The 72,089-nt window shown below is 44.2% G+C and overlaps 3 protein-coding genes, 2 long non-coding RNA genes and 4 pseudogenes across 5 annotated transcripts in view; 5 read left to right on the top strand and 4 right to left on the bottom strand.

The window, feature by feature from the left end:
- The first annotated feature begins 5,532 nt into the window (after positions 1-5,532).
- On the top strand, positions 5,533-7,491 carry LOC133892196 (uncharacterized; annotated as a pseudogene).
- A 14,456-nt stretch (positions 7,492-21,947) lies between these two features.
- LOC133892195 (uncharacterized) lies at positions 21,948-31,699 on the bottom strand (annotated as a pseudogene).
- Positions 31,700-32,483: 784 nt separating this feature from the next.
- Positions 32,484-33,015, bottom strand: LOC133892070 (uncharacterized). The gene is made up of 3 exons (XR_009904350.1): positions 32,880-33,015; positions 32,634-32,734; positions 32,484-32,563 (listed from the first exon to the last, which is right to left on the bottom strand). It is a non-coding gene; the product is annotated as an uncharacterized LOC133892070 (long non-coding RNA).
- Positions 33,016-33,421: 406 nt separating this feature from the next.
- LOC133892364 (uncharacterized) lies at positions 33,422-34,014 on the top strand. Its single transcript, XR_009904371.1, has 3 exons — positions 33,422-33,490; positions 33,593-33,659; positions 33,732-34,014. It is a non-coding gene; the product is annotated as an uncharacterized LOC133892364 (long non-coding RNA).
- Positions 34,015-43,536: 9,522 nt separating this feature from the next.
- LOC133892194 (uncharacterized) lies at positions 43,537-44,512 on the top strand. The gene is made up of 5 exons (XM_062332905.1): positions 43,537-43,669; positions 43,757-44,033; positions 44,117-44,216; positions 44,288-44,389; positions 44,506-44,512. The coding sequence occupies exons 1-5, from the start codon at positions 43,583-43,585 to the stop codon at positions 44,510-44,512; spliced, it is 573 nt and encodes a 190-aa protein (XP_062188889.1). The 5' UTR covers positions 43,537-43,582.
- Positions 44,513-46,354: 1,842 nt separating this feature from the next.
- LOC133892004 (uncharacterized) lies at positions 46,355-46,804 on the bottom strand (annotated as a pseudogene).
- Positions 46,805-50,110: 3,306 nt separating this feature from the next.
- LOC133892193 (uncharacterized) lies at positions 50,111-51,340 on the top strand. The gene is made up of 6 exons (XM_062332904.1): positions 50,111-50,187; positions 50,277-50,463; positions 50,534-50,650; positions 50,722-50,932; positions 51,053-51,129; positions 51,227-51,340. Exons 1-6 carry the CDS (start codon positions 50,111-50,113, stop codon positions 51,338-51,340), a joined length of 783 nt encoding a protein of 260 aa, XP_062188888.1.
- A 2,297-nt stretch (positions 51,341-53,637) lies between these two features.
- Positions 53,638-55,401, top strand: LOC133892192 (uncharacterized; annotated as a pseudogene).
- Positions 55,402-70,510: 15,109 nt separating this feature from the next.
- The window catches only part of LOC133893245 (metal transporter Nramp5-like), a 5,928-nt gene continuing 4,349 nt past the window's right edge, over positions 70,511-72,089 (bottom strand). The window contains exons 12-13 of the mRNA XM_062334224.1: positions 71,513-71,608; positions 70,511-71,076 (exon numbers count right to left, since the gene is read on the bottom strand). Coding sequence (XP_062190208.1) covers positions 70,759-71,076; positions 71,513-71,608 — 414 coding nt within the window. The 3' untranslated portion in view covers positions 70,511-70,758. The remainder of the gene's footprint in view (positions 71,077-71,512; positions 71,609-72,089) is intronic.

Below are 72,089 nucleotides of genomic sequence, written 5' to 3'. Positions count from 1 at the left end.
GTCCAGTGCTACATCGGATAATCCAGTGAGAACAATAAAAAACAATCTGGTGTTCACAGAAAGTTTGAAACGGAGTCTTTTGCCTCACCGAATGATCTGGTGTTCAAAAAATGAACACACCGGACTATTATTTCCACAGAGCACCAAAATGAACATATGCATATAGGATAATCTAGTGTATTTGACCGGTGTTCAGTGAGTTATCACAGGATAATCTGGTGTTTACAGATGAGTCTGAGTGGGTTCCAATGGCTAGTTTCTTCTGCTATACTCATCGGATGATCCAGTGTTTAAAAAAAGCACACTAGACTATTATTTCCAGATAGCTCCAAAATGAACATGTGCGCATAGGATAATCCAGTGCATTTGTCTGGTGTTCAGTGAGTTGTCACAGGATAATCCGATGTTCACAAAGGCTAGAGTGGGGGTTTCAACGGCTAGTTTGTGAGAGTGTACTCACCGGATGATCCGGTGTTAGTACTATTGTTCTCACCGGATCATCCGGTATTAAAAACTTTTCTGAGCCATTGCAATAATGGTTAGTACGCGGATTTGAGGCTATAAATACCCCTCCACTCAGTCATTTGAGGGTGCTGGAGTCCTGAAGTTCATGTACACCCGAGAAGACATCCAAGTCACCAAACTGCTTAAAGTGATCATCCAAGGTGATTAAGCACACTATTAGAGAGTGATTAGTGCTTAAGGCCTAGATATTGTGTTGCTATGTGATTGCTGCCTAGAGAGTGGATCAAGGAGTGATCCAACAGTATACCTCTTAGTACGCCGGTACCTTGGAGTCTTGGTGACTCGCCGATAAGCTTGTTGACCCTCCGACTTGGTGTGGAGCGGCGGTAAGGCGATTGTGCGGGGACACGGAGACCCTTGCCTTTGTTGCTTAAGCTCCAAAGTGATCACGGTGGCGAGGAACCGGAAGAGAGGCTAGTGGTGAGACATTACTTTGGTAGCTTGGTGGCTCATCCGGGTGGAGGCCTTATCTCTTTGTGACTTGGTGGCTCAAGAGCTGTGACTGGGTGCTGACTGAGAGCATATCCTTTGTGGAGCTCCAACATGGACTAGAGGTGGTATTCATGCCATCGATACCATGAGAAAAAAAATCCTTATGCTGAGTTTGGTCTCTCTACCTTATTTACGTTTCTGCATTACTTTCTTGCAATTTACCTTCTTAGATAGGTTGCAAGCGTTTTGATCGGTAGAGTAGACACACTAGATAAACCTAGAGCACATTTTGATAGAAATTGATATAGGTTTATCTTGTGTTATTTTTGGAGCCAAAATTATTCTAAGTGTCCTAATTCATCCCCCTCTTAAGACGTCACCGATCCCTACAACCTCAAGGTTTACATCAATCATTTATAGATAGAAAGCAAGTTAAATTTCAAATTCTCGACTAGAGCAACATCCTTTACCTGCACAGTACATTTTTCCACAATAGAAGTAAAAGAAGCATCTCCAAATATAACACTCTCAGCAGGAGATGCACGTACAAGGGAGGAGAACCAATTCTTATCACCAGACATATGGTGTGAGCATCCAGAATCGACTAACCATATGCTCTCCTTCCTTGCTAGAGAAACCTACAAAGTAACAAAAGATGTCGATGCTTCAGTACTAGAGTTAGTAATAAAATATTTAGTAATCTAGTACTGAGTCACCTAACTAGAACAGCGAGTAGGCAAAATATTAGTAACCTAAGTAGACTAACTCGAGAAGCTCGAGTAGGTTTAACTCAAGAAGTACTATCAACCCGAGTAGTTTCAACTCGAGAAGCCTGAGTAGGCTCATGTTGAGTTACACGAGTAGCAAAAGGTGATGACTGTTTCACCCGAGGTACAAAATGAGGTGCAACAACCTCACGAGGGATGGCACGTGCCTTTCAAAAATTAGACATAAGCTTAAACTTTTATTTCCTTTATTGTTTAGCTAGTCTAAAGTAAAACTCTACTAAATGTTTATCTTTACCACAATAAGTACAAGTGTACTTAACCTGATATGTGAATTTAGAAGAAGAAGCTATATTTGCAATCATTGTAGAAGATAAAAATTTGACTTGAAAATAAACTTCTTAGGTTCAGATTCAATAAGTGTTTTAAATTTACCACTACCAAGAGTCTGAATAATAGTGATTGTATTTGTCTCAGAATGAATATAGGGATCAAAATTTAAACATTGATTAATGTGAATGGGATAGCACGGCTGGAGCAGGTCGTGGCCTGAGAATAGGCAAGTTAGTTAGCTCTTTGCTTTGTATTAGGGATGGAAAATCCAAAAGGCGGCGGCGGTTGTGCAGCACAAACATATTTTGTGTTCTCATGTGAGTTTATCCAGTGAGCGTTCACGTGTATGCGTCTACGTGACAGTGTGCGTGATTACGAGCTCAGGGCTAATTTCGTGATCATTGGTCGGGACCAACAGTCTCTGGGTTGACGGTGGTCATACGTGTCGTCCTAGTTGGAGCCGTTGTTGATTGGTTCATTTTAGACTGCTTCCAATGCATTATATCATTCACAATGCAATGTATCAAATCTGTGACCCACCTAATAGATGTTTCCTTCTTCTATTCTCCATCTGCTGCCACGTTCTCTCCCCGTCCCTCCTCTCTTCCACCTTCTCTCTTTGTTCCCTAGTCCTCTTCCTTCTCTAATCCTTAATCTAATAAAGTCAGATGGAAACAGTAATTTGTGATAAGATCTACAGTACCTTAATGTTAGATAAAAATACTGTAAAATTAAATCTTATTTATCCATCTGAGATCAAATGGTTCACAAAGAATTGAAGTCACTATGACTTCCCTTGCTATGAAATTAGAGGATCGCAATTCCTAGCCCCCTCTCTCCCTGCGGCCACAGGATAGCAAGTCCGATGGGAGCGCACGGCCAGAGTCGGCAGCACGGCAGGCACGAGCGCGCGGCATGCGAGGCTGGCGAACCCGGCGCGAGCACGTGACCAACGTGGGCAGCGGGGTCGGTGAGAGTACGGGACCTGCGGGCGCGCGGCCTGCGAGGCCGGCGAGCCTGGCGCGAACGCGCGTCCTGCAGGGGTAACGAGCCGGTGCGAGGGAATGGCGCGTTCTCGCCACCTGGAAGCGCCCATGGAGCACAAGAACAGCAAGTGCAGCTCTGCAGCTAGCAAGTGCGTGGCCATTGGTGTGCAGCTGAACTGCTGAAGATATCCTCGCATTTTGTATATCTGGGGCATAGTGTGGAGAACAGGATTGGCCATTTGGGGCCAGATACTCGAAGGATATCTTCTAATGATTGCTGGGCGTTTCTTTCTCCCTCGCTTTCTTGCTCTGCTTTTCAAAGAAAAAAATCTGCAGATCTTCTGGTCTTGCGACAACTGAACCGAGCTAGCTAGCTGCCAATGCAGGGGGATCAACTGGGCAAGGCGCCTCTGAAATCGGAAGGCAGCTCGGCCACGGACGGGCGGCCGAGGCCGTAGCAGGCGGCACAGGCGCGCCTGCTTAGCATAGGGGCAACAAACGAGCAGTGCGAGCGCGGCGGCGAGCGCTGGGAATGGCGCTGGGTTCTCGAGCGCTGGAGTGGCACCGGCGCCCGCGAGTGCGCGGTCGTGGCGGGGCTGTGAGATCAGTATGTTCATATTAAATGAGCAGTATCATAATTCATACACATTAAATGAGTGTCACGTAGGATTTTTTTTTGCTGGCTTTGCGTGGAGTTAATGAGTAAACCTTCTCGTTATTTTTGGAAGTGTTGGAGAACAATTGAACAGTAGTAGAGAGACCACAGTAGAGAGTAGGAAATAGAATGAACATATCTTTCTTTCATTGCATTCATGTTAGATTTATACATTATGAAAGGACAAGTTCATATCAATTTGGGAAGACATCTCTCCTCAATAGGTGTTCCATTACGAGGCATCCCTCCCTAATGGGTGTTTAATTGATCATAAATATTTGTATCATAACATTCCATCTTAATCAATTTGATCATATGTATACAACGTAAAGAAATCTCCTCAAAAAATCATGTCGAAAAAATATGAAGAAAAATAATCTTAATACGCCACCAAAATTTTCTTAAAAATCCGTTGAAAAATTTAGGAAAAATGATTTGGTATATCTATTTGTATTAATATTGTCTCATTAAAAACCTTGTATGAGAAATTATATTAAAAAAACTCGTAAAGGAAAAGAATACAATATTTATGATCTAAGAATCATAATGGATTATGTATTAGGGATTTACTCCTCTTAAATTTTGCATATCTTAAAATCATCTGATACCAATTCTATGAATAGAATAAATATATTGGTAACGACTTTATGAATAAATCTGTAAGATTATCACACGATATTGTTTGCAAAATATTTAGCAATACAAGCAACATTATCTTTATAGATAATAGTAGATGATTCTGATAAACAAATAACACACGATTATTACGTTTGATTAATCATTTTGTGAAGTTATATACATTTATATGATGTTTCATATAATTATTTTAGAATAATTACATAAGCTAAGTATTCATCCTTATCTCTTCTAAAATTCTAACTCTAAGCTCTCAAATGAGTAGTACAAGAGGACTCAAGTGGCTGGTTCAAACTCTTTCATAGCCATGCCCCTCTATTTATAGGTCTAGAAAATTTGATCTCTAAGTTTTCTAACTTTTTCCCAAAATACCTCTCTTATAGTACACTCCTACCTACTACCGAAGGTATTTTGGTCCATTTTCTTCTCCATTCATCGGACGGATGTGGCGCCTTCACGACTTAGCTTCGGCTCGACGCAAGCTTCGCGATGGTGCTACGTACTCCTCCAATCCTCCTATGGTTTTGAAGCCAAACCGCGAAACCGTCTGCACGCTTCTCAAAGCGTGACTCACCGCCTTGCTTACACCTTAAGCAAGTGTTTTGATGTCGACGCGTGTACTCCGTCATGCGATTCTGACCGTTAGCAAGTCTCTCGCGCTCTCGATCCTTCGGGCCACCTTGTTACTTGCACCGGCATCCTTTTCGCTTGACTTTGTCAATACGTCATCTTCATCCGCTTTCCATGCTTTGCTTGATCTCCACGTGTTCAGCTAGAATCATCCTTGATCATCCGGCATCAAGCATTCCGCTGGGCCCCGATTATTCCGCCGTCAATCGCCAAGTTGTATCTATCATCTGCACATCATGAAACAAGTAAACACATATCTCCAATTCCATTTCAATTAGTTCATAATCAGTATGCTCAAATTAAATCCCAAATCAATTCAAATCACATCAAAGCTCATGCAAAACTGAAGATCATTCAACTATATAAATAACAATATCAATCACTCGTCACCAATAAATCAGAATGTATTTCAACTTGATTTCTCAAATAAGGATACCAATGACAGTAAATTTTGCTCACCCGGGAAGAAAATTCATATGTGTCTACCACCAAGAAAGAGGTTGTCCGATGACCTTCAGACCATGAGCACAGGAGTACTGAAGATACTAAAAACCTCCCCGCTAAGAAAGTACCTGAACAGACTGATAACAACACCCAAAGCACGACCTTTATGCCCACTAAAGTTAAGGTTGAGGAGGCAAACAGCAGTCCCTCAGGACAAGGGCTGTGTAAAGAGGCAAACAGCAAAGTGAAGGTCAATCCCTCAGGACAAGGGCTGTGTAAAGGGGCAAACAGCAATCCCTCAGGACAAGGGCTGTGTAAAGAGGCAAACAGCAACAACCTGAGCAGAACACTGTCAACCACAACTGGAGTGCAGGGTAAAGAGGAAAGCAGTTTCCATGTAAGTAAGGGGTCGCGTGAAGAGGGAAACAAAACCAACCTGAGCAAGGGGCTGCCTCCTGAGAACTGCAACAAAACACTAATGAAGGAATCATGCATAGCTACTGATAACATCCCAAGAAAGAACCTGGCAATCACCGGAATGCAGGGTGAAGTGGAAAAGAACAACTCCTGAATGAGGCCTTATGAAGATTCTAGCAATAATATACTGAGCAATACGCTGCATTATGAGACAAACAGCAACACCTCAAGTAAGGGTTTACCCGAAGAGGCTACGACCAACATTCAACAACCCAAGCAAGAACCTCACAACTTCTGCAGTGAAGTGTGAGGAGGCAAATGACAACTCCGTGGGGAATAGCCTTTTTGAAGAAGCTAGAAACAGCGCTGCCACTGAGAAGCTATCTGCTAAAGCTAGAAGCAATGCCTCAAGCAGAAGACCAGTTGTTCTGGCTAATGACATGAAATCTAGCAAAAAGCTGCGTACCTCTGCGGTACATGCTACTGACACCAGCCAGAACACTTGTGGAATGAAGCCTTTTACGTCTGTTGTCCAAGCTGTGGAACAAAGTACCAGCGCTGCAAACTTGGAGGCCATAAAAGTTGGAGGAGAAGGTCAGGAGAACTGTATACCTTTACAACTTGTCTCATTTAGCTACCGAAGCAGTCATCAAGATAACTTTGAATCAATTTGGGAGTGTCAGAAATGCCAATTTTTTGGTCAACCACACAGTTCCATACGACATTCCTCAATCTGTATTACTACCTTCGTTTTCTTTTAGATATTATTTTAGCTTTTGGCATACAGAACTAGGTTACAATAAATTCTTTCATAAATGATATATTTACCTCTCTTAATTTCTCCAATATTCAATCAATTACATATAAGTCATCAATCCACCACACTCATTAAATTAAAACTCCACTTTACGATAGCCTTTAATACGGGTACTCTAGTAAAACACCACCTTAAAAACCTAAAATGATATCTATTTAAAAATGGAGGTAGTAGTAGAGATGGAAAGTGAAAAGATGCTGAATCCGTGGTCAATATGCTGCATGAGTTCCCATTCATTATGTTTGGGATGCCAAGCCTTGTGAGGGGGAAGTGTGCCACAGCTGAAATGTTCAATGACCGTCCCAGGAGACCTGGTAGTAAGTTAGAATTCTGTTGGGTGGGCCCTACAGACCCTGACTATGAGAATGCCAGAAAGTTCAAGTTAATGTCCAAGAGACATGAGGTGGATAACTTAGCATTAATCAAGGTAAAATCTTGTTCTTGGTTTGCAGCTTTGCCTCTAGACCCTCAGTTCCTAAATTCTATGAACTTGAATAGCTATCATTCTTTCCCAAAGAAGTTTTCAGAATAGAATTATATGATACATATCACTAAAATTCATACTTCAGAAGTTTTTCTGCAGTAAAATAGTACGAGTCAATGTTATCTTAGTCATGTCACAGTTCTTGCATGTTATGTGTTTTCTTGTTCACTATTTGCATCACTGATGAATTAGTACTTCATGATTTCTTTTGGCATTGCGCCTATGCTTATTATTTTGTTGAATCCTAATAGCATCAACTGGAAGAGGAGGAATTACTCGCAAAGCAGCAGGAGGACAATCTGAGTTGAAAGTACAGGAAGCTTGAGGCTGTGGACACCGCCATACTGAATGGCTGGGTTAATCGGCTGTCCCGCATTTATAGCGTCAGTTTGGATGAAGTGTTTTGAAAGCAGCGGGTGTACATGATATTAAGATTTTGGGAATGTATCTTTTTGGGATGATCCTTGGTATATGATATTAGGATCTGGTTGAAGTGTGGCTGTTTTAATGTTTGTAGAGCTGATGGCATCGATGTTACATAATTCGCAACATATTTGCAGTTCGATATTCATGTAGGAGATCTAGCTGCCATGCTTTTCTCATATTCAGCATGAAACAATCAGCTGATGACAATATATTGATGGAATTCGACCTGATACATTATGTGCTTAGCATTGGTTATGGAGAACTTGGGTGTGTTAGCGTGACGTGTTCGCCGTGCTTGCGCTACAACAGCATGCGGCTGCATGCCTGACGTCCAGATAAACACAGGATCGGTGACCCCTGAAGATCGGCTCCTCTAGGCAACAAACCAGCTATATTTGGTTAGTTAATATCTTGTGTTTGTTGCTTACTTTTGAGGCTCTGTGTGTATATGTAACCAATGACCGATCAATGATTATTCATTGTGAGATCTTCCAAAACACTTCCACGTTTTCATGGTATCATGAGTGGCTCGCATCCTACGACCCTCACTTCCGCACCCTAGCCGCCGGCATCTCATCGCCGGTCACTACTCCTCCTCACGCCGCCGGCCGTCTCGCGCTGCAGTGCATTCGACCTTTTCCCCTCCTTCCCCGTCACCATGGCCGGCTCTCGCACCGACGAAGATCGTGAGCGGCTCGCTGATGAGGTGGAGCGATCGCAGAAGGCCACCGCAGACAAACGGGCACGCCTGGCGCCCGAGCGTGCATACCTTGAAGATGAACATGCACGCCTCGAAGCCGGGTTTCAGTGCCTTCATGACACTAAACGCGCTCACAACGCCCAGCAAGATGCACTGGAAGCTGCCACCATTGCAGCCCTACATGCACAAGCGGTGGCCATTGTAAACATCCGATCACTCATCCCCATCGTCCTCGATGGCGAGTCGCCAAACTACACCACGTGGCGCGGCCTCTTCCTCCTCGTTGTCGGCAAGTACGAGCTCTTCGATCATGTCCTCTCCGACATCGCCTACCCCAACGTTCCATCCTGGGTTCGTATGGAGTGCACCGTCCTCAGCTGGCTGTACGGCACCATCTCCAGCAAACTAGTCCAGGTCGTCATGATGCCCACGTCGTCCGCGCATCATGTTTGGCTCAGCCTCGAGGACCAGTTCATCAGCAACAAGGAGACACGGGGGTGTTGTATCTCAACGCGGAGTTCCACACATTCTACCAGGGTGATATCTCCATCTCCGACTACTGCAGCAAGATCAAGAGTATGGCTGACGCCCTCGGTGATCTGGGCGAGACCGTTCTCGACCGCACTCTCGTTATCACCGTTCTGCGCGGCCTAAACGAGCGGTTCTCCTACATGGCCACTCTATTCAAGCAGACCAAGCGATTCCCGTCCTTCGTTGAGGTTCGCGAGGACCTAATGCTTAAGGAGCTCACGGCGAAAAACAAACCCATTGAGTCCTCCTTTGCGTTCCTAGCTGCAGGCACCAGCAACGGCACCTATTCCGGCAGTGGCAACACCAACAGTAGCAGCGGCGTCAGAGGCAACACCGCCGCCGGTGGTGGTCGCAACAGAAACCACAATCGTCGTGGCGGGCACTCCAACGATGGGGACGGCGGCGCTCCTGCTCCTAATGGCAGCGGTGAGTCTTAAGATCCGATGGCTGCTTGTCAAAGGTGACCTCCAACTGGTAGTCAACCAAGTATCCAAAGAATACCAGTGCGTAGACCCGCAGAAGACAGTGTACGTGGCGGAAGTCAGGACGCTGGAGCGGCACTTCGACGGCCTGGAGCTACGGCATATACCTCGCTGCGACAACACTGTGGCTGATGACCTCTCCCGCCTGGCCTCTGTCCAGCCGCTCGTCCCGGCCAGAACCTTTGAAGAAATGGTACACGGCCATCTGTCCTGTCTGCCGACCAGGATGAAGGGGAACCCTCGAGCTCAGTCGGAGGGACCCAGGCCGCACCTTCAGTGGGAGGTCCCATCAAGGTGCCGCCGCCCGGCGAGCGCGTTGCGCTTGCTGGTAGTCCTCAAGAATCCTCGTGGATCGATGAGATCCGATGGTACTTGAAAGAAAACATCCTTCCCGAGGACGATACCTCTGCAGAGAGGATTGCACAGCAGTTCAAACGCTATGCCATTGTAGATGGGGATCTCTACCGGCGCGGCACGGACGGTGTCCTCCTCAAATGCATCACCCGAGAAGAAGCCAGTGAGCTCCTCATTGAGATTCATGAGGGCGAGTGCGGTGGCCATGCATCGTTCCGCACGCTGGTCGGGAAGGCCTTTCAGCAAGATTTCTACTGGCCAACAGTCCCTCCTGGATGCTTCCGAGCTGGTTCGGCGCTGCAAGACGTGCCAGTTCCATGTAAAGAAGATTCACCATCTAGCTCAGGCTCTTCATACCATCCCCCTGTCTTGGCCGTTCGCGGTCTGGGGGCTGGACATCTTGGGTCCATTCCCCCGAGCAGTCAGGGGCTATGAGTACCTGTACGTCACCATCGACAAGTTCACCAAGTGGCTGGAGGTGGTCCCAGTAATCAAGGTCACTAAGAACACGGTGGTCCAATTCATGCGCGGCATCACAAGTCGCTTCGGCATCCCGAACAGGATCATCACCGACAATGGCACCCAGTTCACAAGTGCCCTATTCGGGGAATACTACGAGGACCTCGGTATCAAGCTTTGCTTTGCCTCTGTTGCTCATCCTTGTAGCAAAGGGCAAGTCGAGCGTGCAAATGCCGAGATATTGAAGGGGCCCAAGATCCGGACCTACGACGTGCTCGCAAAGCATGGGAAAGGGTGGATCGATGAGCTACCCGCTGTGTTATGGGCCAACCGGGCCACGCCAAGCCGAGCCACTGGGGAGACGCCTTTCTTCCTCGTCTACGGCGCCGAGGCTGTCCTCCCCTTCGAGCTTACGCTCGGCTTGCCTCGGGTAAATGCATACTCAGAGGGTGAACAAGAACAGCGAAGACGCGATGACGTTGAGCACTTGGAGGAGCGTCAGCGACGAGCCACCGTCCGAGCCGCCAGATATCAGCAGGCGCTATCATCAGCGCCGTGTCCGGGCCCAGTCGCTCGAGGTTGGGGATTTGGTTCTCCGATGCGCTCAGACACGCGAAGGAAAGAACAAGCTCTCCCCCATGTGGAAAGGCCCCTTCATCGTGACCGGTACCCCACGGCAAGGCTCGTTTTGGCTGCCCATAGAGGACGGGCAGCCGCTCCCGAATGCGTGGAACATCGAGCATCTACACAAATTTTATCCATAGGTAAGCGTGTTTTTGCTCAGGCCAACCACGCCAGGGGCCTTTCCCCTGCCCAAATTGGCGGGGAGCTGATACCAACCACGTAAGTTAGCACTTGCTATTTATTTTTGTCACTTCTGTATGAATCATTAATATACGCCTATGTCGCTCTTATTCTGAGTTTTTTCTTTGGAATCCATATGTTAATCTGCTTGGTGAGATGCTCGACTCGTGTGCGAAAAATATACTCTCTCATTTTCCCGCTGACAAAACAGATGCCGGTCGGTATGCGGCACAAGCAGTGATCGCTGACCTAAGTCTGTTGTGGTAGGCTGTGGTGCCCGGCTGCTGTGGTAATACCTTGAGCACTACCGAGCCTCTGGGGTTCTCGGGTAATCCTACCGCTCGAACATGAGTGGTCGGGACTACCTAGTCCTCGGGGGCGGGCTGTCGGTGCTCGGCCTGGTTAGTCCCGGCCCAAACACCACCAAACCATGGGACCTCTTGGTCGTATCTCTGCCTGTACACTTCGCTGGTCCGAGCATTCAAGAGGTCGCATGTCAAAAACGAGAGCAAGCTATAATGAGTACCGCACTGACAGAGCGCACCAAGCAAAGAAACCTTGCTTATTTTAAGCTTACAGCTAAATGCTCGAGAACCAAGCAACCCGAGCACAAGAGCATCAGTGCCCAGGGCGCTGCCGAGCGTCTGGGGTCCTCGGGTAATCCTACTGCTTGGACATGAGTGCTCAGGTACTAAAAGGACGACCTGGGGGCTAAAGCGCTCTGCACAAGGGAATCCATGTTCCCGGGCATCCCGAGCACCGGGGCATCTACCCTTTCCTGGCCTTGGTCGGCCGGAAGGCTGACACCGACTCGGTGAGTCACTAAAGTCATGTGAATTTCCGTTCATACATATGTAATAAACAATTGTTCCCGAGTTATCCTCGGGACCCTCTTATGCTAATCTGCTCGGTGAAGCTATCTCCTCGCGCAAAACCCCGCTCTCGTATTCGCTTTTCCCGAATGACAAAAACAAACGGTAGTCGGTGTACCGCAGTGGCAGCGATCATTGACCTAAGTCCTTTATGGTGGGCTGTGGTGCCCGGCTGGCTTGGCAGTACCCCGAGCGCTACCGAGACTCTGGGGTTCTCGGGTAGTCCTACCACTCGAGCATGAGTGGTCGGGACCACCTAGCCCCCGGAGTCGGGTTGTCGGTGCTTAGTCTGGTCAGTCCTACCCCGAGCACCACCGAACCGTGGGGACTCTTGATTGCATTTCCGCCTGCGTTTGAGAGGTCATGAGACGAAAGGCGTTCATGAGTCACGGTGGGTACCGTGCTAGGTGGACTTACTTCCCGAGCAAAATAATTTTGTGTCTATCAGTGTCTATTTGACTCAGCAGCCATGTACTCGCAAGTGCCCGGGGGCTGCGCACCCCCAGCACAGGATCCTACACGTGGGCTCGGGGGCTAGATGCTCAGGTGGTCCTGCTGCTCGAGCGTGAGTGGCCGGGGCAGCCTTGTTCTCGAGGGTAAACTGCTGGTGCTCGGCCTGGTCAATGCCTCCCGGGATGTCAGTACAAACAAACTCAAGGAAGGAGTACAAAATGGAATTCCATTCCAGGGACGGCTTCTAATACACTGAAAGGAGCCAATCAGTAGGGAATCACTCCCATAATTACAACTTTCAAAAAAAAAAAGAAAACCCCTAACTTATTACAGGCTATGGAGGAGGTCACGCGTCGTCGCCGCTATCACTGTCCGGGCCCGGCTCCCGCACAAAAAACTCCACCGCTTCGGTGGTGACATCGCGGATGGCTGCCCGGGCAGCAGCTTCCTCCGCCTCAACCACGCCCTACTAGGCTGGCTCCAGCGGGAAGGCGGGGTCTCGGCTACGATAGCAAGCGAGAACATGCTCGGCCACACCCTGGGCCAGCGCACTCCCCTCCCAGGTCGCCAGCTCCTGGACAGCAGCAGGGAGAGCCTCGAGGCGTCGGGCTATCTCCGAGAACCCAGGGGCAAGATGGCCTAGCGTATCCAGCCCTTGGGAACCCACCGACATGGACCCGAGCCCAGCCACCTCCACGGAGGCCCGCGCCTGCCGAAGGACATCCTGCATCATCACCTTAACATTCATCCGCTCTTCGTGGATGGCATCAAGATCCTCCACGGCTTTCCTCAGCCGAGCTTCAAGACTTTTGCTGCTGGCGGTGCTAGCAGGGACTTCGTTCGCGGCATGTGCCTCCTGGAGTTGGGCAGCCACCTTGGTGCGGGCTTGCTCCAGTCGCTCGGCCCAGGCCTCGATGCCTCCTGGTTGGTGACGTTCTCCACCCGGGCGGCAAGCGCTGACGATGCCAGATCAGCATCCATCTCAAGCAGTGCAACCTGCTCCTCCTGACGGAGAACGTCGACGCGGCCGTGCTCAAGATCAACGGCTTGGCGACGGAGGTCCGCTTGGGCAGACCGCAACGTTTCCTCCCCGTTGTCGACCGCCTCCTCCCATGAGGCAACCTCCTGCTCACGCAGGGCAAGCCGCTCCTCGCGAGCAGCCAGCTCACTGGCGCGCTTCCTCGACGCTTGGTCGCGCTCCGCCGCGAGCTACCCCAGGCGGTCAGCCTCCTCGCGGACCTCCTCCAAGGCCTCCCGTTCCATGGCCAGCTCCTGCATGGACCTTTCGTAGGTCGTGCGGGTCGTGGCCACGAGGGTCTCCAGTAGTTTGCGGGCCTCCTCCAGCCGGCCCCTTTCGTCGACTAGGGCGGTGTAATCCTCTTCGAGCTCGGCCCGCTCAGCCGCAATGGCTGCCTCGAGTAGCCTGATGACCTCCCGGGTGCTCCCCAGCACCTCGGGAAGCATTCCCGGGGCCTGGCCAGGGGTTGGCCGAGAGCTGAGTCCCCTCCGAGCCCTTTCAGCAGAGGTGCAGAAGAACCCCGACAGCGGCCGTGCCAGCGCCACCCTTGTCGCGATGGCCTCCCCTGAAACCGGTTGCTCCTCCCCAGTAGGAGGGCTCAGGGCAGAGCCAGCCTGGGCTATCGACTCAGGGACAGGAGGAGGCCTCGGTTGCTCGGGAGACGTCCGGCCTCCTGGAGAATCCTTGGGCGGCCTGGAACGAAAACAGGTTAACCCCCAGCCAAGACATAGGCAAAACGAGCTCGAGTTAGAAAAGGGGGTTGTGGGATCTGGAATTCTGGGGCCTGCGGCCTGGGCTCCGGCCTTCTCCTCTTCGGGGGTGGGCTTTGGCCCCTAGGCCGTTGTGAACTGGTCCCAGCTTTCGCCCAGGAACCTGCTCCCGAGGGCTGGCCAGTTCGGCCGCCGGTCGTCGCGCCGCCAGCCGTCGATCGGGGTTCTCGGCGTGGAGATGGCGGAGGTGACAGCAACGAAGAGGACGAGGACAGTTGGGGGATAAACGCCCAGGGACACTTCCCCTTGTCACCCCAGCTCGGCAGTCTACCGTCGTCAGCGGCAGCGCCCCGCCCTCCGTTGTCGTCCGTCCAGGGAATGTGCAGTGTCCCGGGGTCTCGGCGCCCCATGCGGTCAATCGGCCCCTCGGCATCAAAGGCCGGCATCGACTCTTGCAGAGCCACCTGGCCCGGGTATGAGCAAAGCACCAGGTCTTCGCATGGCAGGACCGCCCGGGTGAGGTCTTCGACGCCGGTCACCACCTTGACTAGCGCCGCCAGGGCCCCCTCGTTGAGGTTCCCGTCCTCGCCTACTCACGTCCTTATCACATCACGAGGCCCGGTGTACATCCAGGCGGGGCAGGTGCGCTCCCTCAGGGGGGCCAGCCAGCGGCGTAGGAAGTCGGCAACCACCATTAGCGAGGTAAGCCCCGCCCGGCGCAGGTCTTCGATGCGGTTCAGCACTGGGCGCAGGCGGGCATCCTCCGCAGGGGCGGACTCCCAGAACCGTTTGTTGGGCTCCGCCGGCGATCGAGGTAGCGAAAGGCGGTCGTGGGGGCTGACATCGACGTAGACCCAGTCCCGGCGCCAGTAGTACCACTTGCAGCGCAACACCTGCGGGATGTAGGCGTCGCCGAATCCCTCCCGCAGGCAAAAATTGCAGCAGCCCACGACCTCCACGTCGTCCGACCCCTTCTTCTTCCCGACCGCTCGGAGGATGAAGAAGTGCCAGAGGAGTGCCATCGATGGTGGCACCCCTACGAACATCTCGCAGAGGTGGGCGAAGACCACCAGGATCACTACCGAATTTGGGCTCAGGTGGGCCAGCTAGACGCCGTAAGTGTCCAGCACTTGCATGAAGAACGCCGAAAATGGCGGCACCAGACCGGCAGCGACGAAGGAGGCAAAGATTACGATCTGCCCCGGCCCACGCGGGGAGGGCGGATGGGTGGCCGGCGTCACCACCGATGCTCCCCGGTGGCTAGCGGGGACCATAAGCTTCCGCACCTTCTCCGCACCCTCCTCGTTCAGGAGGCGGGATTTCAGCAGAATGCCGCCGATGTTCGACGCTTCCCAATGGCTGCCTCCTGCCCTTGGCATTTTCAGAGGTGGGGTGTGCGTTGGAGGTGGTTGGAGTTAGAGTGCACTGAGGGATGAAGAGAAGGCTCCCAGTGCTCAAGAATGACAAAGGCAAGAATGGCAACTGCAAGAATGACAACGGCAAGAATGGCGATTCAGGAAGGTAACGGTCCGTTGTCTCTCCCCTTTTCTATCACTGGGAGTTCAAACGCCTCATTTCTTAGCGCAATAAGCGAGGCACATCTTCCTCGATCCGCGCGGAAGCCTGGGGCGTCTCCCGCCTCATCATCACCTTCCTCGAAATTTGAACGGGCACGTGGCCTTTCGGCTCCTCCTTGGGTTGTACCAAGAGCTTGGGCCCAAAAATGGCAAGGCCCGCAAAGATTTCGGCACCGGGCGGTAGAAAGCCACGTGGCACTAATGCTGTGATCGGCCTCAAAGAAATAGGGCCCCACCCACAGTCTCTTGACCATCGCCTACCGATGGGTCCAGGGGCTACTGTCGGTGATATGGGATCCGGGGGTTCCCGAGTCCCGAGGCCAGGACAGCGTAGTGACACATGGCGCTTTCCCTCGGGGACCACCTCCCCGAGGGCCTGAGGGAAGCCAGGTCCGAGAGGGGTGCTGGGGGCCAAGAACAGTTAGTCCCCGAGTACCCAGAGTGCCCCGAGGACCTGAGAAGGGCCAGGTCTAGGAGTAGGCGCTCGGGGCCAAGTGCAGTTGGTCCTCGAGTACCCAGAGTGCCTCGAGGACCTGACAAGAGCCAAGTCCGGGAGTGGGCACTCGGGACCAAGAGCAGTTGGTCCCTGAGTATCCATAGTGCCCCGAGGACCCGAGAAGAGCCAAGTCCAGGAGTGGGTGCTTGGGGCTAATAGCAGTTGGTCCCCAAGTACCCGGAGTTCCCCGATGACCCGAGAAGCCCCATGCCGATGGACCCTGCAGGGACTCCACGATGAGGTGTCGATCGGTGGGAGGCCCGATGATGCATTTAAAGGGGAGAGTGGATGGTCACATCCAACCACTCTCCCCCACGCCTGTCGTACTAATATGTCAGTCCCTGTCACCGCCTGGAAGGAGGGCGTGGGAACAATTAATGAGGTGGGTCCTATCGCATGTCCCTTCGTGGGGCCCATGAGGAAAGACGGCTTGAAGATATCTTCGATGGGCATAAAGCTTATCGCCTACCACCCCGTTACATCAGACCGTGTCAGACCTACTCTGACCAGACGGGCATGAGAGAGTACTCAGAGGCTGGCCGGTGGGCGCCCCTGCACCTGCTAAAGTTGGGACGTGAAGACTGATGGGACCGTCCGAGGGATGCATTTTCAACCCTCTGTAACATCAACTGTAGACCCATGATGGTTGCTTTGCATTTATTGTTTACAGGAACTTGTGCCCTTGTTCTGGGCACTCCCTGGAGGGCCAACCCCCCGGTAGATAAAAGGGGGGGAGCACTTCGTAGAAGAGGACACACGAAGAAAAAAGAAGGCCCCAAACCTTGTAACACAGAAAAAACGATAGTGCTAGAGATCCAGAGAAAGGCATTCGAAGAGCATTGATAATATACTAGACACACAGGAGTAAGGTGTTACGCCTCCGTGCGGCCTGAACCTGTCTAAACCCTTGGTGCATTCATTACTACTAGCTAATGACAATTCATCTCGCCTAAGTCCCACACGCATTAACCCCACGTACGAGGTAGATCCAGGACCAGCCCCCTGCCGAATCTCAAAGGGCGTCCCTCACGATCCCCGCTTGCGGTGTTCATCCACCGACAACCGCACCCTGGCACTCCTGCATCGACTCCTAGCCTGTCCGCTCAGGTCGGCCTGCCCTCGTTCTGGAATCCATGGACTGGAACGGTGCAAGTCTGGCCTCACACCGGCCCGTCTTCGATTCTTGGGCCACAGCCCAACTCGGCCCCGCAGCAGCACCGAGCGCCTCCCCCTCCAGTGGCCCCATTTGCCCCCTCAACAGCCTACGTGGCCCACGTCCTGGCTCCTGGCACTGGGCTACCTAGTGCTAGTCCTTCCCAGGCTAACGGGCCCAGCTCGGCCCCCTGGTCACCACTGTCTAGTGCTGGGCACTAGGATCAAGCGACTCTGTTGAACTTGTTCAACACCATGTCGCTCACTTCTCCACCATTAGGGGAATGGTACATGGACTCCGGAGCCACTTCTCATATGACTTCAGACGTCGGTAACATCTCAAATTCCCACCCCCTCCGTTCTCACTCTTCTATCATAGTGGGTAATGGCTCTACTATTCCTGTTATATCGGTCGGTTCCACTTTCCTTCCTGCCCCACACGGTCACTTTTCACTTATGAACGTTCTTGTCACTCCACAAATTATTAAAAACTTGATTTTTGTCCATCAATTTACGATTGACAATAACTGTTCCGTTGAATTTGACCTATTTGACCTTTCTATAAAGGATCTTCGCACTGGGAACGTAATCGCCAGGGGCAATAGTTCTAGCCACCTCTACCCACTGTTGTCATGTCCACCACAGCCACGAGTTCTCGTCGCTGCATCATTGTCCAAACTTTGGCATCGCCGCCTTGGTCACATTGGTGCTGAGGCCCTCTCCAAATTAGCTAGTGTTTCTACTATTTCATGTAATAATGAGGCCGCCAAGTCCATTTGCCATGCATGTCAACTCGGTCGCCATATTCGTCTACCTTTCGCAAGCTCTAGTTCTCAGGCCAGTTCAAACTTTGATTTAATTCATTGCGATTTGTGGACCTCTCCTGTTGCTAGCATATCTGGCTACAAATACTATCTTATCATTTTAGATGATTGCTCTCATTACTCTTGGACATTTCCACCGCGTCTTAAGTCAGATACCTTTTTCACCCTCTCCCACTTTTTTTTCTATGTCTGTACGCAGTTTGGCATCATGATAAAGAGTATTTAGTGTGACAATGGACGCGAGTTTTACAACTCCTCTGCACGCCACTTCTTTCTTACACATGGCATTGCCTTCTGCATGTCATGTCCACATACCTCTGAACAGAACGGCAAGGCCGAACGCATCATTCGCTCCACAAATAACATCATGCGCTCTCTTATGTTCCAAGCCAACCTTCCCTCCTCCTATTGGGTTGAGGCTCTTCATGCTGCCACATACCTTCTAAATCTTCACCCCACGAAAACACTTAAATTCCTCACTCCACACTTTGCCCTATATGGCGTTCATCCCTCATGTTCCCACTTACGTGTTTTCGGGTGTCGATGCTACCCAAACCTCTCCTCCACGGTAGCCAATAAGCTTTCTCCCCGCTCCACACTTTGTGTATTTCTTGGCTACCCATCGGAACATAAGGGCTACCGGTGCCTTGATTTATCCACCAATCGGATTATCATATCTCATCATGTCCAATAGACATTTGGTGAGAAGAACTTCCCTTTTGCCATAGCACATGCACCCCTTAATCCATCCGACCTTGATTTTTTAGCTGACATGGACTCTATTAAGTTGCCTATTGGGCATTTTCCTATTGCAGGTGCTTCCTTTGGCCTCCAACTCTACACAGGCCAATCACCGGTGGCCCCTGCTGGGCCCTCAGCTGGGCCTCCTGAGCCCGCCAAGCCTAAGCCGGCTGGGCCACCCGCTCCTGGCTCCCAAGTTGGGCCTCCCGCGCCTGGGCTGGCTGGGGCGCCCGCGCCGCACACACCCTCTGGTGCAACGGCCATGCCTGCCGCTCCTAGCACGTCTGGCACATCTGTCGTGCCTGCTTCTACTGCAACGGTGCCACCAATCGTGGCCACATGTCTAGGACCTCGTCCGACTATTCCTGTTGCACCATCGAGCAACAAGCATCGCATGGTCACTTGGGGCAAGTCTGGTTTTTGCATCCAGTCAGACCGGCTGAATCTACATGCTGTAGTTTTGTCACCGATTCCGAAGTCCTTTCGCAGTGCACTGGCTGATCAACATTGGCGCACAGTAATGACCAAAGAATTTGAGGCCCTTCAGTCTAACCGAACTTAGGATCTCGTTCTCGACTGTCTGGCGTCAACATTGTGACAGGCAAATGGGTATACCACCATAAATTCAACCCTAATGGTTCGCTTGAGCGGTACAAGGCTCGTTGGGTACTTCGCTGGTTCACACAGCGCCCAAGCATTGACTTTGATGAGACTTTCAGTCTAGTGGTCAAGCCCGCCATCGTTCGCACTGTCCTCACACTGGCTCTTTCCAGAGATTAGCCCCACCCATTAGCTTGATGTGAAGAACGCTTTTCTACATGGCAATCTCTCGGAGACAGTGTATTGCATGCAGCCCTCCAGTTTTGTGGACACTACTCACCCAGATTATGTTTGCCGACTCAACAAGTCTCTTTATGGATTAAAGCAGGCTCCTCGCGCCTGGTACAGCCGTTTTGCCTCCCATATTTCATCACTTGGCTTTGTGGAGGCTAAGTTAGATACATCATTGTTCATCCTCTGTCGTGGATCCGACACCGCCTATCTTCTTCTGTACATGGATGGCATTGTACTGACTGCCTCCTTAGCTGCTCTTCTTCGGCGTATCATTGAAGCGTTATGAGCTAAGTTCTCCATGAATGATCTGAGTTCACTTCATCATTTTCTAGGTCTCTCAGTGACTCACCAAAACGGTTCATTATTCTTGTCTCAACGGCATTACATTCTTGACATTTTGGCTCGTGCTGGGATGGCTGATTGCAAGCCTTGCCGCACACCTATTGATACCAACTCCAAGCTCTCTGGTGAAGGCGTTCCTGTGGACGATCCGATAGCCTATCGCAGTCTAGCTAGTGCCCTCCAGTACTTGACCTTCACTCGTCCAGATATAGCTTATGCTGTGCAGCAAGTCTGTCTTTTCATGCATGACCCTCGAGAGCCTCATCTCACCTTGGTCAAACACATCTTGCGATATCTTCACGACACTCTTGATTATGGGCTTCATCTTCACCGGACGACCACTGCCGAGTTGGTGGTATACTCTGATGCTGACTGGCCCGGCTGCCCAGACACCCGCAAGTCTACTTCGGACTACGCTGTCTTCCTTGGTGACAATCTCATCTTGTGGTCCTCTAAGCGCCAGCAGATTGTGTCCTACTCCAGTGCTGAAGCGGAGTATCACGCCGTTGCCAATGGTGTTGCCGAGGCCACTTGGCTGCGCCAGCTGCTGATCCTTTGTGCCGTGCTGCCATTGTATATTGTGACAACGTCAGCGCCGTCTACTTGTCCAGCAACCCCGTTCAGCACTAGCGCACCAAGCATTGGAGATCGACCTGCACTTTGTTCGTGAGCGTGTTTCTTTAGGCCACGTTCGCGTTCAGCACGTGCCTACGACGTCACACTGACATCTTCACCAAGGGATGCATTGAATTTCGAGCTAGTCTGAACATCCGGCCTCCTCCTGTTCCGACTAGGGGGCGTGTTAGCGTGACGTGTTCGTCGTGCTTGCGCTACAGCAGCATGCGGCTGCATGCCTGCATGCCTGACGTCCAGATAAACACGGGATCGATGGCCCCTGAAGATCGGCTTCTCTAGGCAACAAACCAGCTATATTTAGTTAGTTAATATCTTGTGTTTGTTGCCTACTTTTGAGGCTCTGCATGTATATGTAACCAATGACCGATCAATGATTATTCATTGCGTGATCTTCCAAAACACTTCCACGCTTTCAGGGTGCTCAAAGTACTGATAATAGTTGCAATTTAAAATTTGAAAATATCAACGGCTCCACTTTTTTTTTTGGTTGTCTCTAAATCTGTACAACTGTTCATGGTGAGCTTCTGTGCCAACAAAATTCTTGACATCACTTACACCTTTCAGGAAGTAGTCCCACATATAGATTGCAACATCACTCTAGAAGGCACGACATGTTCTAATTGCTCTGATTAAAAATCAGTATCAATTTCCTTTTTTTTTACAATGATTGTGCATCCTAGGTCCCTACTTTTTTTCTAGTCCTTAGACTTCCAAATGCCGAATGCATAATGCCGGCATTTGGGCATCATACTCTGCCATTGTTCTAATCGCAGGCCATATCATATATGACGCATTAGATTTCAATGCTTTTCAGTTTTCACCTGTGGCAATGACCTTAAATGCAACAATAATATGGTTAATCTGTTCACACAAATCTTAAGGATTTGCAATTTTATTGATTGGTGCTTCAGGATTTGCCACTTAATATCTCAAGTAACATATAGGTCCTGAGCCACAAGTGATATAATATTGTGTCAGAATCCTAAGAATGCCAACGAATGGAGTGCCAGAACCATAATATTTCCCGGTCAAATGTCGGGCTGATTGGTAACTAAGTGCATTAGCATCCCTGCTAAAATCCAAGGTCACGGTTCATGTTGTGCTCTTGAATCTCAAACATCCATTATAAAATCCAATATCACGGTTCATGTTGTGCTTCCTGAATCTCAAACATCCAGCTGATGAAATAAACTCGTCTCAAAAAAGCTTACGCAATGAACTTACAAATTACATACTACAAAATCTGGTATATAACTGCACGAGTTGCGCAGTGGTGTGTGCAGGGTTTGCTTCAGAGCGTATTCCGCCTAAACTGACATTCTGAAGAAAGCTCCATAGCATAGGTTAAACAATAACAACTCTGTACAAAAAAAGAAAAAGGCCAAGAACGAACGAAGAAATTCCTTTTTGTCTATTGCCTCCCAGAATTAGCGTGCTATACAAGGAGCAGTATCACTCATCGTCAAGGTCAAAATCGTCATCGGAGCCACACTCAAGAAATGAGCCTATTGACTTGCGAAAGATGATAAATGACTTATCATACTGCATAAACAAAGCCACGAAATAGAAATGTACCTTATCAATCAGTTCTGGTGACTGGACATCTGGAAATCGGGTGTAAGAGGAGAAAGCAGATGTAAATATAACTGCATGATGTACCTGCTTCATCCTTCTGACAGATTGTTCTGCGTTTATTATCTTTTCTGAGAATGTTTTGTCAAGTTATGATAACATGGCAGTCTCTGTTTGAAAGAATGATAGTCAGAGGAAACATCTTTCCATCGCACGAAATTGGCAAATCATCCAGTTACTTACTATGATGTTTATACTGCTCAAGCAATTTCTTCTTCTCAACTAAACTTTTGGGAACAGCTCTGCATCACATGACATTTAAAGAATTCAGCTGATAGGCTAATATCTTTGCCAAGTTAAGAATGCTGGAGCTCTTTATGGGGACAGCATGCAAATCCAGTCAGACAACTGCAACCAGTCAACAACAGCACATTTTTGTAAACAAAGCTCAAATTCATTTAAGGAAAAAATCCATTTTACTCCCTCGAACTATCACGTTTGTCCGAATAACCCCAAAACTTTTAAACCGTCCATTTTACTCCCCCGAACTATCAATACCATCCATTTTACCCCTTGTAGTGGTTATTCTTGGTGGTTTTGATGACGTGGCAGCGGTTTCGCCACGTGGCAGTCCTAGTCAGCGTGCTGACATCAGCGTTGCGCAGTAATTCGATTTTTCTTTAGTAAAATGATTCATGAGAATAGATTATTCCGAAACATAGGTTTTATGTTCAGAAAAAATACAAAAAATACAAAATAATTTAGATAAATGTTTCAATATGTTTTTAGCTCTATTTTTATTTCTGTAAATATTATCTAATGTTTTTCTAGTGTAAAAAATATTCTAAAAATGTTAGAATAAATGTTTTAATTTGAAAAATAGTTTTAGAAAATATAGATTAATTCTGATAAAGTTTAAAAATATTTTCTTAGATAAAATAAATATTTTTAATATGTTTTGTTGTATATTAAATTAGTTTTAATTCTAGAAAAATTAGGTTTAATTCTAGAAAAATCGTTTGTAGTTTTCACGTCCCATTTGGACACATTTTGATCATATTTGGCCATATTTTGATCATATTTGGGCACATTTTGGTCATATTTGGGCACATTTTTAGCACATTTGGACATATTTTGGTCATATTTTGGCACATTTGGTCATATTTTGGACATATTTGAGTACATTTGGGTACATTTTGGCTACATTTGGACACATTTTAGCCATATTTGTGTACATTTTGGGCATAGTTGAACACATTTTGAGCATATTTTGGGCATATTTGGACAAAATATGGTCAAACGTGCCCAAATACACCAAAATGTACTCAAATATGTCCAAAATATAACTAAATGTGACCAAAATATGTCCAAATGTGCTAAAAATGTGCCCAAATATGACCAAAATATGGCCAAATGTGATCAAAATGTGTCCAAATGGGATGCGAAAACTACAAACGATTTTTCTGGAATTAAACCTAATTTTTCTAGAATTAAAACTAATTTAATATACAACAAAACATATTAAAAGCATTTATTTTATCAAAGAAAATATTTTTAAACTTTATCAGAATTAATCTATATTTTCTAAAACTATTTTCCAAATTAAAACATTTATTCTAACATTTTTAGAATAATTTTTACACTAGAAAAACATTAAATAATATTTACAGAAATAAAAATAGAGCTAAAAATATATTAAAACATTTATCTAAATCATTATATATTTTTTGGATTTTTTCTGAATATAAAACCTATTTTCGGAATAATCTATTCTCATGAATTATTTTTCTAAAGAAAAATTAAATTACTGTGCAACGCTGATGTCAGCACGCTGACTAGACATGCTGACTGGGACTGTCATGTGGCAAAACCGCCGCTACATCATCAAAACCACCGAAAAAAACCACTCTAGGGGTAAAATGAACGGTATTGATAGTTTGGGGGAGTAAAATAGACGGTTTAAAAGTTTAGAGTTATTCGGACAAACGTGATAGTTCGAGAGAGTAAAATAGACTTTTTCCTTCATTTAAAGGTGTTCTCCACATTCTGTTATGTCAAAACAAAATCGAGCATCTTGGAATCGATGCTACTAGTTTTTCTTTTGCAAACAGAGAAAGAAAAGAAAAACAAGAGGGCCACTTCGTATATAGCTGAAGAAATCAGTGAGAAGCAACTATCACAAATGCAGTTAGCTCTTATTTGACCAACCTCTGAAAGCCTGCATGTGTGCATCCTTTTCTCTACAGAACATTTCATATGTTTCTTGAAACTTGATGTACTCTTTCTTCATGAACTATCACACTGCTAATAATACAAATTTCATGTCATTTTAGTACAACTACAAAACAATAAATTGGAAGACAGTTCCGTATGAACTGTAATTTGAATACCTCTTTGGAAGTGCTTGACAGTACTTTTAGCAGATTCTGCCTGCCAGTGTAAATGGGAACACAGATTGTATTATATATGAGCATGAATATTTTTATTTAACTAACAGTAACCGATTTCAGATGTTACTGCTAACTGGAAAGTGTAAACACTCTTTTACACTCCAAGAGGAATAGGTTAGTTGTATGGAACACAAATTCACAGTCAAGTGAAATATCTTTCCTTCTCAAATTTCAACTGGGTTTCTTCAAGCATAGTCTGAATATCTGCTACGACACTGTACAGATTGAGAAATCCATCAGCAACAAGATTGTAGTAATATAGACGAAGAGCGAACTTTCAGATTTCAACAGATCATGCATTGCACAAGCAAACTCAACAAAATGATAAAAATATGATCAATTATATAAAGTCACTCTTCCCACCATCTGTCTTAAAATATCTGTTGTTTACAATACTAAGATTATCCATGTTGTTCAATAGAAATAATAACCATTATGAATGCACAAAGCAAAAACCTCATCATATTAATCAGCAGCCCATCATAACATTAGCAAGAACATTTTCGTCAGACTTCACACTATTTAGGACCAAAATATAAAGAAAATAACCTAGATTAATCCCAGAAACAGCAAGCTCCATGCGCGGGACTACATGATGAGCACACCTGCACTGACAAAGGTACTACTAAATTCCCCTCCCATTCACCGTAAATGGTGAGTTATTTCAATTTCAAACACCATTGCAAAAATTGCATCGATACCACAAGACCAGATCACACAGATCCTAGAAAGTAGCACAATTGCATATACTGTAGATTAGCACAAGATTTTACCAGCAACATGTCTTCTGAAAAGAAGATACTACGCAAACAACTGGTGATTTAGTTAAGCTCAAAAAAAGGCAAACGAGGAAATTCTCTCGAGTGATCACCTGGCATCTGCTCGCACACCTTCTGACCGACCTTGTTGGCCCCGCCCTTAATCAGCCGCAGCAGGCACACGATCTCCCTCAGGTTGCTGCCGCAGCCGCAACAATCACAAATCAGGAAAAGAAAGCACGAACATTTTCTGCGGTGGGGATTGAAGAGGATGTCCACTGAAATATGAAATATCGTTGGGTTTACCTTTTTTTTCCAGCAATTTTGCTACAGACACGCCTCTCTCAGTCTATTTTTTTTAAGCCACAAACTAGGATTATATTAGAAGAAGAGTAAGACACCAAAAGATGTCGAACAATACAAGCTGAAGCAACAAAAATAAAAGAAAAGAACTATAATGCCTAAAACGAGCGGAAACCTACAGGACAGTAGAGCTAAAAACAAAACACTATCTACCACAATAATATTTCCATTATTTATGGTAAGACGGTGAAGGGTAAATGATGCTCGGCTGGGATGAACCATTCAATGGCGAAGGGCAAACAAAGGGCCGGGTGCCGAAGGACCAATACGGTAGTGAAAGGAGAGCGAAGGTTTTACGCCAATAGATCGTGCGAGGCCATAAGAAGGTATGAATGTTTCTCATCAATCATATGAAGAATGCAAGAAGATATAGAGTGAAGAGTAAAGATTAGACTTCATATACTGAAGGATATCAAGTAGCTTGAAGATATAGAAGGGGGTTAAACTTCATGGGTTGATGAACATTAAGTCAAAATCTAAAGTGGACATTAAGGCAAAGGTATCAATGATATGGGACTAATGTGCTCAATGAGTTTTGATTAGGTGAATAGTGCCAATGATAAAATGATTTTGATGTTGGCACCCCTCAAGGTGAAGAAAAAAGATGGCATGATGGTGTTCCTATTGGTATAGATTTTCTATTTGAATTTGAGTATAGGAATATCGTTCTATTAAAGGGGATGCAACACTAATAGCTTTGTTTATGTCTCGGTGCTCAAACATGACCTATCCAAGTGCTAACTTGAGATATTTTAGATGGAATAGGTAGCCCTCTTAATAAGCTTTTCATAGAGTTCAAGATCATCAGAATCGGACATCAGAGTAAAAAGTAATTGCCATTTTAATTAAGCAAACCTAGAAGTTCTGGGTTAATCTGGAAGACTGGAAGTTCCAGGTTGGCCGAGTGTTCTAGATTAAATCTGGCCGGAGGTCCTCTGTGATGACTTAGCGCTTCAACTTGGAAGTTTTGAGTGAACTCGGAAGTTGCAAGGTGCCGGAACCTCCGAATGGGGATCCGAGTAGGGGTGCTCAGTCTGGTTTTTCTGATCAACCCAAAAGTTCTGGATAGGTCTGGAACCTCCGGATTTTGGTGACTTTTACTGGATCCTCCGGATGGAGTTCCAGGTTGGGGTCCTCGGTTGTTGTGGTCACGTGTTAACCCGGAAGTTTCGGATTCTACCCGGAAGTTCCTGGTTAGGGGTTAGGTATAAATACCCCTCACCCCTTCTTTGGAGGCTGCTGCTATTCCACACGAGAGAAATATCCCCATAACCAATATTTGCTCTACTCTCTCCAAATTAGCTTGAGTTTTTGATAAGAGAAGTGAGTTGGGTTGAGAGATTGAAAGATTAAGTGCAAATGAGTTAAAGTCCATCTTTGAGCACTTGATTTCATAGCAAGAAATTTTTTGATTGTGTTCGTTACTCTTGGAGATCAAGGTCTCCTAGACGGCTAGGAGTCACCAGCGAGCACCTAAACTTGTGGTGTGCCTCGAGAAGTTTGTGAAGGTCTCAATTTTGCCATCGCAAAGGAAGAAATAAAGAGTAAACCCAAGGGGCACGCTGGTATTGCCTTGGTGATGATTTGAGTTGAAAGATACTCGGCTCCTTTGGGAGCTCCTCAACAGAGACATAGAAATCTCGGGGAGGGGTCCGAACTTCGGGAAACAAATCACGTGTCTCCTCTCTTGTTTTGATTATTCTTAAGTTCTTGCTTTCTATTTGTGCCTATTTGCTCGATCCACTTGCTCATGTGAAATTGGTTGCAGGTGCTCCGTGAATCTGATTGAAATTATCATTTGGAATATATGACTTCATTTGGTTTGAGCTAGAACTCATTAGGTGTAGTTTAATTTCGGGTTCATTCTCTGTATATTCGGAAGTTCCGAGTTAAACCTAGAAGTTTTGGATTGAACCTGGAAGTTCTAGATCTAACTCGGAAGTTCCGACCTCTGCTTCCCTTGACCCTTTTTATTTCAGAAAAAACACCTATTCACCTCGCTCTAGACGACATAAGTATCCTTTCAACAACTGTATGTGCTTTTGGGCTTAAGGGATGAGGATGAGAGGGCAAAAGAGGTAGCTAGAGAGGCCGTTGCTGAGACAAGGACTGGTAGAACAATATTGCATGAGAGTCCTAGCATGGTGACCAGAAGGTAAAGAAATACTTTTGCTTAACATGTACATACACCTAGCGATGTGAATGGGACAAGGAACATTTTCTCATGAGGCCTCTTCTTCTCAGACCCCAGTGACCACTTCGACTGCACCCAACAAGGCAGCTCCAAAGAAGATGACTCCTAAGAAGCCCAAGAGGAACTGAGTTGTCTGATTATCTTATGATGCGAACTTATTTTATGTAACTGAGATGCGAACTCATTTTGTGTAACTGAGATGTGAACTCAGTGTACATAATTGAGCTGTGAACCCAATATCTTGATTCGATTCGCTATGTCTATTAACTAGGTTATGAATTGAATCGATGTTAGGTTTCAATGGATGAGATATGAACTCATTTGTTCTTAAATTTGTGTGCTAATTTTGCTTGGATGAGATATACATTCTTAGAAAATTAGCATGATATTTTTGTTATTGGTCATTTTGTTGGATGAGATATAACTATTCAATTTGATGAGCATGAGAGGAATGAATTTGCCCTCTCGGTAGAGCCATTTGGTTGTCTAGGTAGTTCAATCCAACCAGGGGTAACATGGCAAAAGAGAGAAAAAGGAAAGGAAATGAGCTAAAACAGCACATAATGGCAAAATAGCATGAAGACCATGTTAATAGTGGCATTCTAGAGTGTACAGTGTTGGTGGTGGCATTCCGGCGAAGCCACATGTTGGCAATGGCAGAATTCCAAATCTCTCGGGAGGGAAGGAGAGGGAGGGAGGGAGAAGCAAGGGGACAGCTTGCGGACGCCACTTAGATTGGGCCGCGATCCCGACTATTCCTCGCCTATCCAACCTTTTGGCTGTTTTGGAGAATAGTTTTGGTCATGTAGAGTTATGGACAAAATAATAAGTAGGGAAATTTCTCCGGCGCTTGGTCCGATGTAAAGAAAATGTTGTTAAAAGATCATTTCACTACATGTACTATGCTGCAGCCAAAAGGATCAAACCTGTCCCACCCACAAGGCACATGCACAAACCAACTTGGCTAGCTCATTCTTTCCGCATACAAGGTTATATATTATGCCAAATTAGCTGATAAATTAGGCCACCTCCGTTAGATTTCTATCTAATTTTATTAGAAATATTAGAACACACTACTACATAATACATTTAGTAAGATGTCCTTGTACAGATGAATCTATGGAGCCACCTGTACAAGTAGGTACCACAGACGGTTAGAACCATCTGAGAAAGTGATAACGAGTAGTTGCAATAAAACGAGACGCTATAGTACAGACGGTTACAAACTGTAACCGTCTGTAGTAATAGTACAAACGGTTCTAGTTTAGAACCGTCTGTACTAATAGTGTCCTAATCGTTTTGAGTGTATATCTTATTTAGATTATTTTCATATAATGGTCAACAATGAACGACAAGTGAGATAGTAAGGAATGTTTGTGCGAGGTTAGAGGTTGTGGGTTCGACTTTTAGAAAAAGCACTCGTGGTATTTTACGTGAAAATTGTGTGACTTGCGACCGCGTCTATATAATAATATAAGGGGGCTGGTTGGGTAGGAATTTTTTTTTTATATTTTTTAGCTCTAGAAAATTTAGTACAGACGATTTTAATAAGGAGTCATCTGTACAAATTATTTATACATACGGTTCCAATAACGAGCTATCTGTACAAATGACAGTTCAAAAACTATATATATAAATCTAATCAGTACAAATTCTTTTTCACATATGATTAAAAAAATATCTCGCATAGGATTTTCAAATCACTTGTACAAATATTTGTACTAGTGACACTACTATTGTTAAGCCTTGATCTGACTACTGGATTGTAACCGTGAACCGAGCTTTCGATATCCATCACCGGTTTGACCTATTTTCTATTCCTTGAAGACTAACGACCAAGATGCTGCGCGCGTGGACAGAAGGTACTACTCTACTTGGTATCAACCACTCGGATTATTCCGTTTTTGCTCGACGTAAGCTCTTGACCCTAACTAAGAAAAACAGGGCGTAGGCTAACCTGTATAATCAATTACTCATTAGCGGCACGCTATTCTTTTAGCCATTTCATGACCGAGGCGTTACTTTGTCAATAACAATAAGCTCGACGATAATAACTTTACGGTTAGGATGATGCAAAAAATTGAAATTTTGAGTATTTGTTGGGTTAATTTATCTCTGAACTTGTGAACTTGATGGGCACCTTTATGCATGTTTGAGAACCCTAATATGTACTACTTAAAACGTTTGCAATGCATCTTTCGTCTGCCCCAGTCGGACAATCGCCCGCACCTCGCCCGTCCGATCAGTTCCGTGCGCCCGTGCTCCTCATCGCCCGTCCAACAGCTCCCGCCCGGCAATCACGCTCCGCCCTTCCCCACCACGCCCGTCGCGCGTCCAGCAGATCCCGCCCGAAAATCACGCGCCGCCCTTCTCCACCACGCCTGTCGCGCCTCCTCGTCACCCGTCCACCGCCACCACTCCGCGCCCCCTTCCCCCACGCTCCCATCCCACCTCAACGCCGCACCGCTCCAAGCTAGCTGCCGTGGCTGCCCGTCGTCCGCCGCGATCGAGCGTTGACGTTGCGCCCCTCATCGTTCCGACGCCCGTCCTTCACGGCAGCGACCTCCCCCTCCTTTCTCATGTTCACCGGACTATCTCCGCCCGAAGCTTTCGTGCCGCCGTCAGGTCTCCACGCCGCCCCACATCGCCGGACTCGACTCCGCCCGAAGCAGCCGGGATCCCTTGCTTTCGCCGCCGCTTCCTAATTCCTCCCCTAAGCTGCTGCTAGGATCCCGTCCCTTTACCGCAGCCGTCGCCCAGAAGATCTCCGGCGCCACCAAACTCCAGCTCAAGAGGTTCCTCCTAAAAGCGGTGAGCTATTCTTACTCTGCTTGGTCGCTCGATTCTTGCCCGTGCTATCTTTGTTCATTCCATTTCAGTCCGGCTTAGGCTTTTTCAGCACCTTTGGTTAACCCCAATCCACACAATTCTAGACGAAGAATCTGGGATAGGCAGACAACCCTGATGAGCACATCGAGACCTGCCATGCAGCATGCTTGCATACTAATTGCACTCAAATTGTCTAGATGATTTTTTTTTACGACATGCCTTTGTTTGGTCTGATGCCTTTTGAGGTTGCATACTGATTTTTTGATGAAGTTGCATCAAATCTTGATAAAGCAGTATGTTTAGTATGTTCAGAGATAACTGAATTTTTGGAGTACAAACTACAAAATGGAAACAAATTCAATGTCAAAAGGCATTGGCCGATCAACCTTGGATAGTCACTGAACATCACCAATTTTATGTCCTTGAAGCATTAGGACCTCTGAACCCACAAGGAAGTAAAGAGCTAGTATTGGTTCACATTTTGTAAGATATTGAATTTGTGATTGGTCATCTGTTTAGTATTTTCTTACCTCACAACCATTTAAAACAAGTATCATTACACTTGTATTTTTGTTGTTGTTGATTTCCTTTATATCTGTTTAGTATTTTCTTATTTTTTACGGGTTGTTTGCACCACTGACTGACATAATTTGACTGTATTGCAATTTGATAGTTGCTCTGATTATTCTGTTTAGTATTTTTTGATGCCAAATCTGATTATTCTGAAATATGCAAAATCTGATGACACAAGGCAACCATGTGTCAACTAAAATATGCAATCTGATGACACAAGTCAACCTCAAATGTTCCGAAATCTACGTCCACATGTGATTGCAGTGTTATAAATGTCCTAAAATTTCGGAAACATGCTGGTCATGTATATCAATTCCGATTTTTTCAGACTGATCAGAGCTGTTTTTATCACCTATTGATTAACTCTGATCAGAGCTATTGTATGTCAACTTTGATCAGTTTGAAAACATTTTACCTGAAGCTGCAAGTTTTTTGGCTTTTAGTTCGCCGAATTGTACCTTCCATCCCTAGTTGTGCAAGTGAGGTTGTGTGAGAGACTCAGATCAGTGCCGTGTTATGTGTGCAATTGTGCATGATTTTTCCCCCTTTGCTTTAGTTCTTACCAAGGTACTTGCACTGTTATGCCCACTCTCACACAATTTTGCATGTTTGCACCATGCTTTCTGGTCAAACCTAAATAATCTCTTGAGCTTGATCTTTCAAAATACATGCTGATGTTGATCTCTTATACTCTCGAACTGCAGACCCGACAATAGGAAAAGGCTCACAGTTTGGAAGAAGAGGATATCACAGCAACCACAAAAACAAGGTCAGTTTCTGAAATGAATGACTGTGTGACAGTACCGATTTAATTAGATTGAGGGGAAATTGTACCGGTGCATGCTAGGATTTATCTTGGGGTAGAAAATATGGACTTTGAAGCTGTGTAGAGGTTGACACTTTGAAGCTTAATCAACAATTGCCTAAATACTACTACTTTCACTGTGTATGCAATGGTTCATCAAAGATTGAGGGGAAATTGCACCGGTGCATGCTAGGATTTATCTAATGCACCACCCATATTATTTGTGCAAGGGAACCTTAATGCCTAAATTTCGTTCAGGGCATTTATGATATTGAAATATCAAAGCCTGTAGGTTGCAAACTCAAACAATTCTTTATAAACACCTCAGAAACCTCCAAAAACTAAATACGAATAGTTCTATAAATATCAAGCATGTAATGATTATCGCAGTACAACAGACCGACAAAGCAGTGAGATGAGAAGGGTTGGTACCATCTGATTCCTCTCATCAGTGTCCGGATCCGTTGATAAAGCCATAGCTGACTCTTCCCGGTTCTCAGTGTTACCAAGTATGCAAAACTCAACTGAAGAAAATAAGGATCCCAATTGTGGATTTCAGTAAAAATGAAGAAATATGCGAAGCAGTAAAGTTACCTTAAGAAATTGGACAGCTTTTTATGATGCTGAGTTCACAGAATGTACTACAGCTCCAACCTCTTTTCTTCTGCCTTAGCAGCTATACGAGCGCGAAGCATCTAAACAAGAGCATCCAAAGATTAAATAATTACCACTACGAAAAAGGATTAAATAATTATGACTTACAATGCAAACACATCAATTAAAAATGTGTGTAATTATGGCATACGAATACCAGTCATATAACATTGCATAGAACTTTACCATGTCACGCTTATGCTTCTCTGCAATTTGCTCTCGCTCCTGCTGTCGCAACCTTTCACTTTCCTCACAAACCTTTTGTTCAGCCCACATTCAATCAATTAGATTGTATTCAGGCTGATACTCACCAGCCTTTGCAACACACAAACTGGAACATGTAATTTGACTGTATTGCAATTTAGTAGTTGCTCTGATTATTCTGTTTAGTATTTTCTGATGCTAAATCTGATTATTCTGGAATATGCAAAATCTGATGACACAAGGCAACCATGTGTCAACTGAAATATGCAATCTGATGACACCAGTTAACCTCAAATGTTCCGAAATCTACGTCCACATGTGATTGCAGTGTTATAAATGTCCTAAAATTTCTGAAACATGCTGGTCATGTATATCAATTCCGATTTTTTTCAGACTGATCAGAGCTGTTTTTATCACCTATTGATCAACTTTGATCAGAGCTATTGTATGTCAACTTTGCTCAGTTTGATAAATTTTTGTCTGAAAATGCATGCTGATGTTGATCTCTTATACTCTCGAACTGCAGACCCGACAATAGGAAAAGGCTCATAGTTTGGAAGAAGAGGATATCACAGCAACCACAAAAAAAACACGTGTGACATTTCACTCCATTTTTATTGCCAATAAGTCCATTGTAGTTTGAAGTGTTCACTGCCTTTGTGGTTTGGACCTATCATTGATTGTCTTCCTCGCAGATGGCATCTTCGAAACAAATTGATGATCGCACTCCATTCAGAGACATATCCAACACCACCAGCACAAGTAATTCAAATCAACTTCTGTCTAAAGGTCTTGTTTGATCCTCCACAATTAAATACTGTTATACTTTTTCAGATGATCTAAACAATATAGATCCTAGAGAACGTAAGAGGCAAATGGCAAGGGACCGGTATGCGCAAATGTCTGTCGAAGAAAAAGATGAACTACTAAAAAAGCGTCGTGAAGCGTATCACAGGAAGAAAGCTGAAGCCGCCCGTGTCAATGTTGGACTACAATGCGCACCCAACAAGGAAAACATGGGCCCAGCTGAAAGTTCTGATTGGTTGCACAGAAGTGATACGTACGAGAGGCAAAAAATCCATGTGCCAAATCAGGGACAAGAGAGCGTCATGACCAGTACTCAGGCAACAAATTTCTGTATTCAATTGCCAGGTACTGTGAATAGTTATCAGCTGACATTATTTTGTCAAGTGTCATATGAGTAGATAGGATATATTTCTTTTACTATGACTTCCCTAATCAATATGATATATGTTTGATCCTTTAGAATTTGTTTTAGGATTTAACTGATGGATAAAAGTGAAACACATGCAGGTGACTGCACACCACCATCTGGAGAGATTCTTGGACAAGGAAGCATCATTGACTTAACTCAAACCCCAAACTGCCCTATTCCAGGTACATTTAACAATTATTGAGTTATCATTTTTGGTCATAGGTAGTGTGATAACACAATTTCTCAAAGATCAAAGAGTTCGATAAGGATATCTATGCAATCTATTAAAAAGGTTATTTATGTCTTCTATACATCTTATAGAGCCTCGGTTGTCGACATTATGTTAACCATTACTTAACAAGCGCTAGATGTAGTAAAAATGATGAGCTACCGTGACTTCATCTCAAACCCAATCCATGATACAAATGTGACACACACACTTAACAGATATGCCTCGCTCTCACCTAATACGACACATGTCAGCTTTCAAGTTATTACATTTCTAATGATGTCATGTGAATCCATATTTAGGAAAGAAGCGTCCTCGCGATGCAGCGCATCATACTAGCATGTCAGATGAACGAAGGCAATCACGATGTCCCCTTGATTTAATTGAATCCATAACCAATGGTGATTCTGCTACCCCTACTTCCCCTGTTGAGAATCCACGTAGGCGAAAGTTAACAAGTGAGCAAATCGAAGCAAAGCGTGTGAGAGAGAGGGCGCGACATGCGAGTATGACACCCGAGCAGAGGCAGGAGAGACGTGATCATCAAAATGTGCAATACGCATTGCGACGTAACTCCCTAAGTGAGGAGGAAATTAAAGAAAGGCGCGCACGTCAGAGGGTGCGTTGTGCAAATATGACACTTGAGCAGAAGCAGGCAAAGTATGATCGAGGAAACACTCTCCGTCAGTTGCGACGTAACACTCCAAGTCAAGATTCCATCGCAATGGAGAACCCTACGTATATCCTGTCGGTTGGATCTGTAGTCACTGGTGATTGGACCATTCCTGCAGTCAAAGGCTCCCCTGTGTACATCCAGTTTGGTTCGGAGCAGATGCCAGATGTGGAGATCCGGGAGATGCATGCCAGTCAAATATCACGTAGACAACGTGTAACACCCAGAGAAAGGCAAGCATTGCTAGCCTGTCGTAATGAAAGCTTTACAATTAGACGGGACAAGAAAGCTTCTGCCTCGAAGGAAGAAAATCCAACCTTAATTTCACAATCCACCAATGGTATAGAGCCAACAACACAATCAATCGTCATTAACAACGGTAATGTTCGTACCTGTATTTAGCTTTCCCCAGATTCCAATACAAAATATAGATCCTGATGTACAATACTCGTGTTGTATTGACAGAAAATACCTCTCCAACCCTTCAAACTGCCAACGCTGCAGCGTCTCCAACACAGACACCAATTATCGATAACGGTAATTTTCTTGATATTTCGATAGGTGATGATGACGACATCGTATTCGAAGAGGACTCCGAAGAGGATAAGGGCTACATGTTCGCTGGTCAAGGTACTTTCGCCATTGTTTCCTCTCCTATCAATATATTGTGGAGCCTTATCTAACTCCACATGCATGCTAAAAATCACTTCACACGGGGACACCGACGAGGATGTCGAATTCGATAAAGCTGACGATGCCTCTGCCACTATCTCCAGCGTACCCGATCCGTATGACCACGTGTATAGCAACATACCCTCAACCACTCACATGCTGAAGCCTATTGAAAACTGCAAATATTGCGGTGCGAATAAGTTTGAGCATGAGACAAATGGGTTCTGCTGCCGGAATGGAAAGATTAGATTGTCCACTCCAGATACGCCACCCGAGCTCATGAGGCTCTGGTCGAGTGCATATACTGATGCTAGGCACTTCCGCGACAATATAAGATTTTTCAATGGTCATTTCTCATTCACCTCACTTTACTGTCACCTTGGCAGTAAGACAACTGACATGAAAAAAAGTGGTATTTATACGTTTCGTGCCCACGGCCAAATGTACCACAACATACGGTCATTTGGTAGAGATGGTTCGGAACCCAAGCATCTGGAACTTTACTTCTATGATGACGATCCCAGTTTAGAGCACCGGTATCACCACTGCCGCCGAGAGCAGTATCAGCAAGACAAGAAAGTCATTGCAATGCTGGTTGGCATACTTCGTGGCAACCCATACTCTGAACACCTCAGGAGTATGGGACAGGTTGAGGACCTTGAGGACTACCGTGTGACACTGAACCTTGACTATAGGTTGGACCAGAGAACATATAACGTCCCGGCGACTTCAGAGGTGGCCGCTGTGTGGGTCGAGGGAAGCGAACGGCGAAGGAACTTCGAGAATAGCGTTATCCTACAGGGGAAGAATAAGCAAATATATGGCATCCGGTCGTATCATGGATGCTATGATGCTCTGTCATACCCTCTCTTTTTCTCTAGAGGTGAACTCGGTTGGTATCCCGATATCCCAAAGGTTGGTGTGTCCATGGATGCGGTGAGGGCAGCTCGTCAGGCTCGTCAGGGGGACACAAGTTAGTGTTTTGTTTAAATGATGTTTGCAACGTCAATTGTTGTCATTGTATTCGCTTAGTTTCGGCACTAACTTTGAACGTCATATGCTCTATGCAGATTCTAATGGCATGCTATGCGTGTCCGTGCGGGATTACTACTGCTACAAATTCTAGATACGGCCAGGGATATTCAACCCAATACTGTTTGGCAAGCGTCTTTTTCAGCAGTTCGCGGTCGACACATACATCAAGATCGAAAGCTCGCAGCTGGACTACATATGGGCTCATCAGAAGGAGTTAAGGGCGGACTTGTACCAAGGCATGGTGGACAGCGTGCATGCCAGGGAGGGTAGAGCGGACGCGGTTGGAAAACGGACCGTGCTGGCTACATCATTTATCGGTGGACCTCGGGATAAGAGGCGTCGGTACCTGGATGCTATGGCTTTAGTGCAAAAATATGGGAAGCCGGACATCTTCCTCACAATGACATGCAACCCAAATTGGGATGAGATCACACGCGTGCTCTACCCTGGGCAGATACCCCAGGATCGTCCGGATCTCATCGTGCGTGTTTTCAGGGCGAAGCTAGAGGAACTAAAAAAGCAGTTGCTTGATAAGCACATGCTTGGCAAGGTGAAGGCCTATGTCTATGTGGTAGAGTTCCAGAAGAGGGGTCTACCGCATGCCCACTTCCTGCTCATCATGCAGGGGCGGTACAAGCTCACATGTCCGGAGCAGTATGATTGTATCATCTCTGCCGAGCTCCCGGACAAGCATAAGTACCCAGAGCTATACAAGATGGTCGTCAAGCATATGATGCATGGCCCTTGCGGTGTGCTGAACCGCGATTGCCCATGCACGAAGGACCGTCCCACATGCAAGAATCATTATCCGCAACCTTTCAACGTGACTACCTTACAAGGCAAAGACTCCTACCCGGTGTATAGGAGATGTGATGATGGTCGGCATGCAATGGTTCGAAAACACGAGCTAGACAATAGGTGGGTCGTCCCATACAACCCTTACCTACTATGACTATTCAACTGCCACATCAATGTTGAGGTATGCTCGAGTATAAAAGCGGTTAAATACCTATTCAAGTACATATACAAGAGCCACGACCGAGCGTCTGTGACTGTGAACGAGGCTGACAGCAACGGCAACATCGATGAGATCAGGCAGTATAGGGACGCGAGATGGGTGACCCCTCCAGAAGCCTTGTGGAGGATATACGGCTTTGACCTGAACAAGAACTCACCACCTGTGATGCAACTACAACTTCATCTCCCGAATATGCACATGGTTTCGTTTCAAGAGGGCCAAGATATCCAAGAAGTGCTCAATCGGGAAGATGCTGAGAAGTGAATGCTAACAGAGTATTTCGAGGAGAACAGAGTACATGAGCATGCTCGGGATATCTTGTATCAGGATTTTCCCGAGTGGTATACTTGGCAGAAAGGTAAAAATAAAAATTTCTGGCAACGAAGGAGACGAGAAGGTGGACAGGTTGGTAGAATCGTGTCAGCTCATCCAGCCGAGGGGGAACGCTACTACCTACGGGTTCTCCTAAACCACGTGACTGGCGCCACCTCCTTTGCTAACCTAAGGATGGTTGATGGTGAGATCCTACCTACCTTTCGTGAAGCCGCAGAGAGAAGGGGCCTGATTGAGGCAGACAACACATTGGACGAGTGTCTTACGAAAGCCGAGTTGTTCCAAATGCCACCATCTCTCCGAAGGCTCTTTGCAACAATATTGGTATTCTGTGAGCCCGGCGACATGCGTGGACTCTGGAACAAGCACCGGGAGGCAATGTCGGAAGACTATCGTCGCATCAATCCATGCACACTCGCGGTCCAACAAATGGTTTTAATAGATATTAGAAACATGCTACAATCAATAGGTAAAGATATACGGTCATTCCCTCTCCCTGAGATCGACGAGGCATATGACACGGCAAACGGTGTGCCCAGGGAGATCTTTGAGGAGTCCACGATCGAGATTGACCATGAGCACGCAACTTTGTCGGATTCCCTCAACGCCGAGCAGAGGGCCGCCTACGATGAGATTCTATCTGCTATTGACAGTGATGAGGGCAGCGTGTTTTTCGTGGATGGACCAGGAGGGACAGGGAAGACTTTTTTGTACAAGGCATTGCTTGCAACGATACGCGGGCAGGAGAAGATTGCCGTGGCAACAGCTACGTCCGGTGTTGCAGCTTCCATAATGCATGGAGGAAGAACCGCGCACTCACGCTTCAAGATACCACTTAATGTTGACGATGGTGCGTTCTGTAGCTTTACAAAACAGAGTGGGATTGCCAAGCTTCTGCGGGCGACTTCACTCATTATTTGGGACGAAGCCTCCATGACTAAGAGACAGGTGGTGGAGGCGCTGGACAACAGCATGCGTGACATAATGAGCCGACCAGAAGTGCCGTTCGGTGGGAAGACGGTTGTGTTTGGTGGAGATTTCAGGCAGGTCCTCCCTGTTGTCCGAAAGGGATCAAGGGCTCAGATAATTGATGCGTCGCTGTGTAGGTCGTACCTATGGAATTGCATGCGTCACCTAAAACTTGTACGCAACATGAGGGCACATAGCGACCCGTGGTTTGCGGAGTACCTACTGCGCATCGGTGGTGGCACTGAGGAGGCCAATGGTGATGGCGAAGTACGTCTTCCTAGCGACATATGCGTGTCGTATACAGGGGAGGACACGAACCTCGATAAACTGATAGATAACGTTTTTCCAATGCTTGATGATAATATGTCGGATCCAAACTACATCACCTCGAGAGCCATCTTGTCCACACAGAACGATTGTGTGGACCAAATTAATATGAAGATGATCGGTCGCTTCCGAGGGGAGGAGGTGGTATATCATAGCTTTGATCGTGCAGAAGACAATCCCCATAACTACTACCCCCCTGAGTTTCTTAACTCGCTGACACCAAACGGGCTACCTCCACACGTTCTAAAGCTCAAGATGAACTGTCCTATCATATTACTTAGGAACATTGACCCCGCGAACGGACTTTGCAATGAGACGAGGCTGGTGGTCCGGGGGTTCCAGAGAAATGCAATAGATGCAGAGATTGTGCTGGGGCAGCATGCTGGAAAGAGGGTTTTTCTGCCTCGGATCCCCCTGTGCCCCTCTGATGGTGAGATGTTCCCTTTCCAGTTTAAGAGGAAGCAGTTTCCTATCAGGCTCAGCTTCGCCATGACAGTCAACAAGGCACAAGGGGAAACCATCCCCAATGTCGGCATTTACCTGCCCGAGCCGGTGTTCTCTCACGGTCAATTATATGTCGCGCTATCTAGAGCCACCGCCAGAGCGAACATCAGGATCCTCGTCGTCCCAGCTGATGACAAAAAAAAGAAGTGCTCAAAGCAAAGTGGGACATACACGAAGAACATCGTCTATAGAGAGGTCCTTACGGCATAGGTGAGATATTGTTTCCTTTTCTGGTACTCTGTAGAGCTTAGGCTAACTAATGTCTGACATAACGATTTCCTTTTGATGATGTGATGCAGACCGTTGCATAACTATCTTCTTGGCATGTCTCTGCAGAGAAACATTCATTCATACATTTATGCTCCAAATTGCTGTTTTGTCTACCGTTGCATAACTATCTTTCTTGGCATGTCTCTGCAGAGAAACATTCATTCATACATTTATGCTCCAAATTGCGGTTTTGTCTAATCACTTGACTAGGAGGGACACTCATATCCGACAAGTCAAGATATATGGCCCACGCCCGTAAGTTGGACTCCATACAAGCACCCATCTATCCATGTATTAATTTCTTTAGGATAGTTTATGTTTGACAAGTTCTGATACTGGCTTGGCGGAAAAGGTAAATGCCAGACATTGTATAATGTTAGCATTCAGTTGATGATCCATTAGCTTAGAATAGAATCAATGTAGAATCGGATGCTTATATAATGTCAAATACTTTGCCTCCTATATGACCTTGATTGAATTTGCTGTTACTCTTGAAATCCTCATTCTTATGATGTCTCTTGTTTTCAGAACCCTGTTCCCCACCAACCATTTCATTTTACTTAAGGGAATTCATAATATATACTCCACTGTTAGGTGACAGTCGATGGACATACTCCACTGCCTGCTCAAGACTAATGAAAGCTTAGGAATCAGAGTTCAGGTTCCCAGTGGGAACCCTGATTGTGCTTCATTCCTCCCATAATGGCCATGCAGAATTCAACATTGAAGATTTGAAGTATCTATTGGAGCACCAGTTGGCTCCCTGAAACAGCAAACAGAGAATTGTTTGCTGATTTGTCTGTCCGTACGATTGTACAATTTATACCCATGTAATCTAACATGACCCACCTCCATGTGCGAGAGAGGTCCTCTGGGAGAGCATCGTCCGCAGAAATCTCTTGCCTCTTATTTTTTACCATGTACCTGGTTCATTTGATACAGTTTATTTATGATAGTTATCTTTTTTAGAGGAGTTTATGATAGTTATCTTTTTCCATGTACCTGGTTCATTTGATACAATTTATGTACTTGGTTCAATTCGTTTTCATCTCATTTCGTGCTCCATCAATGGTATCCTCAGTCACGTGTTCTCGAAGCCGATTCGCATTCCCTGTAAACACTTTGCTGCTGCGATATTCCTGTAACAACAAGATCGGTCATTGATACGTTCCCTGTAACAAGAACGGTCATTGGCAGCAAACATAAAAGGATAAAGAAAGGCCAAAAAAAAGAGAATTTCAGATTGAGACGCATTATTTGGGCTGATTCCAGACTTTCTGAGACCATTCCCCTTTCCACCTGGGCAGCAGGCCCTTGCTCTCTCTATTGGGCTGAGGTCCGGACCAAAGCACATCTCACGTTGCCTTTTCCTTTCAGGCGCAGGACTCATCTCCTACCTCCAACCCTTTGCAATCCAACTCCAGTACGAGGCAAAACCATCTAGAAGCTATCAATCCCCGCTCATCCGCTCAACCCGCCGCCGCCAGCACCGCCCCCGGCCGCCTTCTCTGCGCGCCCCCGACGCCCCGTCGTGGGCCCTCATCGCCCTGCACAATGCCCTCTGCTTCTCCGCGCTCCCCCCTCCCGCCCTCCGCCCCCGGCTTCTCCGCGCTCCCCCCTCCCGCCCTCCATCTTCTTCGCGCCCCCCTCCTGGCGCCCCTTCATGGGCCCATTGAGGTTAGCCTGCCGGAAACACCGCCAGCCCCCCCCCCTCCGGCTCCTCCGCGCTCCCTATCCCTCCGCCTTCTCCGCGCCCCGCCCGGCACCCCATCGTGGGCCCATGGAGGTTAGCCCGCCAACAGCACCGCCGAAAACACCGCTAGCCCCGCCCTCGGGCTCCTCCGTGCCCCCTATAAGAATTTCGCTGCTTGTTCCTTTCCATCTCCAAGTGACGACGACAACAACGAAAGAGTTGACACTGAGGTAAGGCGCTTCTTTCCCCCTTCGAAAGCAAATCTATGCTAAAGCAATTTCTTTAGTTCTACCTTGATTTTGATATATTTCTGTATTTAGTTTTCTGATATTAACCTGAAATTGTGTGTAGCTTTGGTTTGAGGCTATTCACTTTTACCTGTTTGGTTTACTGAGAATGATTCTTCTTCGTACCCGTATTAGATACATGCTAACTTCTGTTGTGCAATCCTTTACACATTAACAAGTAACATATTAGCAAAATATGTTTCCTCGCACCGGGCATTTCTGGTTGATTAACTAAAGACATGGTTGGGTAAACTTTATCAATCTCAAATGGAGGTGTGCTTGTGTTAGGACGTGCCTAACTATCACCCTTGAAATTGCACTGTTGCTTGAGCACACCAAAGTCCAACCTTTGTTCCTGTCAATTTCATTGTCAACCTGAGGTCAGGACTTGAACCAAGTTCTCAAATTCAAGTTTGAACCAAGTGTGAGAGCTGCAGAGCAGTCTTCCTCATCTAACAAGCCCTTAGAGCTGTATTGCAGAGCAGTCTTCCTCATCTAACAAGTTATGCCAATGGTCAACACAAAAAAAAAGAGGAAAAAACGAAAATACAGACCAGTACTGTGCAACCTAAAATACTTGAAGGTGCAAATTGAATGATTGGCTAGGTACCTGGATGTGTTTTTGGTTATTTCTTCATTTCACTGTTTACTGATGTTAATGGTTAAAACAGAATCTTATTCTACTATTTTACAAATACATTAGAAACAGTTTCAATGCGTAAGTTATAAATGTGGTTACAGTGTTTTTGCACCTATAAACTACATAATTGCCATATTATGAACTGATCTATCTGTTGCCACATTTGCAGCTACATTAATTTGTTCCAGATTTTTATTTGAATGTGGTACCTAAATTTCACATGCTGCAGAGTCATATTTATATTGCAAAAAAATGAAAACAGATGATGATCAACTTATGGCCAGGGCTAATGAAAAATGAAACACAAAATAGAGTCTGTTATTGTGCAACCACTGTTTTGTGTGGTCTACAATATAACAAGGTTGTGTAAGTGTAACAATCCCATTGTTCTAGAATTGGATGTCCATTGCGTTGCTCAGGTTAATGAAACTTATATCTAGCTCCTTTATAATTTTGTTCCACTTTAGCGTAGGATTGCCTGTGTATCCTCTCTGGGTGACTCAATGGTCTGAGGGAGCAATTAGAGTAGGATTGAATGAAGCTGGTCCCTATTTGATTCCATGATATGAACTCACTTTATGCATATTCTGTGTTGCACTGATGAAACTTGAAAAACCAAATACAAAGATCAAAGACTATACTATGCCCCCATAGAACTCGCTGTTACTTATGTATTTTCTGTTACACAAGGGAATTATTTGCTTTACTTGTGATGCTCATTTGTTCTTTCAGGTTAGGATGAGGCCATTGAAGCGTAAGAGAGTTGAAGCGCCACGGATCCCAACGCTCGAGGACGTGCATCCTTACACCACGTGGAGTATGTGTGTCCGGGTGTACCACAAATTCCATGCGGAGAGGTTCGCTGTTGGCAGGAAGAGGCTCAGCATGGTGTTACTGGATGAGAAGGTAGTACTTATGCACACATTTAATTTCAGCTGCAATAAATAATATTTTAATCAAAGTTAGATTGTCACAATCTATCTACTTCTTTAGGGTAAGAAAATGGCAGCTGTCATATATGATGACGAGGTGGATCGTTTTGAGTTACTTGTAGAGGGACGGGTATATTATGTGTGGCGGATGTCCGCAGAACCAGTTATGAGAAATAAAGACTACATGTTTGCAGATAGTCACTTTGTGTGTCGTTTCACATCAGTGACAGCACTTAATGAGATAAGAAATGTGAACGAGCAATTTATCCCATTATTTCCACCGTTTATGCTTTTTGACAAAGTTTGGCAGTTCACTCTGGATAATGATATGTATGTTGGTAAGTGCTTCAGTTTCTTTTTACATCTTTCAAATGTTGTTTTTAACAAAAGTCCTATTAATTTTTTCCTGTTCAAATGCTAGATGTCATTGGCATGGTTATGTATGTGAGTTCTATGGGGCACAAGTACAGTTTCTACAATCGAAAGATCCCACTGAAAAATATTGTTCTAATGCACAGCAGGTATCTAATTCAAAGTTCTTACATTTGTATTCTAAAATAGTGAGATTCTAAAATCGTAATTGTTTTTGCAGCTATAATATTGTGAAGTTAGTTGTATGGGACAAGTTAGTGACTGGTAATCTAAGTACCTGGGAGAAAATCGCAGAAGACCGTGCTATTGTTGTGGCCACGATGTTAAATGCAAAGCGCGATGGTAAGTCCGTAAGTGCATGCATTATTCTATTCCTTATCAAAAATGCGATAATAAATTTACCTAATATACACTGTTATTCTGTCTTCAATAAATTAGATCGTAGCCTGCACACTACGGATTTTAGTAGGGTCTACTTTGATCCGGATATCGCAGTTGCACATGAATTACGACGAAGGTAATTGAAGTTTGATTGCAGCTATATTGTTATTTGGTCGATGTGCTATATTAATTATTACTTGCAAATAATTGTGTAGGATCAATAATGAGCTCAGCGGGCCACCCTCTCCATGAGTCAAAGAAGATGAACTATGGTCATGTTGCAGAACTGGAGTCTTAGCATAATAGGACTATGTTTTATTTAAGCGTCGATCTTGTACATGGTGCAGAACCAGTACTCAATAAAGTAGTATAGACTGTCAAAGATGAGGTCAGGGGAAGATGATTTGTAGCAAAGTTTAAATTGTGACGGTAGACGTTGAAATCTTTAGTCATTCTTTTTTATTGAGAAAGCATATGGGAACTTCGTGTCAATGAACATATATATTAAGTTCCAAATAGTCTTGCTGCTTAAGAAATTCTTTATTTGTATCTTGTAGCATTTCAACCTTTGTACAAGTTCATGACAAATGAATTAGGTCTCTAGACTTAATATTTACATAATCATGAATTGATGATGCAATGACTGGGCATGGTTAACATTCACACAAGAGAAAGATCGATTGACATGATGTACTGAGTATCTTTTTTTGGTGAAGTGAGCAATATGCAATCTGAATATGCAATCTGAATGTTCTTGGGTAACGAATGCATAAAAAAGCTTAACAAGTAGGACTGATTAGAGCCGCCATGAAAATGCGGCACATGCAACCTTCCCTAGATGACATGTTCATATTATATGGGTATGTGAGGTTTTGGAGGAAAATTACCATTTCCTAACAATATTTGCACTGTTTAAGTTCCTGCTGCTTGACATTTTTTATCCCTGAGCTCCCACAATCCTACCTACTTGAATCTTTATCCTGCAGTTTAAATGAGCAGTGTTTGCCTGGAGCAAAATCTCAATGCCATGATGGGCATACTGGGTGCAGGTTACACCAAAAAAGTATGACAACTATTGTCAGTGGGCATATAATGTTCAGTTAGAGAGCACTTGCAGACTACAGCGAAAGTATTCATGGTACTACTACATACACGAGTTGCTTGCCCTCTAGCTGTCAAGCAATCTTCATTTCAGTATTAAACATATTTACAAATTTGAAACTGTTATAAAGTCCAAATAGTAGCATCGCCAATGCGCCACAGTTCTCCCTGAATAACACGCCACCTCCCCTTGAGCATCGCCAATGCGCTCTGCACCACCGTCGTCGCTGCCGTGTGCCGCTTGTTGAATTCCGCTATGGCCGCCGGGAGACCCTGTCCTCGGTATGGGGTCATGAGCCAGGGAAGTAGAGGGTAGCTTGCATCTCCAACTATGTACTCCCTAACCACTAACCCTCCAGGAAGCTCTGTAAAGCATGCAAAGAAATTATGAGAGTATGCAAAACTCAACTGAAGTATGCAAAACTCAACTGAAGTACAAAAATTCTAACCGTAATTGGCTCAACTATGTCAATCATAGTCTCCACTTGCAAGACAAATAGACGATGGAGTAATAGAATCTGGGATAGGCAGACAACCCTGATGAGCACATCGAAACCTACCATGTAGCATGCTTGCATACTGATTGCACTCAAATTGTCTAGATGATTTTTTTTTTTACGTTCAGTGTGCACCAACTTTAGCAATGTATCAGTAAAATCTCCCATCACAACTCTCATAATTTAATATGCCATAATATTATGATCCAATTGAACACTTAGAATGCATACTTAACCAAAAGCAGTACAAAATCCTTGTTGAACAATGTAAAGCATACAAAGATAAAATCAGCCCGTCAGATTCAGCTCTAGAGTCCGGGCACCTGCATGCGGCGGCTGGCCTCAGACTTATTGCCACCGAGGAGCTCGTCGAGGACGACTTGAGCTGCTTGCGCTTCTTGGACTTGGCGACATTGAGTTGCTTGAGCTCCAGGACGCGGGCCTGGTAGGCGCGCTTCAGCGATTTCTCCCGGGTGCGCTGCTCCAACGGGATCGGCTTCCGCAACGCCAACACGGCCAAGGCGCGCCGGGTGCGAGGCTCCTTCCAGCGGCGGCCCAACACGCGCCCCGTGATGATGCCGTCGTAGGTCGGCTGCCTCGATGGGTCAGACAGGGATGGCACGGAGCTTCGATGGCCGGGGCATGTCGGCGTCGAGGTCCATTGAGTCACCAGCAGTGGCGGCCTCCTCGGCATCTTCTTCCCGGCGCTTGCGCTTGCCGCGCTCGCCGACGAGGCCCTCGTCGAGGTGGGACGCCATGGGGGAATCGGTCGGGTGCTGGGGGCGTGGGTTTGGGAGAGAGGAAGGCGGAGGCGAATGAGGCTGCACGTTCATTGGTGTTTGCGAGAAGCGGCGGTTGGTAGAATGGGCCGGGCTGGGACGTCTACATGCTACTCAGCCCATTTTTGGCGGGGGAGCGCAGAACGACGGACGGAAGGAAAGCATGTATTATCCTACGCGGACGGATGGATGAAAACATTTGTATTCTCATATATATACGCGGACGGACGCACGATGGATTGACGGCACACGGTGGCGGCGCACACCGCACGGTAGGGAGCACAAGCCAAAGCCGAGAAAATTTCCTATTTTCCTCCATCGCCAAAGTTCGTCGGGGATCCGACGCTGACGTCCTGCGAGCACGAAGCAGATCTTCGACGACGTTTTGGTGAGTTTCAACATTAGTTCGGCTGTTTGAGTGTTTGTTAATCAAGGAATAAATAGAATATATTAGTTAGTGTTTTTGATTAGATCACGGTGTCAAACTGCATATTCGTTGTCAGTAGCGACCATGCATAAGTCGTGCTACGTACTTTAACATCTTTTTGAAACTTTCGATTTATTCTAAATGTGCATATGGTCACCTATTTATATGCTGAATATAAGGTCTGGAATTTTGAAATCAGATGTTGAGCATGTATATGTGGGTTTGATGGTTACTTGTGTAAATTAAATGATAGATTTTTTATTAGATAAACTGCCAAACCATTCATTAGATGTTTGCTTGAATTACTATGCCATTCATTGGTTGTTTTCTTTAATTATTATTACGTACCATACATACAGTGTGCATAAATCAAATAATACATTGGGTATTAGTGGTACTAATGGCTTATTTGGTTGTAAACCTGAATTATCGAGCTTTCTACAACAAAGTTCGCCATTAGTACGGCAATTTTTGGTACGAAATTGTTCGTATGCCATATGCATGTGAGACATGCAGCCAGGAAAGTCTGTGGTGCATAGAATCGAATAAAATACTCTGAGCCAAAGTAAGAAACGTTTTGGATGCTTGGTTTTGCTTTGCAAAAAGCGAGGGGTTTCTAGAATTTCGTACAATATTTTTTCTAGCTTTGCTGACTGTTTTGGAATTCTTTCTATGATTCTTGTACTGCTCATCCCAATAAGAGTAGTCTTGCTCTTGTCTTGTGGTTTTTGTTTGTTGTTTAAGCATGCATCAGTGCTCCCATGATAACATGTGTGCCTAACTTATTCATTCTATAAAAAAATCATGCAACGAATTTTTACATATTTGCATGTCAGGTGGTAGAGATTGATTGCCTTCTACATGCATGTGTGTCATAGATGGATTATTTTGAGGATCAGAAAGAATCAACTGGTATAAGTTCCGACATTCAGATGTTGGAAGGGAGCCAGAACACATTAAGCTGTACACTATCAAAAGTTATGTCACGGTATAACAAACCAAAGAAGGCGCATATAACTAGAGTTACACTGCAAGGTACATATTTTCACTACGTTTGTTATTCTTTCTCTTTAGCTATATTAGTCTGTTATTCATCTGTTTTGTTACATATTATATTTGTACTGAAGAAGATATTGCCATTGTCGAATCCATCAAATCATTACCTGAAAATAGAATGCTTGTGGACATCGACGATGCATTTGTAGACAAGTTCCATTTCGAATGCCTTCTACAGCCTAACGAATTCTTAAATGATGAAGTAAGTACACATGCATAAATCAGTTATATAACACGGTCCTATAATTTAATCATAATTTTTAACTTGTAACTATAGGTCATAAGCGCATATATTCATTGTATAAGGGCTGAAGAGCATCTATATTATAGGGCTGATGCAAAAGTCTTCCTAGAGAATACTTACATTTCTAGCATTCTAAAGCGTGATGGCGAGCTTACGATGGACAAAATAGATCCTAGGCATGACACCATCGAAAAAAGGGTGGTTAATTATCTGGAGCATGATATGGTAATGATCGACACCATATCTATCAATTTTATGTTAATATATCTGTGACTAATGCTTACGACAAATATGTGCTTTAGGTATTCATTCCAATTAATATCACATGATGCCATTGGTACCTAGCAGTTGTGAACGCCCAAAAATGTGAGATACATGTTCTCGACTCGCTAGGGCCTACAATGGACCGCAACGACCTCACTCTTACTGTGAGTATTTATATAACTTCTCCATGTGTGATGTTCAAGGAAATAGAGCAATGTACACAAGAAAAGGCACGGTTCTTGAATACTAAGTACTGATGGAATTCATTCAAGTATCTTGAAAATTTAGAGAAATTATACCATTTCTTTGACGAGAACGGTCCATTTTTTTACGGGTAGGAAGAACAGTTTCTTTTTCCAGGATAGCTGTGACCAAATTGATCCAACTGATCTCCCAAGCCTGAAAAATGGACATCTTCTCTTCACATAAAAACTTGTACCCGAACAGTTGCTACATGGCTCTTACCTCTTACTACCCAATTCCAATTCCAAGCACAACATTAACAAATTCTCGATTTCCAATATTAACAAAAGACTACATAGCAGAGCCTCTTCTTTTGTTTTTTTTCTGTTTTCTTTTCTCTTCTTTCATTATAATATAATAAGACTTTTTTTGTTATTAATATAATATTAGTCTTTTTTGGTTATTATCTTACCTTTGATTCTACTATTTCTATTTAACAGATAAGATGATTGGAGAAACAAATAAATATTGTATCACAGTTGAAAGAGTTTAAAGACCACAAGTGGCAAGACTTCAGGGTTGGAACATGGCCTGTTATAGAGAAATTCTCAGAGGCAATACAAACTGACAGGTATACTAAAACATCATTGCTTGCTGAAATAATTACCTTTCATTGATTGATTAAATTAAATTAATAACTAAATAAAGTTTCTGCAATACTGTAGTGTCTCTTGTGGTCTGTTCATTCTAAACTTTATGGAATATTGGACAGGAGATAAACTATCTGATAGTGTGACTCAGGTATTTTAAGCTAGATCATAAAGGTTTGCGACATGTTTAAATATTTATATTATATTCAGATATCCGACTAATTTCAATTACAATTTTGTAGCGTGATATGACGAATTTCAGACTAAAACTAGGAGCAATTTTGTTGGACTCCAAACTAAACACGAGGAAAGAACATTCATATTTCAAACATGACAGCGAAGAAGAAAAAAGTTCAGATGATGCTGTGATGGTAGAGAGTCCTGCCAAGTGTGGCAAATTTTTGAAGACATCACATCAGACGGAAGATCAATCGTTACTATGTGCTCTTCTTATTGTCACCATGCCGACAAGTGCATCTGAGTTAGTAGGCGAGCTTTGCAAATTTATCATGTCTATAGACCATGCTGAAACTTTGGAGTACGTCTATCTAATTCCATATAATATGTATTGGTTATATACATTATTTTTATTTGTTATTGCACCTAATGCAATACATTGTTTTGTAGGAAAGAATGGATTCGGAGCTATGAGTCTCAACTGATTAGTTTAAGCCTAAAAAAGATACAGGAAATAATGGATGTGCAAAAGCCTATGGACAAGGATTGTTTCAACATGGGTGTGAGGATGTTCGCTTGCGACGAGATCAACTTGTTAATGGACACCCAATATCACTACATGGACCTTCAGTTCTGGGTACGATATAATATATTCATGTAATCATCATGTTTGCACATAATCTTACGAGCTTTCTTATTTATCATAGTTGTTGTGTGACTTCGGACGACATCCAAAATATAAAAGGAAGCTTGATGTCCAGTTGTTGGCAAAAACATTTGATACGTGGCCTGGGATGGTGTACAATATTTCACAGTGCAAGTTGGTATGTTTTGTTTCGTTGTTTATTTGTGTCGTGGTTTAGTTTCTCCTAACAATAGTGACTGTTGTTTACAGATTCTATTACCGATATGTCAACATGGGCATTTCATACTATTTGCATTCGACATGGAGGCTAGAAGTGTATCGGTATTGGACCCACTGCCTATACCGGATTTTTTTAAAGGACATGAACTCATATGCTTCTATCTATTGAGAACTCTCAAAATTTCCAATAAATTGAATCTAGCTTTAGAAGTAGCAAACCCCCCGTGGAATGACGACATATGTGATTGGCGTCGTATACTACCAAATTGTGTTCCAAAGATAAAGGATTGGTAAATTTCTTACAACATCGGTTATATCAATTAGACTATCAACGTATATGTAACATTTTTTTCTTTTGCAGGTTCGACTCGGGGTTTTTTTGTTATTAACTTCATGCGCGCGTGGAACGGTAAACAACTACAACCACCGATTTGCACTGTGAGTGTTCTCAACAGAATTGTTGTTTACATTAAGCAATTGGACATCTGGTTATGCACTTTTTTGACAATTACAATGAAATATAATGCGATTACAGGATGTGCGCGAACTTAGAAAGAAGTTCTTGGTTGACCTGCTGAAATATAATGGGAATGAATCAAAAGACAACATCCCTGAAGTTGTACAAAAATTAATTAAACGCATCAGATAGTGTATCGTTTCGGAATGAAAGATTAGTTGTGCTATTATTTTTGCTAATGACTATTGTACCGTTTAATTTTTCTCTTTAACTAAGTTTTTGCTCATAACTTTGGTTATCTATAATTGTAATAGGTTACCGTAAACATCTACCCGTAATACTTGATGTTACATTGTACAATTTATGTTCCGTTGCAACGCACATGCCCTCAACTAGTGTATTAAAAAAGGTGGTTGTTGTATTTCAATTGTCTTTTTTTGACTTTTTCAGACAACGGTTGTGAGTCTTCAACCTCTGATGACTCCCTCGTGCTCACGATCCCCCGCCCCTCAATCGAGTTCGTATGTTCGCCCCTACCTCCCGCCCTCCTCCATCCATCTCCGGTGATGCTCCCGTCCTTGGATCTGCCAGCACTACCCGTCGTCACGTTAATCTGACATTCTTACCTCTTCGCCCCGACACTAGCCCATCGACTGTCCTCTGCCACTTGTGGCCGGTAGCACCCTCGCCGCCTTGCCGCTCTGCCCTCACGCCTACCTCCTCTGTCGGGCCAGTCTCTCTATGTAGAACCTCTTCTAAGTTTGGTGATGAAGAAGCCCTCTCCCCAAACCCCGCTGGCATTATTCGTTGTCTGATTAAACCTCTCTCGTTTTTAGGTACCTGATCATTAGAAGGTGTGATTAAAAAACAGTTTTAAGGTAAAGAGGTTGTCTTAGTATCCGACCATATGTATTACATAGAGAGACCTTGAGGACTAGGTTGCTTAGCCGATATTTAACCTTGAGATCCAATCTCATGCAATAAAATATTTATTCCTGAATTGATTCTCTCCCTACCAATTATCACCCACCAGCAGAAAACCATAGGTTTCATCGAAAGTAGCCGTTGGAGTTTTACACATGTGTATAAGGCAGAGTACAAAAGAACAAGTTCAGAACAATTGCTATTCTCAAATGCATCCACTAGAGAACATTTCCACAAGATTGCGAAATCAACGATCCCAAAATCCAAATACAGGAAATGCAAACTTTCAGTATATTCAAAACTATCCACCAACACAATTTCCACACATTTGCCCTACCTCAGTTTTGGCCAAAACGTACCACCATCTTGGTTTGCTCAATAACATCATATCATCTAAGTCTGTAATCTGAATAATCAATTATCTAATGGGTTGGTTTTTGCTAAGTCGTGATTTTCTAAGGGAACTCTCAATTTCGTACCTAGTAATCTCCTTGTAGTTTCGTGCTAAGACCGACTGTGTTTTCTTCTCCGGTGAAAGGTGGGCTGTAGTCCGACGGTGAGCGATGGCGCCGTCGGAGCCACATGTGGCGCAAGGCAGTAGACAGTGCCACCGGCCAAGACGTTAAATCAACAGTCCGTCAGATACAGATTAACATGGTGACAACTGACGGTGACGGATTTGGTAATGGGAAGCCCTCGGAGACAATGAAGGAGGGCAAGACGACGATGAAGGTGGAATGGAGAATCTCACAGGAGTTGGAGCGAGGGGCGATGGCTTGGGTTTGCTGGAGGCGACGCATGCGAGCGGGAGCACGTCGGGAGACGGCGGATGTGTGAGCGACTCAGAGTCACATAGAAACACTAGGATTATGTTGGTGGGATCATGGATTTATAGCTAGAAAATGCCCGACAGACGACCTTTTTTTAATGTATGAACCGATGGACAGACGACCTTTGTATGATTCACTGCAATGCAAAATTGATCTATGTATTAATGGAGTTGTCTTAGTTTGCCTACTAGAAATGTTGCTCTGGGAAGTTATGTTCGGCTTAATTTCTTAGGATTCCTAATGTTGCTTTGAGTATATTCCCACGAGCAATACTTGAAGGCTAGTTATTAGAGATTCAAGAAGTGTTGCTATTGGATTCTTGCTTAATGCCAATAATGGAGAGATCCTTTAACCTATTGAATTTTGGTATCGATTCTCTGTTTTGGGATGTAAATTTATGTCAACCAGTAGGTACAAAGATTGTTTGTTGCAATGTGTAATTCTGACATTTCATTCATTGGGGGATAGAGGCTGATTACAGAGTTAGTGTAACTTCCAAATGGTTAACTTAAAAGATAGAAATAGTGAGGCATTTGCTCCAGAGAGACAGACTATATTAACTGTAACAATGATGGGTTCAGTATTTCCTGAATTTGATTTCATGATTTGGGATTTTTCCTGAGCAAGGAAGTGTTTGACTGAATGGAGTCCTTCTGAAAAGTTTGTTGTTCTGCTTGTCTCCTGAGAGTCCTTACTTATTTCCTTGAATTATTGCAGCCTGTGGGTGGATCTGCTGACAAGATGGTTCAGTTTTTGCAAAGTTCAGTTGGAATCATTCATAAGAGCCATGCAGAGAGCATAACATCCTTTGTGAAAGAGAGTGTTGTTGGGGAACTGAAAGAAGAGAGTGAGGCGCCTGTCATGCAATCGACCAGGGACAATCACCTTTTGTGTTGAGGGAAACATCAGCGTAGGGGAGTCTACCTTCTTACAGAAAATTGCTAATGAGACAGTTGAGCTGCGTGATCTTGTGGAAATGGTTCCTGAGCCAGTCTCAAAATGGCAGGATATTGGTTCTGATCATTTCAACATTTTGGGAGCCTTTTATGCTGAACGACAGAGGTATGCCTATACCTTCCAAAATTATGTGATTGTAACAAGGCTCATGCAAGAGAAAGAGTCGTCTGGAGGAATAAAGCCACCCAGATTGGTGGAATGGAGCATCTTTAGTGATCAAATGGTAGGCATTTTTCTTGTTGCTCCTCGACTCTTTGTTATGCTGTAGACTTGTAACCAGGAACCTTATGCATGGAGGTCGAAAGTGTAAGATATTATCCTATCTCATGCGTTTTTGTTATCCATATAATCAATAATTTAAACGAAATTGATATGCAAAACGCAGTCCTCGTCAGGATTTAATATTATCAGAAATCTTGCCTGTTTGATTATTTCTATACTTATTTCCTGTTCTATCTTGTGTAGATCCAGTTAATGTTTTGTGTGCCCCCTTCTGCAGGTGTTTGTCCGTGCTGTTCATGAAGCTAATTGGTTGAATGGAATGGAGCTCAGCATTTATGACTCTTGGTTTGACCCTGTTCTGTCATCTCTTCCTGGTCTTATCCCTGATGGATTTATCTTAGAGCTACCTCAGATACTTGTCACAAGAGAATGATGCTTCGAAGGAGAAATGAAGAAGGGTGTGTCACATTGCAGTATCTACGAGATTTACATGAGAAACACGAATGCTGGTTATTGCCGTCTCAACATGGGAATCACAGACTATTGTCAGCAAGCCAATTGCCGTATAGCATGGACCACGCATTGCACCCTGATATTAAAGACAGAGTATTTTATCTTGAAGGGAATCATATGCATTCAAGCATCCAGAAAGTAAACATAGTTTATTTCCTTTCTTGTGAGAAATTGTTTATTCAGCCTTGAAAACTGAGTTATATATGTAACTTAGGTTCCTGCTCTTGTACTGGACTGCGAACTGAGTATTGATTTTAGCAGGGATGTTGAAGCTAAAAGAAAGTAAGTTTGACAGTTACCCATTCATAACTCACTTTTCTGCTTGCTTTACAATCTGCAATTTTTCTTAGAACTGTTATCCTGTTTTCTGAGATTGTTTCTGACTCTAAAAATGAAAAATGTTTAGAAGTTTTGAAATTTACTATCTTGTTTGCAAAAGATTCATGTTGTGGGTTATTCAACCGTTGGAAAACTCTTAACTTTGATGGCTAATAAACTGCACATAGAATTATGTTTTAGTGCTTACATGGCTGACAGAACTATTGTTCCATAATGTTTCTGTTGCATTTCCTATTAACAATTATTTTGCACAAAATGTGTTAATTTTGTTTTTTATGTTAATAAAGGTATGCTTTACAAGTTGTTGAATTTTTTTAGTTTGTGAAGAAACTGAAGGAAGCTTCATCAGACGAAAACATTGACATGGAAACCAAGAACAGGCAAATCCTGCTTCCTCACAGTGGGGGTCTATTCCTCCGAGATGGCAGTCATTTATCTGAATCTGGTCTCAAACCATCGACTTTCTAAAGGACAATACCATCTATGTCTTTGTAGGAGCAATAGTTGTAGGGAATCTAGACTTCTACAAAAGTCTCATCTCTATGTTTCTTTTCAAGGCCGGTCATATCTCTGCTGTAAAAGCATTTTATTAGTGCTTATATGCTCCAGCTGAAAGAAAACTGCACAATTTTTTGAGCTTTCATAATTATGAGCTACTGAAGCTAGATCAACTCAACTCATTTGCTTCAAAATTTGTGCAGCTCTCTTTAATGAGGAACGTAGTAGCATATTCCAAAACTGTTGATCTGCAAGCTCTAGATTGCTATCTACGGGATGGTGTATGTCAGGAGATAGGAATTAGTTCATCTGTAAATGATCTGTAGGTTCTTTCGTGGTTGTGACATTGCATTTGACCAAAATGCATGATCCTATGATGCTAATCCTGTATGACTGCTCAGTTTCTGTTACTTCTTTAGTTGAGGATTTGAATTCTTTTTAAGGCATGCCGAGGTACCAAGTGTTTTTATACTGGGCAACGGTTACATCTCATGATAATTGCATATGGATTAGCTCCAAAACTCTCCCGAACTATTGTTGATCTCAAGGGAATCAAGTGTTCTGAACTTTGTGAATTTGTAGATTCCAAGCTCTGCCTAACCTACGGAGCCTTTTCCATTTTTGGTACCCAAGGCTTAAAAGTTGATGGTTAAAAATAGGGCCTCTGATTGTTCTTGAAATATTATCTTTTTCCGTCGGCTTATTCCATAATCATAAAACTGTGTGATATGACTGACAACAGAGTTATCCACAAACTTAGTTGTAATGGTGGTTGTTTATTGGAGGAAGAAAAGGAGGGGGATGATGACCATGGAGGTCGCCGACGGCTATGGTGGGCGTCGGCTAGGGTTTTGGGAGTAAGGAGCCGTTGGTGTGTGTGAGAGAGAGAGGGCGAGGGTTAGTCAGGCGCCATGTGTCTGGATGAAAGAAGTGTTTTCTTTTAATTCTTGCTTACCTCTTTATTGATGATTTGCCTCTTTTTATATAGAGACTAACTTGACCTCTAAGTAATCTATTATAATTTAGAAAGTTCTGGAAAATCCTAATCTACTTAACAGGAAAGAAACGGTGTTGACCCAGCCACCGCTATAGTATCCATGGTACTATTCACAATGTGAACAAAACTCGTCAGTGGGCTTTTGGGTCAGCCTTTTTATTGGGCCATGGGCTAGATCTTGACCTATGACATCTCTTTCCGCCATTCACTTGCAGCTCGTCCTCGAGCTGCTAATTGGGGAAAGCTCCGTATGCTGCAAGGTGAGGGCCATGGTTGAAAACCAAGGAAGCCCCATGTTGAAGAATGAGTTCTGCTCCTATGTGGCTCCCTGGCATGACAAGGTAGGGCCAGAGATAGTTGATGAAGAACTCCATTCGCCTAGTGTTGATGATGACGTCGATAGCCTAGTGTCGAATGAGCACGTAGATGATCGCATCGCCATTGATGTAGGTGAAGGAGGTAGACTCGACGATGAGTGTGATGACGACGTGGGTCATGACAACGTCGTGTGTTGTGCTAGAGATATTGTTGAAATCCAAGAATGTCGTTGTTGTGCCCGTTGTTGAATTCCTATAGGACAAAGTTAAGGTGTACCTTCTGGATGTTGATATTTGTCATGCACTAGAAGTCCATCAAATGCTGGGCAGGGGAATTGGAGATCATGCACGTAACACATGATCCTCCCGGTTCTCATGGAAACGAGGTAAGCAGGTAGGTGATGAGGACCATCCCAAGAGCGGTGAAGGTCCTGAAATGAAGGATAGTGCGATGCTGATTATCTAGATGATGGAGGCCTGGAATTGCATGCTGCGCCCACTATAAAGGCGATCCTCGTTGTCACCTAACAAGTCACACAATGCGGGGTCATTTTTGTTGGAGTTGCTACTAACGAAGGTAAAGCCTATGCAATTCTGGTCTTCTGCTATATCATGGTTGCCAATAGGAACGCCAACCAACTTGTCGATTATAGATGTGGCAAACAGTCCTGTCATGAATATTGAGGCGTTGGTGATACAACTTAGATTTGCCCCTTGAAGATACGCTATGCGCTCCTCCTGAGCAATGTCATCAGTGGTGATGACCACGTTGTCCTTCCTGTGAAAAGCAGCTAGGCGTTCCTCCTGAACATTGATGGCTTCTTGATGCAATAGAGGGCTAGCAACTGTGGTCTCTAGATAGGTCATGGCAAAGATGGAGGTGTTGGTGATAGCCACGTCATTTGTTCCACCAGGATCAATCGGTCGTGTATTGGTGTGGCCACCGGTGTATGCATGAATGTGACAAGTGACAACATTGGCATCCTTGCAACCTGGAGCGGAAGTTGGAGTAGCGATGCCTAGCTTGGTGTTGATGAAGTCATGGGTGCTAGAGGAACTAGCAAATCCCACCATTATAACATTGTAGGTAGTTGCGGCTGCACCTTGGAGCACCATGCCATAGAGTGGGGCATCGTTGGTCTTGCCTACAACAACTTCACGGTCTGCTACTGCTACTGGTATCTTGCCTACAGCAGCAACAACCAGTAGCTTCACCGAGTACATCTCACCGCCAAGTGGTGAAATACATTCTGAGGTACCTCAAGCACAGTCTCGAGTATGAACTTTGGTTTTTTGCTGCCTCTTCGCTTTCTCTTCGAGATTTTTCTGATACAGATTTTGCTGGTTGTAGAATTGATAGGAAGAGTACCTCTAGTACTTGTCATTTCTTAGGTACTTCTCTTGTGTGTTGGTCTTCTCACAAATAGTCTAGTGTTACGCAGTCTACTTCTGAAGTTGAATATGTAGCTGCTGCTAGCTGTTGCTCATATATTTTATGGATAGTTGCTACCTTGAGGGACTTTGAGTTAGATTTCAAGAGTGTTCCACTTTTGTATGACAATACCAGTGCCATAAGCCTAGCCAATAATCCAGCCCAACACTCTAGAACCAAACACATTGATGTGAGATTCCACTTTCAGAGAGACCACAATGAGAAGATGGACATAGACTTGAAATACATTGATACCCAACACCAGCTAGCCGATATCTTCACCAAACCTCTAGATGCTACTAGATTTGCCTATTTTAGGGGAGAGCTTGGTGTGTGCCATCCCTATGATATTATATAAAGGGGAGTTATCTTTGTATATACTTTATCTTATTTTTGTTGCATTTGAATTGCATCACATCCTGTAAGATAATCATAATAGTTGAGTTTTGACTTGTATGTCTTTAACATTTTCGTTTGCTAGAATTAAATTTGGACTAAGTTAAGTAGTTGTGCGAAGCAAGCTTTTAATATTAGACTCCTCTTGGTGCTTTGATATGAAATATTTCAAGCAAGCTAGCTTTCCTTAAGATAAAATTTGGCAATTTTATGAATTATATAGACTATAAAATGCTACATTCTTGATCACCATATTTGTAAATTGCTTTGTTTTAGTCAATGCTTCTGTTAAGGCTAGTTTGATGAATATCTTGGTCTAGGCTTCTTGGTTCAAGTCAGTGGATTGGGGAATATTGTACTATTTTTTTTGTCTCTGTCATATGTTTAGCTTATGATAGAAACTTGGAAGAATATGTGTTCCTTATGTCACAAAGGCACTACTTGACTTGATCTTGTGAAAACTAGATAACGTGTGAAATTTGAATAATCTTGTGAAAATCAAGTTTCTTGCACAAAAATGTGATCCAATTCGGTTGTCTTGAAGCCTCAAGGTGTTTGTCATGCCCAGTCGTGCGACACTTTGCTTGGATAAGAGGCAACTTGAGGATAAAAATGAAAGAAATATACCTAAAAGATCAATTTTGTTTTAATCATTTGATCTAACTAAGTCTTAATTTTATATGTGAGCGTTTGCCAAACCTACTGTCATGAATGCTTGTTTCTCTAGTTTGAGATTGAAGTTGGCTAGTTCTTAATGCTTGTATTACCTTAGCATGAGTTGATGCTTATGTGGTGGTCGCTTTGAACATGGTTCGTCTATGTGAAGTTAAATGCGCTAACCAATTCTTCGGGTTTAGCTTGTGAAGCTTCATGTTCTTATGTCATTGTCTCTTTTTGAGCCTTTGTGCAATTGTGAGCTCAATCCTCTACTTTTCGTAGCCCTTTGATGTTTCTAGCATTTGCAAATACTTTGTGGTATACTTATGAAAGCTCATTAGATTTGTATGTTCATGCATTGCATAATATTTTATCCTTGATGTTTGCATTGCCAAAGGGGGAGAAATGAATGAAAAAGGGAAGAAATAAAAAATATGCACCAAATTGCAAAGAAGAATCTTGCATAAAGGAAAAATATGCGTTCATCAAGGGGGAGCATTTGATTTTGTGTTTTTAGCTTTTATTGCTCTTTTGAGGTTTTTAGATTGTCTTTGCCTCTCTTAGGTCTTATGCAATCTTTCTTATATCAAGTGACATATTTTTGCTCTTTCTTGAGTTTTTGGTCACTTGGATGAGCCTATCTTCTTCAAACTAAAATCTTTATGTTTTAAGGTGTTGTCAATGCACTCATCAATGGAGAGATTGAGAAACTAAGTTGAAATGTGTCTTGGTTTATATGTGATGAGTAATTAACAAAGTTGTCGATTTGGTTTGTCAAGTTTTAGATTGCCTGAGCTTGGTTTGAGCATTTGGATTATGGACTAACTAGAGTTGGAGTTGGAGAAATGTGTTTGCTTGTTTCATAGTGTGTAGGTGACGGATGCAACTTGGTGGTCGATGGTGGGTGATCGGGGCTAAATGGGTGCTTAGTGCCGAACGATCAAAGAGTCTAGGCGGAGTCAAGGGTGATCCCAGCTGTACACGTGGAGATCAAGCAAAGCATGAAACAGAGGATCAACACAATATGTTGACAAAGTCTAGTGAAAGGGATGTCGGTGTAAGTGACAAGGTAGTCCAAGAGATCGAGAGTGAGAGAGACTTATTGGTGGTCAGGATCGTAAGACGGAGTATACGTGTTGACATCAGAGCGCTTGATTAAGATATAAGCAAGTGGTGAGTCAAACTTTGAAAAGCGTGTGGAGGGTTTCACGGTTATGACTTCAAAACATTGGAGGACTAGAGGAGTATATGGCACCATTGCAAATCTTACGTCGAGGCGAAGCTAAGTCGTGAAGAAGCCGTGGCCATTCGATGGACGGAGCAAGAAATAAACCAAAATGCACTCAGTGGTAGGTAAAAGTGTACTACAAGAGAAAAATATTTTAGTAATAAGCTAGGAAACTTAGGGGTCAAATTTCTGAGGCTTATAAATAGAGGGGTAGGGCTATGAGAAAGTTAGAACCAGCCACTTGAGCCCCTTGTGCCACCCATTTGAGAGCCTAGTGCTAGAGTTTTAGAGGAGAGGAATATGAGTGCTTAGCCTATGTAATAGATGAGAGTTTTTGAGAGAAAAATTCTTTTAATTCGTCTAAAATAAGGCTGACCTCTTTGAGTAATGAAGTTTATGTTTTTACATATGCTTGAATTCCCTCCTTTTAGTCTCTCTCTATTGGTCCTCTTGTAAGTTTGTAAATTTTCTTTTTCGGTTGTGATTTTCTTGTTAATTTTTGTTTTTGCTTTTGAGCTGTGATTTTTCAATCTTAGGAAGTTGTTCTTCTTGTTGCTAAAGGTATAAATATTTATATACTCATGTATTTGAGAGGGTTTTGAATCTTCTTGTCTCCAGACCATTAACTTGGAGAGTTGCTTCTTTCGGTGATTGTCCTTTCGCTTTGTTTTTCGTTCAAGTTTCAAGCATTTGTGCTCAAAGACATATATAATGGTCTTGAATAGATCCTATGGTTCATATTCCATCCGTGAAGTCATGTTGCCTTTGAACTTTGTTTCTCACTTTATCTCTTTAAAGTTTATACTTCCATTTGTGCGTTTTTTAGGAGCGTTGCCATTTATTTCGTAAAAAATTTGTAAAGTGCCTATTCACCCTCTCTTATCGCCATTCTCGGTCCTACAGTATTAATCTTCCCATTTGATTAATGGTTCACATTTAATAACCCAGGAAGTTTTTAGTTTTTTATTACAGGATGACACGCACGTACACAAATCACCGCACATACACACCACATGCTTACACTCACACACCCGTAAGTAAGTCTCCTATAACACACCTATAAATAAACTGGTGAAAATACTTGTATGTGTTAATCGTGAGCACTAGAATTTAAATCCTGATAGGTGGACTTGTAACCTCATGCCATCACCACTATCACCATAATAAGAGTTGGTTCCCAAATGACACTGAAAGTTACTCAGAAATGCAAAAAGGTTTAGTGAGATCAACACGTACGCTGTTTTCTTCTCTCTTTTACAATTTGCATTATACACATAGAAGTAGGACGATGCATAATGTTTCCTGTCCAAATTAATAAAGTAGACTAACACCACAGTTTTAAGTTGCATTACATCATCTTTGGAACCCAAAGAACTTTTCCTGATTCTTGCTACAAATTTCTGCAGTCCAAATAGACCGCAGAGCGTGCTCAGATCTATTTTTGACGGTTTTAGGCACTGCGGTCTGGTTCAGCCTAACATAAACATGTGGAAATGGAGGAAATTTTTGGTGCTAACTAGTAAATAGGTGTAAATATGTAAACAGTGAATATAGTTTATTCGATTCTCATATGAAGGTTGTGGTTGATCCTACTATTTCAGGCCTCGTTTGATAGAGCTCTGGGAGCTGATTCCGCGCTGGAATGCTCCCAGCGCTGCCAAACGGGTTAGTCGGGGAGTGATTCCACACGGGAATCACTTCCCGTTTTTTATAGCGAGGTGGGAGCTGAAAAACTAGCTTCCACCTGATTCCCGACTGATTCTCCTTGATTCAACACAATATTCTCTCAGGAATCACTTCCACCACTAGCATACCAAACGATTTTACAAATAGAATCACTTCCACTACAGAATCACTTCCACCATACTTCCACCACAGAATAACTCTCACCACAGAATCAGAGCTCTGCTAAATGGCCCCTCACAAGTGAAGAGATTATGTTGTGATATTTTATGTCCGTACAGAGGTTTCTGCGAATCAACCCCTCGACTGATGGGATGATGGGATCAATCGCATCATTCAATTGAGGATTGGACGGATGTGATTCATTATTTGCATGTTTGCACTAAAGATTTTCCCATGATAATATTTTCATATTTTATCCATATGTTCCACGAAGAATGAACACTTACTCCAAAAAAATTAGTAGAAGCTTTCCCAAGTTCAGGCCGGCCTAGCACGTTCCACACATCTACCTCCAAAACAGAAACAAACACATGGCACTCAGTGACAAACACAACCATCTGAGTGATTGAACAGCAGCACCTAGCGTCCAGGTTGCAAGAGCATCACTGCGGATCTTGTACGGATCCTGGTCCGCTCATCATCCTTATTTGATACGTTTCTCTTAAATCTTACCTCGATTGTAGTCAGAATATTTTCTATCGTCCTTTTGCATCTTGCAGAGCACTTTTTCCTGTGATGATATTTCACGACCCATCACGGCCAGCTAATTACATCGTAGTATCATTCCAGTTTTAATATTGTGTGAACTTATTAACTGATTACATGACGTCCGAGATCTGCATAATTCCACATTTTTTCTTGAAAACTCTGGGAAAACATTGTACACCCTTGCCTTCTCTTATCACTTGAATGATATACCTTGAGGAGCTGAATATAGGAGTTATGTGTTATAATCTACATATATGTTGTTGCATGCATATTCTTGGCTCTTTACTGAGCTACAAGTACGGCTCTGATACCCTGTGCCTTGGAGGGTTGCTGCTGGCTGCTGTCAAGTCTTAGAAAGGTTCCAACACTGAAATGGACACCTGAACTGTTTAGCTCGCTTTGACAGGTTGTCCACGATTTAGATTCTACTTAGTTTTTGTACATTTTATTTTATTATTTATTTTGGTGCTCCGACAATTTTCATCTGAATCTGGCCTTATGTGCTTGAAGCGTTGTTCTTAAATAATGTTCATGTATTATGGGACTGTTGCGTAACATAGAGGACAAACAAGACCAAACAGAGATGTAGTCCTCGACTGCTCCTTTTCCCTTATTGCAATATGAAACGATACTGAGAGATAAGGATGCACAATTAGAGATATCACTGTCTCCGTATTATGGGTTTGTTTGGATGAACCAAAGTCCCAGCCCCTCAACGTGGATGGGTTGAGATTTTGGCCCCCTCCAAGTAAGGCCTTATAGTTGGAACATGCTTTCCTTCCGTGGCGAGAATATTTACATTTGGTTTTTCATCATCTTACTCTTTCCTAGTCGATCGCCACCAAAAAAAGTAGACTGCAGCAAACCCTACCTCCCATCACCAGATTCGTCTCTATCGAGGCAGCCTATCCTAGTCAAAAGGGCTGCCTGATTTTGTTGTGACAATTTGGATGCTCATCAGGAGGCGACACAGTTTTTGACTGTAACAGAGCTCTGTTGGGCTAGCGGCAGAGTGGAAGGTGTCAGGCTAGAACAACCGCCGAGTCATGATGGAAGCAAGGGCGGAGCGCAGCTAGATGATGCTGTGGTGAAGCCGCGGGTGTGGTGCATGATGATCTCCATAGCTAACTAGCTCAGTATAGCGAGACACTTTCTTATAGATATTTTAGAATTAGTCTCTACAAGACATATTTATATAGCAATTTGTGGCCCTTAGAAGCAGGAGCGGATTCAACCGGGGGTAGGGGGCTTGAGCCCCTCCTATCCCCGGAAACACTTGACAGCGTGTAAGTTTTTCCTATAATGAAAGATGAAGAAAAAGAGAAGAGGAGGAGAAAGAGAAAGAAAGAGAATAAAGAGAAGAGGAAGAGGAAGAGGAAGAAGTTGAGTCTCCTTAGAATTTAGTTGTGAATCCGTCACTGTCTAGTAGGTGTCTCAATCGTAGAGACAATTTAGACAAAGAATATATAATATAGGCTATAAAGGAACTCTGAGGAATTTTGTAAGATGTCTGTACATAAATCATATACGTACATTTTTCTGAGATGCTACTGAATCCAACCGATAGCATAGTGCGTCTAGTATGAAACAAAAGAGGAGCTTGAAAGGCTGGATAGTGTAACTATCGTTGATACACCTCATTCAGACATATCTACTAGGAATCTTTGAAATGATATATAACTGGATAGTATATATAGGTCCGTCGATGTTCTGCACCGAATATACATATCTTTCAAGAAAGAAAATTGACATAGTACACATCATGTAAACAAAACATAGAAAATTAGAAAAGCCAAAAGCATAGCGATAATAGTACTATACTAGAGACATGCAAGAGAATTCAGTTCGAACTCACCCATATCAACAAGCAAACACTACAATGGGCGTCAGGCGTTGCCGTCGGCAAGTCCTTGATGGATTCTCATCGGTCATTCCATCTCAATCCTGACCAAGCAACATCGACATGTTTGACATAACACCGCGCGCCAAGGGTACCTATACCTGACGCCCGTTCCAAAATGATTTTGGGACACTGGGAAAAATCCTGGTCATGGTAGTGAGCAGAAACAAACAGCAAGGGTGGATGGTTCATGTTGCCCGGGGGGAGGGCATTGCCTGTATGCCATTTAAAATGCTAGATTCTTCGCTCCGTACCATCGCCATTACATGACGTCCGTTTATACTTTGTTTGCCCATGCAAAAAGTCTATTGTACCCCTGTTTTTTTGGTTATGGAGGGTGCAGGGCCTAGCCATCCTCACCACGCGGCGCAACGCCCTTACCCTCCTCGCCATGGGTGGCGAAGCCGCTGTCATCCTCAGCATGGTGAGCAACACCGCTGCCCTCCTCACCATAGGCTACGTCTCACCTGCCGTCCTCACAGTGGCCGACTTCATCACTGCTCTCCTCGCCACGGGCTCCATCATACCTACTGTCCCCCTTGCAGGCCACATCGCCCCGGCCGTGCTCGCAGTGGGTGCTATTGCCGCTATTGTCCTCGCTGCGGGCTGCGTCTCCCCTACCGTCCTCACCGCGGCTGGCTCCCTCGCTGCCTTCCTCATCGCTGGTGGCGACACCATTGCCCTCCTCGCCGTGGTCCGTGTCTCACGTACTTCCTCCTTGTAGGCTGCATCACCTCGACTATGCTCTCCGTGGGTGTCATCGCCGCTACCATCCTCACCATGGGCCGTGTTGCACCTACCATCATCACAGCGGTAGCTATCGCCATTGTTGTCCTCACTGTGGGCTGCGTCGCCCCTACTCTCCACGCCTCTTGCCCTCTCAATTTGTAGTCTATGGTTTGGAAGCAATGGCGAGAGGGCCACGAATGAGGCATATGTGAGTGGACCACGATGGGAGGATCTGAGGGCAACAGTTTGGGGTTTTGTTTTGGTCCGAGGGCAATACAATCATATTTAGAAAGTCTGGCATGCTAAATGGTGTATTGTGAACGATAACATCACGGTAATGGTATGGAGTAAAGTTTTGGATTTCCAGTGGTACATAGTGAAAAACGGACTTTGTCGATGGTAAATCATGGATTGAGGTGTTTATCGATGGCATGTAGCCAATTTTGTAAAAAAGAGAGAGGAATGCATGCTCATTATTTACATTATCCGGATCCAAACATATTTTAGCCATATGATGGTAGACTAGATAGGACCCATGGATTGAAAGACTCAGTGTTTCATACTTCCACTATCAAATTACCATTGGCTCATATTATTATTTAGAAACTAAGTTGAAATGTCCCTTGGCTTATATGTGATGAGTAATTAACAAGGTTGTTGACATGATTTGATGATTTAGGATTTCATGAGCATGTCTATGTATTGCAATTATTATCATGACTAACTGAAGTTGCAGAGAAAAATTGAATTGACATTTTTATCTCTGTGTCAGAAAAATTGCACAAGCCGGATGGTCCAGTGAAGGGCCACTGTACATGCTGGAGCATTTCAGTGTAGAAGTAAGGTTTGAAGTATACACTGGATGGTCCAGCGATGGTAAACTATGCATGCCAGACTAATTTTTCCAGAAAGGTTACAGAATGGCGTGTCTTATGAGATACACACGCGGGATGGTCCGATGATGGGTATCAGTTCACGTCAGACTAATTTTTCTAGAGAAGGTTGCAAAATGGCTTATCCTGCGAGGATGTACACGCCAGATGATCCGGTGATGAGGACTTGGCAACGCTGGATCATCCGGTGTTCACGAGTTTTCTGAGATAAGTTTTCCAATAAGGATTTTGATTTGGAACTAACTAGAGATGGTTTGGAGATAGTGGGCTTTTCTCATGGTGTGCAAGTGATGGATGCAACTTGGCGGTCGACGGTGGAATGATCGGGGCTAAGTGGGGAGCTAGGTGCTAGACAGTCAAGGAGGCCGAGCAGAGTCAAGGGCGACCCTAGCTGTACATGTGGAGATAAAGCAAAGGGTGAGAAGGCGGATGAAGACTGTTTGTTGACAAAGTCAAGTGAAAGGGTTGCCAGTGCAAGTGACAAGGAGGCCCGAGGGAATAGGAGCGAGAGAGACTTGCTGGTGGTCAAGATCGCAAGACAAAGTACACGCTCTTTTATTCCTGCGGTATGGGTGATCCGGGCGCAGAAATCTACGGTGACCCATGTATACCATTTTCTTACAATTCTTCAGCCACAGCCCCTTTGTTTCATCCAAGCACTAGACACATCCATTGTAGCCTTTTAAAGTCTTTCCCGATAGGTTTGCAAGAGCAGACCAATCCTAAATCGTTACGAACAACATTGCACGTAGGTTGAAATGCTCGCGTTTGTATTCATCCCACACCCGTACGCCATCTATCCATAGTACAAGGAGATCATCAAGTAATGGTTGGAGATACACATCGATATCGTTGCCAGGTTGATTCAGGCCACTGATCAGCAAAGGCATCATAAGGAATGTCCGCTTCATACACAGCCAAGATGGAAGGTTATAAATATAAAAAGTCACGGACCAAGTGCTATGACTATTGCTCATGTTGCCGAAAGGATTCATCCCATCCGTACTCAACCCGAACCTTATATTCCTCACTTCAGCTTTGAATTCCTTGTATTCTGTATTGAAGTTCCTCCATTGCATTCCAACAGCAGGGTGTCTAAGCATTCCGTCTTTCTTGCGCCCTTCGGCGTACCATCGCATAAACTCGGCATTCGATTTGTTGGAAAACAATCGCTTCAGACGGGAGATTATAGGGAAATACCAAACCATCTTAGCGGGGGGTCTTTTATCCTTCATCTTCTCCCCTACGTCATCGCTATCGATATCATCAACGTTGTGCTTGTACCTTGATACACCGCAAACGCGACACGCTTCCAAGTCTGCATCCCGTTGCAAAACAACATGCAGTCGTTTCGACAAGCATGTATTTTCTCTACATCCAACTCCAACAGACAGATAATCTGCTTGGTGTGGTACGTGTTTTTAGGCAACTCGTTGCCCTCTGGAAGCAAGTCCCTTGTGAATCATAACAACTCGTTGATGCCCTTATCAGACCAACCATTGCTAGACTTCATTTGCAGCAATATCAGCACAACATGCAACTTGTTGTGCTCTTCCTTACAGCCCGGGAACACCGGTGTTTTAATGTCCTCCTTCATGCCTCGAACTTTTTGTGTTGCCTATCACTGGAGAAGTCTCCCTCTGCATTGCGCAACATTTCGTGTAGGTCATCATCATCGTTGCCGACAAAAGTATCTTCGAACGCCGACATATCGATGTCTTCGTCAACCGTCATATCGTTGTCTCTGTCTTCCTCGACTGTGGGCTGCTCTTCATGCACAACCTCCTCATGTTCACTGTGCACGGTCCAACAGATATAGCCAGGCTTGAAACCCCTACGAAGCATATGTGCATGGATCTGCTCTATACCTGAGAACTGTTTCTCATTCTTGCAATCAACGCAGGGACATCATATATAGTGATGATCACTCTTCTTTTTTGGCTTTCTGTACGCTACGGAAGCCCTAAAAAAGTATCCACACCATGAAAGAACTCTTGGCCGCGACGGTCAGAGTTGTACATCCATGTTCGGTCTATCTGCAAATTTATGATTATCATTAGTTTTACCAATCAATAAAAAACCATAGAAATGATAACCATGCAATATTTCAAAATGCAAATCTAATTTATTGAATTACCTCGCATCTTGATTGCTCCATATCAGATGACCCATCACCTTCCGGCACTTGGTCTCGGTCGGAGGACCCACATTCTAAATACTGCCGCGTCCGCTTGTGACTAGCGGGTGGATTTGCCATCCCTACAGCACAATATTTATATTCAATATGTTAATCTTTTTTTTTTACTAATTCACTACTAGAAAATTTGAGCTAGGTTTTAATCTATTTAGAGATGATTTAAATATTCTTTTTCTTAAATCACTACTAGAAAATTGGAGCTAGGTTTTAATCTATCTAGAGAAGTCTTAAGAACAATGTTTTTCCATTTTATGTGTTTTTAAATTAATAAAACGTAAATGGTTAGTAAAACATTAACCAAGAAATTATGTTAATCAACTGTTTCATGATTTGATGGTATTTTTCTGTACAGAGGATGATAAAAGAAGCTTAACAAAGTTGGTGTCATCATTTTTGGATTTCTCCTTAATTAGTTATAGAATTAATAATTTACAGCACAATTAATGGAATAGAAGAATTTTAGTACACTTTTCAAGTGTGCTTGTATTTTTAACATGTATATTACATCAATGTGAACACAACAAAATTAGTTTCACCCTTTTTCAAGCTCTAATTATTTTTCTACGTATTTCATAATCTTAACAAATTTAGTTTCACTCTTTTCCAAACGCAACAAAATTAGTTTCACTCATTTTATTACAATCTAGGTGAACCGGCGAGGAATAGAGAGAAGTGAGGAGAGCATGAGCTACTTAAGAAGGAGGGGGATGTCACCATACCTTCGGCCTGGTCGGAGAGTGGACGGAGGTGGCTGCAGTCGGCGTGGAGGCAGAAGAGAGCTCGCGAGGTGCTCGGCCTGCCGGAGAAGAAGGATGGAGAGGGCGCGGCCGAGCTCCTTGTCAGCCTTCTGCCTAAGGGAGGGGTCCAGGGCGACGTCCAGTGGCAACTCCTCGTCCGACTAACCCCAAGCGCAAGGTAGAGCTTCAACAAATGGCGGGAGAGCTTTCTGCTGGCGGGAGAAGAAGACGCGAGCCTTTAATAGACATGTAATTATTAGTACCGGCCTGTAAAACGAACCTGCACTGATACTCGGTATCAGTGCCGTCATAGTTACAAACCGGTTATTAGAACGAACTAGCACTGATACTTCAGTGTCGGTTTGTAACTATGACGGCACTAATACTGAGTATCAGTACCGGTTCAACCGGGCTCGACCATCGATCGAGCGCGGGAAGTTACGAGCCGGCACTGATGCTTCATCAGTGCCGGTTTGTGTCTAACCGACACTGATGGGGTGGCACGGATAACCATTTCTATTGTAGTGGCATCGCCATGAATGCAGGGCGTGGGCAGAGGATGGAGTAGATGGATCCCTAAAGTTCAGGGAGTTATTGAGTTTTTTCAAACAACTCATGTTAGCAACATTATTTTTCATGCAACACATTTGCTCAAGTAAACTTAATCCATTGTGCCGCTTTGGCGCCAATACGGTTGATTAGGAATATAAATATAATGATGCCATCTGCTACCAAGAATATTCAAGTGCAATCACTTCCACATCACATATATAGTTAAACAGATTTATTTTAACCAGAGTGTGAAGTGGCGTAATACATAGTTAAGTATCTAAGTTTATCGAAGTATCTACGAAGAATATCTAAGTCTAATCACTTGCACATATAGTCACTTAAATAAACCAGTGAGTAAAGAACGATAGGAACAATAAAAAATACACAATGCACAATGTACTAGCTTATGATAGTTACTGCTCTAAAGAAAAGGCTATATCTGGTACTCTATGTCCAACAAATTAATGAGCAAGGGCGGCCAGGTCAAGGTCACGGTCACTACAGTACGCTATATATCTGTTTACAAAAAAAGAAAAAGCGCTTGGACTCTATCCAGACAGTGACCTGTGAGAACAGGTTCTTTACGGTCCTCGGAAAGGTACTGAGACTCACTTAAGAAGACTGCAGCAAAATTATTACTCCATGTTTAATTTACACTCGACACCCACTATAAATGATTATATTAAACCCTGTATGAATCTAAGATACATATATACTCTTAGGACCGTACCTCCGATTGCAAAATGCTAACTGAACGACACAGCTATATGCATGGCCCACCTCAAATGTATCCGTCTACGAGCAATCAGAACCGTCCAAAGATAAACCAACGGTTGGCACGTGCCGTGCCGTGCCGTATGAGTAACAGTACATATATACTAGCTAGACTCTAGCCTCTCTACTGCGGGAGAGGGATGTCCGCCAGGTCCTGTCGGTACGGCACGGGATCGTCGTCGTCCTCGCCAGCCGCCTTGGCCTTCTCGGCGTCGGCCTGGCAGGAGTCGGCGACGAACGTGACCACGGTGTCCTTCCGGAAGGTGAGGTAGATGACGGCGAAGACGTAGATGAGCATGAGCGGGAAGACGACGATGCCGACGAGCACGGTTGCGTATTTGGGGAGGGAATTGTGGATCAGCCAGCCCACGAAGCTCGTGCTCAGAAAATACATGTTGATGCCGATGATGAGCAGCCCCAGCAGCCACGAGAACACGATAATCTGCAAGGATATAAATTGTTACTATATTCCTATCCGTAAAATTCAACAGTAGGGACCGACGTCGGTGCATGCGGTCGCTTGCGCAAGTGCTAAAACTGCATGCTCTCCTGATCGATCTTCTCATCAATCATTTCCTGTGCAGTAAAGGATGCCTCTAGTTTGGCTGCTGCATATGCCGGACCTGGATCATGCATGCAACTAGTTTGTTTTGTGCAGTTTGGATGTTTATTACCAGAGCTTGCATGATGAGCACGTATGATTGATCAAGAACATGGCATGCAGGGTGACCATTAGTACATTTTGTGCATGGCTCATGCTACGTGTGGGGTATCTCAAGCTATTAAATTGCAGGCATGGATGCATCAAGCATGCATGTACGTGTGGCCAAGAGCAAGCAACAAAGACGTAGTTTTGTTGAGCTAGTGTGTGCGCTTACGTAGATGGAGTTTTTGTAGGGCCCCATCTTGCTGCTGCTGCTGCTGAACTTGAGAAGTGGGATGAGGGCAAACGGCAGCTCAAAGGACAGTATCATCTGCAAGGAACGTCACAGCCAAAATTACTATAATTTATTTGTTTTATTTAGAAGGTGATCAAGAAGGCACACTTAATTATTGTGCACTTTAATTAGATCACAGGATTAGTGCCCTTTATTAGTTAAACACTTTTTAATTACTAATTTACTAGTAATCACAGTTAAAGCCGTGTGCACACTCATATGGATATAGTGGATGCGCCCCTATACATATATATGAGTTAATTTCACAAACTCATCATTTTCTTAGTCTAATAGTCACAAAACTACCATTTTTTTGGCTATTTCATAAACCCACCAGTATTTTAGGGTTCCTTCTCACAAAACTACTACTTCTACGATTCTGTCAGTCTGCTGTTTGAAATTCACTGTTCATCGATAGTACTGTTCACAGGCACGGCGATCTTCTGATTCTCCAAAAATCTGTGGTCTCCTGTTTCTCAAAAAATCCTAGAACGTTTTGTACATGTTTCATAATCTA

This window comes from Phragmites australis, chromosome 15 (assembly GCF_958298935.1).
Source record: "Phragmites australis chromosome 15, lpPhrAust1.1, whole genome shotgun sequence".
Classification (NCBI taxonomy): Eukaryota; Viridiplantae; Streptophyta; class Magnoliopsida; order Poales; family Poaceae; genus Phragmites; species Phragmites australis.
This window is presented reverse-complemented; position numbering and strand designations above follow the sequence as displayed.

Bases quoted from the DNA above. Each gene is read 5' to 3' on its own strand.
- LOC133892193 (XM_062332904.1), top strand. From the start codon at position 50,111: ATGCCGACAAGTGCATCTGAGTTAGTAGGCGAGCTTTGCAAATTTATC. The intron at 50,188-50,276 runs GTACGTCTATCT...ATTGTTTTGTAG, and splicing joins GACCATGCTGAAACTTTGGA to GAAAGAATGGATTCGGAGCT. The intron at 50,933-51,052 runs GTGATTGGCGTC...TTTCTTTTGCAG, and splicing joins CCCGTGGAATGACGACATAT to GTTCGACTCGGGGTTTTTTT.
- LOC133892194 (XM_062332905.1), top strand. From the start codon at position 43,583: ATGTGTGTCCGGGTGTACCACAAATTCCATGCGGAGAGGTTCGCTGTT. The intron at 44,034-44,116 runs GTAAGTGCTTCA...TTCAAATGCTAG, and splicing joins GGATAATGATATGTATGTTG to ATGTCATTGGCATGGTTATG. The intron at 44,217-44,287 runs GTATCTAATTCA...TTGTTTTTGCAG, and splicing joins ATTGTTCTAATGCACAGCAG to CTATAATATTGTGAAGTTAG.